General features: G+C 48.4%; 1 protein-coding gene across 2 annotated transcripts; it reads right to left on the bottom strand.

Moving 5' to 3' along the window:
• Window positions 1–13103: 13103 nt before the first annotated feature.
• Window positions 13104–59480, bottom strand: LOC142465111 (protein-glutamine gamma-glutamyltransferase K-like). 2 transcript variants are annotated; one of them, XM_075569036.1, is made up of 15 exons: window positions 59355–59480; window positions 47473–47716; window positions 46575–46766; window positions 46088–46321; window positions 44647–44765; window positions 44143–44250; window positions 43650–43824; window positions 40418–40556; window positions 30782–30885; window positions 30150–30238; window positions 21889–22042; window positions 18801–19085; window positions 15799–15959; window positions 15436–15572; window positions 13104–14439 (listed from the first exon to the last, which is right to left on the bottom strand). In XM_075569036.1, the coding sequence occupies exons 1-15, from the start codon at window positions 59460–59462 to the stop codon at window positions 14295–14297; spliced, it is 2394 nt and encodes a 797-aa protein (XP_075425151.1). In that variant the 5' UTR covers window positions 59463–59480; the 3' UTR covers window positions 13104–14294. The 2 variants fall into 2 exon arrangements, with proteins under 2 accessions (XP_075425151.1, XP_075425152.1); XM_075569037.1 differs by having other exon boundaries at window positions 59350–59451.
• Between the last annotated feature and the right edge of the window lie 12609 nt (window positions 59481–72089).

The following is a 72089-nucleotide window of genomic DNA, read 5'->3' as shown; positions in this document are numbered from 1 at the left end:
GCGTGAGCTGCCATTTGCCAATTGGGCGATATGTCCTTACTCGCGAGTGTACTTAAAGTGAGTGTCCTTATACCGGGGTATGCCTGTATATTGTTAATGGTGAAAAGAAAAAAAATATGGTGCATGTGTCCAGGACAAGTGTGCAAAACAGTGTATAATAATAAAAAATACTTCAAATGGTGGGAAAAGAAGAGGCAAATTGCATCCAGAGTATTAGATTGAACAATCAAATATGGTAGGAATTCTTTATCCAAATCAGAGAAAAAGTGGCTGTGAAAATTTAGAATAAAAATATATATTGCAAAAAGTGAGTCTTCTTATATTTTGGGACCGTTCAGATAGGAGGAGACCAGAGTATAATAATAATAATATTTAATAAAAAAAATGGTAAGTTAACGTTAAACACTTACAAAGCAGTCCTTTTTATCGTCTCTTGAGAGAACTGAAGAGATTTCCGCGTAGACTCCATTCTGGCAAAGCAGGCAGGGGAGTTGCAGCTGTGTGACTTTTTGGCTGGAGTTTTTCAGCTGTTAATTGTCGTCCGAGGTATCCTAGCATCTCAGCTGTATTTTAAATTTTCCATACACTGTAGGCAAATCAGTTGGTGTATAGTCCGGTTATCCCTCTCTTCTATTCTCCTGTAAGGTTGATTGACAAAGAGAAGGGGAAAAAATGACGTTATGTGTGTGTGCGCCGAGCACGCACGTTCTAAGTGAAACTTCTTTGTGTTTTGTCACTGAAATTGTATTTTGATTTTGATGTTTTTGATTGAATGAAAGACTTTTGAGAGTTTCATTTATTTTATTTATTGTTCTGCGGAAATTTCCATAGTATCAGTTGGAATACATGATACAATTGACTTATGATAACTAAAGTAAAATACATGTACAGCTGAACCCCGTTATAACGTGGTGCTCGGGGGCCACAGAATGAGACCGCGTTATAACCGGGATCACAGAAAAAAATGGCCGCCTCAATCATGGGTTCTGCGAGGACTTAGGCTAAGGCCCCGCTGTATGCGCCTGCACGCCTGCCTTGCGTCCTGGCAGCACGTGCACGGTGCTTCACCGCGATCTGAGGTCTGTAGGTTCCTTATTTTGGGGTGCGGGGCATGGCCAAAATGGGATGGGTGGGTGCGGCCATAATGGTGGGCAGGGCCATGACACAAGCACAAAGCAGCTCACTGCACTGCAGCAGCCCCACAGAACTGAGAATGCCCATGTAAAAAGGGTAATATATCGGTTTGTAATATCTTTTTCTGTCATGTGATCATATTTCTAGGTATGGATCGGATCTTACTAATTAGTAAAAACCAGCTGAAGAATGACTCCATTGCTTGTGTGTCAAATTATTCTTTTATACATTATTATTGTTTATCATTTGTATATATTGTTGTTGTATATACAGTATGTGCAGTATAGTTCTATTAAGTTCTATACGCCCATTGTATCATTTGCATAGCTGTCACTGTTTTGCAATTGTATCTGCCATTTTTCAATCAACCAATCGGTGAGTATCAAGTCAGCCACGGATATGCCAGTAGCACACCCAGCAGGTGCCCCTGATGAAGTCATCGTCATAGCTGACGAAACGCGTAGGGCACGTCATCATGTCAACCCCAGTGGATCAGCTGTTCTGAGGATTTCCCCGGCGCAGGACAGTGAGTTGGTGTGAGGCTTATTCTCACAGAGCCATTCCTTTGGAGGAGGAGCTGGAGTGGATTTCAGCTCAGCTGTATCCAGCCTGATAACAATGGATTCAAGAACTGAGACCCAGAGGACTTCACCGAATAATTGGACAACTGCGGACACCACTCACTCACAGGATCAGGTATCCCGGCGTGCACCTACGATTGGGTAAGCAGACTTTATCTACATCAGGTTTGCTGAGACCTACCCATATTTACTTCCTGTGCTCCCAGCTGACGGACGCGCGGCCGGCGTTGATCCGGAATCAGCGACATTGGGAGCTTTCTTAAAGCAGCAGAGGGTCTTACTTTATTTTATCAAGAATACTCCAACATACCCACTAGCCGCCGGAGTAGCCGATCCATTCATATGTTTCTCCCCACCGCATGGAATACCGTTGTTACGGGACTTTGTAGGTCACGTTAATCACCTGCAGTTTGTCATCAGAACTAAGTGATATTCCTCAGAGACTACTAGCCCTCAAGGCTTAATTCAGTCTCTCCATCAGCGAAAACAGCAGCACTGGGCTGACATTTTATCATGGTACGTTTGGGATTTATATATTGCTAGCGGACCTTTGTGTTGTCCATATTTTATTAAAATTGTGTTACTCTACTACACGCACTAAGCGTGCGCTCTTAATTTCTCTGTTTTTTCACGTGTTTTGGGATAGGTTATCCCATGAAGAGCTGCCTCTTTCCCCAGCTTTTTTCATTTCATTTTCCTCTTGAGGATTGTGTCACGTTCAACTTCCATTTGAAAAGTGGATCCAATATCACATTATTTCATTTGCTTGCAAACACCCCTTTATTTGATCACTTTTTATATATTCTGAGCGCTGGTTGTTTCTTTTTATATATATATATATATATATATATATATATATATATATATATATATGTGTGTATATATATATATATATATATATATATATATAAAACGGAATATCAGTATATCAGTATTGCTTGATAGAACCAATGCTGTATGGTGCTCCAATACAAAAAGCAGCAATGATTAGTCGTTGTATAGCAAAGTCTTATGTGGCATACAATGGCAGCCGCCTTTAGTCTAAATCGGCTGTATCCGCGGCTCTCTGATAATCTCGGTCAGATGCGGTTTTTTTTTGATCCGGAGTGAATTGCGTTATTTTAGCGCTCGTGATATTAGCATTTTATTCTCGCTGTCTGCAATACTGCAATGCCATGTAAAAACTCAGGGGGGCGTTCGCGAGCTGTTGTCTTGGAAGTCTAATACCTTCGCGGTTCAACCTACGTCAGTACACAGTCTGCGTGTGCGCGCGCAGTAATTGTAAATTTGCATATTTACAGTATACATGCATTTGCAGTGCTGTTCTGTATGTCTCATTTGAAAATGGTTGAAACACATAGGCATGTACAGTACTGTAACAGTGTCACATTTTGGCATATACAGCGCTCTCCCCTCGTTCGGCGACACACAGGATAATTTACTGCACTGCAGGGTATTTCAACTTCTTATCTTCTCTACAATGCAGTACATCTCTCCCACACCATTCCTTTGAACGTGTGTCTTTCTGGTTTCAATCACATTCCTGCTTGACAGCAGGTTATTACTGCGCATGCGCTTGTAACTTCGCCCACCACTGCTTGCTTGAGTGAGTGACCACAAGCCTGCAAAAACCATCTTGATATTACAATATTCAATCTGTGCTGTAACTTTTGACTGCGACCCTGTGCGTTTGACTGCACATGGTTGATTTGTGTGCTTTTTACGTACTGTATTTGGGGGTGTAGGGATCATATTATTATGATGAACTGCCTTTTGAAATTATGTAATTTCTTTGAACTGCTGCACAGCTAATCATTCATGCAGCCCCCTCCCCCACGAACACACACAAGGCTCGCTCAAGGATTTGAAACTCTTATCGACAGACACCTCCACAGAGTCATTAATTTTCTGAAACTTGTCATTGTGTTTTTAATCAGTCCCTAGCAGAGCATCACCTCTCTATGCGCCTGCGTGTAATCCTCTTTGGGATGGGAGCTAGTTGATTACTGCGCATGCGCCTGTAACTTCACCTACCACTGCTTGCTTGAGTGAGTAACCGACCCCCCCCCAAAAAAAAAAACATTTTATTCTAATTTTTTAATTGTTATTTTCTCCATAAGCCTGCAAAAACCATCTTGATATTACAATATTCAATCTGTGCTGTAGCTTTTGACTGCGACCCTGTGCGTTTGACTGCACATGGTTGATTTGTGTGTTTTTTACGTACTGTATTTGTGGGTGTAGGGATCATATTATTATGATGAACAGCCTTTTGAAATTATGTAATTTCTTTGAACTGCTGCACAGCTAATCCTTCATGCAGCCCCCTCCCCCACGCACACACACACACAAGGCTCGCTCAAGGATTTGAAACTCTTATCGACAGACACCTCCACAGAGTCATTCATTTTCTGAAGCTTGTCATTGTGTTTTTAATCCGTCCCTAGCCGAGCGTCACCTTACTGCGCCTGCGTGTAATCCTCTTTGAGATGGGAGCTAGCTGATTACTGCGCATGACTCACCCAACCCCCCCCTCCAACCCCTTGAGGCTTTGTTTGCGGTAACGCTTTGGAAAAATCCCTTCTCGAATTTGATATGTAAATCTGATTTGCACAGCACCGGGAGAATTGAGAGTTAAAAAACCATTAACTGATTCATGTTGTTTTGTCATTCATTCCTTTTCTTTGGTGTACTGTAGGTGTGTGGTAGGGGGGGGGGGGTTGTTGTCAATGATTATGATTAGCATGAATGTAAATAAATATTTATTTTATTTTATCAGGAACCAAAAAATACAAATATAAAAATAATCATGAATAATACATAATGCAGTCTTTATTAAGTTCTTCTGGCAGATGGAAATTGAGGGCCGGTGGATAAACATGAATAATGCACATTGATAATAATATTATTTAATAATATATAATTTATAATATATATATAGTAATATAATTTTTTCCGTCTTTATCTTCTTCCTCATTCTGTGTACAGTACAGTAGATCATTGAGAGAGGAGAGGTTTTGTGTACATCATTACTGCTGTTTAGATACTGTACACTTGATTGTACAAACAGTTCAGACTGTACATGACACCCCCCTCTCTCCCAGTCCATCCTTTTTTCCTGAAAAGACAAGAAAACAAAAAATTAGGGCAGTTATAGTATGTGCTTACTGTATTACTGCACTTAATCCGCTGGCGTCTTCACCCAGTTGATACCGCGCTCAAGGATATGCGCTGTTGACGCGGTGTGCTTCGGATCGTTGTCCTGGTAGAAACGGTGACCATCCGGGAACTCGCGTGTGATGTATTCCACAATCTCAGGCACAATTTTGTCTTGGAAGAAAGCTTTATTCATGATTCCTATAAAAAGAAGAGAAAAGTGCTCAAAAAACTGCACACTAGTACAGTACAGAGCATAAGGCAAAAGCGTGTGGCTTATTTTACCTTCAAAGATGACAATGCATCCTGGTCCACGCCTAGAGATGGCACCCCACACATGCATCTTCACTGGGTGTATTGGACGCGCCTTCATAGATATGCAACCTTTTTTGTCTTGGAAGAAAGTTTATTCATGATTCCTATAACAAGAAGAGAATAGTGCTCACAAAACTGCACACTAGTACAGTACAGAGTATAAGACAAAAGCGTGTGACTTATTTTACCTTCAAAGATGACAATGCATCCTGGTGCACGCCTAGAGATGGCACCCCACACATGCATCTTCACTGGGTGTTTTGGACGCGGCTTCATAGATATGCGACCTTTTTTGTGGAATGCAAAGGTGGCAAATCTCTCCAGCGAAACAGTAGACTCGTCAGTGAAGATGCAATCCTGGAAAGTCTCCCCGCTGTCGATCCATGCCTGGGGCTGGACCACTCTCTTGATTTTGTTAACGTCCCTTATCATGGGGTACGCTCTGTAATGACAAGGAATAAATAATTTTAGCGGTACAGTACAGTTTCTTAAACAACACTTTTACCTCCTGTACTGTCCAGTACTAACCTCACACGTCCATATTTCCATCCAATTCTGTGTCTCATCTTCTTTATGCTGGTCTCGGATACAGTGAGATTGTGATTTTCCTGCAGAGTGTTTTTAACCCTTAATGCACTCTTCTCATCATTCTCCTCACTTATTTTGTCCACCAGAAGAATTGTCTCCCTACAATGTACAGAAAAACAACAATCCGGTAAGTTACAGTGCAGTAGGCCACAAGCACAGCACATCATTTGCAGTAAAGATAGTATACAGTGAGATATTGTTCTATTAATATGAAGCAATATAAACAATATACAGCATACTGTACTGTATACTGTAGGCATGCGCAATACTGCACATAACAAGAGTATTAAAAAAAATAGAAGACACATACTGTACTGTACAGTATGTACTGTAATACATGTAGAATAAATGCATACTTTTTATTTTTTCTGGTTTATTATACATTATAGGCTAAGATGGTAAATTCAGGGCATTATTGAAATCCCTGCTCTCTGATTGGATACTGCCTGGAATTTTAACCAATCAGTAATGGCCTGGAATTTTTGGCAGTTGCCAAGTTTTTCAGCCAATCAGCTTTCAGGTTTCATTCACAAAGAGTGAAATTTGCACTTAGACAGGGGAGGGGATTGGACAGAAGCCACCAGCAAGGCACTGACTCCTCCCCCTCCCTGCCCGCAGAGAGCTCCACACAGGAGAGTGAAGGGAAAGGTTTGTGTGTCTGCTGAGTGTGTTTTGTGGGTGTAAAGGGGGCAGCAGAGTGTTTTATTTGTGTGTGTCTTCTGTTGGTGTGTGTTTTGTGGGTGTAGAGGGGGCAGCAGAGTCTTGTTGGTGTGTTTCTGCTGTGTGTGTTTTGTTCTTGTAGAGGGGGAGCTGCAGTCTGTGTGGCTTCAGTGTGTGTTTTGTGGGTGGAGGAGGGGTGCAGAGTGTTTTGTTCGTGTGTGTCTGCAGTGTGTGGGTTTACAGGGGGCTGCTGGTGTGTGTTTTGTGGATGTAGAGGTGGCAGAGTCTGTTTTGTTGTTTTGTGTGTCTCTGCAGTGTGTTTTGTAGGTTCAGACGGGTGGCTGCAGTGTGTGTTTTGTGGGTGGAGGAGGGGTGCAGAGTGTTTTGTGTGTGTGTGTGTGTGTGTCTGCAGTGTGTGGGTTTACATGGGGGCTGCAGTGGGTGTAGGGGGGGGGGTGCTGGTGTGTGTTTTATGGATGTAGAGGGGGCAGCAGTCTGTTTTGTTAGTGTGTGTGTCTGCAGTGTGTTTTGTGGGTGTAGAGGGGGGGTGCTGTGTGTTGTGAGTGTAGAGGGTGGAGGAGGGCTGCAGTGTGTTTTGTGGGTGTAGAGGAGGGGGCTGCACAGTGTGTAGGGGGACTGCAGAGTGTGTTTGTGTATATAGGGGGGGTTGCAGAGTGTGTTTGTGTGTATAGAAGGGGGGCTGCAGTGTGTGTGTGTGTGTAGGGGTCTGAGTATATGTACAATTTACGTTTAATAAACTTGCAGTAAAAGCATAAGAATGTAGACAATCATGCTGATAAAAATCAATATGACTACAAAAATGTATATTTTTTATGAAAAATTTAAAAAAATTAAAAATAAGCCTACATTTAGCCTATAATAGTAATAATCCCCTCAGAACAGGGCATTACTGCCCAATAGTGCCCCGGCTGGGTTAAAGTCCCTCGGCTTTGGCTCAGGCCTTCAACTCTTCCAACCAGGCCTTTATTGGCCAGCAAAGCCCTGTTCTTCATGGATTATTACTTAATTATTACAGTAGCATCAAGGTCTATAACAGTACCAGCAGAAACCATATCAATATTTCAGTTTAATCCCTGCCTTTAAGAACTAGATTCCAGTTGTCATCCATAGACAGAATATCAGAGGCATAATAATAGCCAGCGAGGACAGGGTAGGGTTGAGGTGGGAAAAGACCAGCGCGATAAGGTAGGATCACAAGAAGATGACTGGAGTCACTACAAGGCAGGTGCAGGTGGATCGGCCCAACATTCAAAGAAGAAGGACAACAGCACAACTCCATAGGCGGTTCATTCTGTAGAAAGATGGAAGTCTATATTAACGTATCATAAAGATATAAAATGGAGCAGAATAATACTTCTATACTGTATATCATAGTAAGACCTGATTGTTAAAAGCAACCTATGTCCAGCTTCTTATCCATGCCAATCGGGGTCAGAGTGACTGTGTCTGGCATTGATATTTTATGTTGGACATTTGGTCTAGAGCTTTCATTATCTGTTAGCTCCCGGCAATCAGACCGCAGCCCCTGTCCCTTTAAGTATACGGGCACACGCGCGCGGGCGCGCTGAGACAGCCTGTGAACCAGGAGGAGGAAGTGAGGGGAGCCGGCCACACGTGCTATTGCGCTGTGCACCCTGAAGACCAGCCTCCATCACCGGCACTGTTCCTGTGTACCTCTGAAGGGATTTCGGGCGTGAGTACCGGCGGAGCAGAGCTCAAACTCTGCAAGGAATATCTCCTGCGCCGAGAGGACTCTGTTGTTCCATCGCGTGTATTAACCCTGCTTGTTGTAAGTAGGGCTCTGATTTTTCCACCACCGGATGACCAGCTGTTCTCATAATATTTCAGTGCTTATTTTATGGCATAGTCCTAGTTTTAATAAATTGTTTATTTTATAATTGTCACTTGGAGTCTCACTGTTTTATGTTATTTAGTGTAGTACTGTTTTACCCTGCAGTGTTGCGCTATGATTTGTGTTTGTTTTTCTTTTTCTCGTTCCATGGCCTGTCAAGCATGTGTGCAGACTCCTTGAGGATCACAGGACTTTCCATTTGAACTTTTGGCGCCAGGTTTTTTTCTTTCACGTTGTTATCTGTTTGTACTAGCAGTAGGTACCAGGCAGCCTACCTTTATGATAAGGATATTATTTATTATATATCACATTGGTGTTTAAACTTTAGCGCTCTCACATTTCTCTTTTTCAATGTTTGGAGAGTATCTTTCTTATAGCTCCCCATTGTGTACTAAATGTACCGATGAATCTAATTGTTTTCTCATCTTTGCCATTCATTCTACTATTGTCAATTAGAAGTTGTGGTCGTGGAGTAGCTAAAGCTCTTTGGTATGCCTTTTGAATATTTTTCTGGCTATGTCCTCTTTCTTTAAACCTTTTCTTCATATCCTCAGCTTGGATCTTGTATTCTTTAATAGTTGAGCAGTTTTTTCGTAATAGAAGAAACAGCCCAATGGCTATATTGTCGATGGTATGTCTTGGATGATGGCTATTAGCCAGTAGGATACTATTTGTGGATGTGGGCTTTCTAAATATGGTGGTTTCTAACCTGCCTTCTATATTCTTCTTCACAGTCAGGTCCAGAAAATCAATGCTCCGTGAGTCCACTTGGAAAGTGAGCCTCAGATTGCATTGGTTAGTATTAAGGATCTGTACAAAATCCCTAAGGAGTGTTTCCGGATCTTTCCATAGAAGAAAAATGTTGTCTATGTAGCGTATCCATAACAAGACGTGCGAAGTGTATAATTCCATTTCTTCCATGAAGACCACGGTCTCCTCCTACCAGCCTAGATACAAATTGGCACCTCGAAAGCTTGCAATAGATAGATAGATAGAACAAGATGATCACCAAAAATAGAAATCAAGAAACAGCACTCGGTATAAGATGCAAAAACCTGTATTTGGAATAGATAGCACACATAGTCCAACGTTTTGGTCCAGAGAGGACCTTCTTCAGGGAGGTGCAACAGGACAATAGCAGTGAAAGATATTTATACCCAAGGAGACCTCAGTGTAGTCAATCAGAGGAAACCAATTATCTAATCAGGAAACCACAAGACAGCACATCACAAGGGATTCTCAGTGACTTGCAACGGCCATTTTGAACAGCTGTGATCAGTCCACTCGTAGTGCTCTCTGAGCATGTGTGTAAGGAGAGAAGCCATTCTTGCTACCATAGTGTGAGGCGTCCTCCGTTGCTGGGTAACCAAGTCCTGGCATCTAATCACCATTGGAGACAATTGTAGGTAAGCCTGCGCATTCCACGGGCAGCGTATGGGCTGATCAGGGACACAAGACGCAACCCCGGCAGCGGGAGAACCATTGTGTGCAGTGTGGTCCTGAAATAAATAAGTGAGGGAACAAACGTGAGTGAGGGCTGGGGGAGAATAAACACAGGGTACATAGTTTTGCGGGCTGCAGATAATTGGCTGTGTACCCCATGACCATTGGATACAGTGTGCTCACCATCCCATGTGAGTCTATTCCTTTGCTCTGTACCTTGTGATTTGGCTATCTGGACACTTATTGCTTACTTTTCCCCAACACTTAGATGTTTCAATAGCACTGGACACCGGCAGGTGTTTGATATAATATCCTTACTTCATTGCCACGTGGGATTTCATGGTACCAGTTATAAATTTATTGGGGACAGTCACTCTCCAGCCTCATCACAGATTATTGGAGGGGTATTCCACATAAGACTTTGCTATACAACGACTAATCATTGCTGCTTTTTGTATTGGAGCACCATACTGCATTGGTTCTATTAAGCAATACTGATATACTGATATTCCGTTTTATCTTAATATATAAAATTGAAATTTGTGGGGTTGTTGCTAGATGTGGTGAATCTGATTGGTCCGTGGGTCTGTCACTCAGCCTCTGGCCAATCAGATTGGTCCGTATCCCTGCCCCGCCCCGCACGCCTCTCATTGGCCTGCGTGGCTCTATGACGTCACCCAACTGCCACTCTCTTCTCCTCACCCGCAGCTAACCTTCCCCCTCGGCCTCACCCAACTGCCACACACGCACAACCACCCGGCCACTGTCCTCTTCACCCAGCGGCCTGGACCCACTCACCTCCCCGCCGGCTCCCCCCATCACCCTCAGCTCACCTCCCCGCCGGCTCCCCCCCCCACCCGCAGCTCTCAGTCTCTATGGATTCGATCCCATCATGTCGCAAGCTCTCAGGTCCCCCAACGGTCAGGCGCACGCAGGTACAGCACTTGCGAGGTTTCCAGCCCCTTCCCTCACAGACTCCCGACTTGTGGCAATGCTATCTACATCTGCTCTGTTCTTATAGGGCACCGTGTGGGCTTTTAGTCTGCAGGAAGGGGGGGGTGGTTCAGAGTCACGCCCGCCCAGGTATTGGAGGGAGGGGGGGGGGGATAGGGAGGAGTGTGACTGCCCCTCACCCCCGGCCGGGCCCCTCACCACCCGGCCGGGACCCTTACCCGCTGCACAGTGAGGTCGGCCTCGCGCTGGGACCGGGTTGAAATGGCGCGCGCGTTATAACGATTAATTCCTTATGTGAGCGAAACGCTGCTCTGAGCAGGCGCTTTGCGGGTGTGTACGGTAGAAGTGTCCCAGTGGCTGTGTGTTATGTGCTGTAGTACCTCGGGCAGGGGTGTGTACATTATCTCTGCACATAGTGACAGCCGGCGGCTTCTGCGCCAGCAGGGGGGGCGGGCTGATTCCCACATTCCGCTTCCTAGAGACAGCTGTGTGTGCATTCATATAGCGCAGTATGTATAGACATAGCCTTTAGCACTCATGGGAAGAGAGTTCTCTTGTGTCAGGGTAGTGACTCATGAAGCTGCGATCTCGGTTTAGGCCACTAATAAGTGTCCCGAACAGATGCATACATTTGTATTCATGCAACCGTCTCTCTTACGGTTCTCTCTCTCTCTCTCTCTCTCTCTCTCTCTCTATATATATATATATAGTACCTTTTTCTTTTCTATACAGCACAGGGTCTATCTAGGACTACATACTGTGGAGTATTTCTGTCCTCACTATTTAGTTTGGGTCAGGACAGGTACTTTATTTTCCCTTCATTAAGTGATATATATTCAATCACATTACAATTGGTGAACTGCTACGTTTTTCACGTTTTGTATGTATGTTCCCAGGATATTAGGCAGCTTTCTGTCTGATTTAGATCAGAAAATGCAAACATAGTGTTACTGTGATCCAATGCACAGCTTCACAGTTACTGAGGCTGGTGGATGGGAAATCCAGACCAGAGATCACAATGGTTCTAATTCCCTCACCTGCTCTCCTAATAGAGGAACAGGTATTTATGGCAGTCTTTCTCCTAGAGCCGGGAGGCTGGGGATCCACAGCTCCCTGCATCCAGTTTGGGGAGGACGCCCCCTTCAAGTATTGCAGTATCCAGAAGGATTGCCTTGACTCTCTTGGGAATGAGTTCCCACAACTCCAGATAAAGACAATCTGTTATTCCTATTGTACGTTACAATTTGCACTGTTTAAAACTGGAAACTGGAGATAGCCAGCCAGTGTGTTAGTTAGACACGGTTGTATAGTTAGCCTCCCCACAGTGGAGTAGGCTTTCATTTTATGCTTTGTTTTTTCCTTAAAGGGATAGTGTGCCTGAATTATATTGTCTATTATTTATATGAAGCATAAACCACTGAAGGTGAAGGACTGAGCACCTCAAATTTATATCCGTTAAAGTTGCAGTCCCCTACAGGGACAGAATTAAAACAGACAGAAGCCTGAATGATACAATACTGTGCTACATGTTATCTCTTTGTCTGTTTTGCATCCCTAGAAGACTGTGTCGTAAAGATCCCGGACAGATGGCAGCACTAGGTAAGGAAGCCGTTTGTCACAATATATTAAAACATTTAATAAGTGATGATTTGGGCTCTGAATGAACTGTTGCACGCTCTGGAGAGAGTATTTACATTTAGAGACACATTTTGCTACAACAGATTTTTGTGTGTTAAGTGCATAGTTTTTTTTCTATAATAAAACAGGGAGCGAGGACCCTGGCAGATATATATACTGTATATAAATCATATTTTTGCCATTTCTTGGGAGGTGGAAATGGATATATCTGATTGCAATTGAGTAAGGGGTTAATATTAACTCATTGAAAGTTCCTTGCACAGGAGAAAGGTGAGTTTGCTAGACTACAGTAGCTGTGTATATTAACCCAGGTTGCAATTCTGAGTCACGTGCTCACTTATGTGCTGTTCATGGCAGGCGGTATATGGGGACGGATTTAGAGGAGATATTGTCCATTTGAGGGACCTTTGCGAAGGTGAAAAGTGGGACAGCTTTCGAGCTGTGTATTAGCCCTTGTCCTGTATGCAGGACACACAGGTGTGCATACGTGATAGTCCCTAATACCGCCCTATATACCACACTGCCTCTAATACCTCCCTATATACCACACGGCCTCTAATAACGCCTTATATATCACACTGCCCCAAATACCTCCCTATATATCACACTGTCTCTAATACCTCCCTATATACCACAATGCCTCTAATACCTCCCTATTTACCATACTGCCCTATAGATCACGTTACTCTCTATATACACCCTTTAAACCACACTGCTCCTATATACCCCGTTGTATAAAAACACAGACCATGCAGAAAGTATTTGTTGAATAATATAAAATATTTATTGAAACAAACAATAAAATATATTTATTTCTGAGAATTAAAGTTAATAAAAAGTGGACACATACATTCAGTGCTTAATCTGATCACAGTCTGTGTGGCTGACAATCCCAGAGTATCTATAGCAGGGTCTGGCTCGGGATACACTGGGTCTGCTACGAGCTCCTCATTGTAAGGGATCCTTCGTAAATAGGGGTCTCATATTAACCTCCGTTTGTCAATATAAGGGGGTATCATATTAACCTCCTTCTGTCATTATAAGGGGGTATCATATTAACCACCTTCTAAAATTATAAGGGGTCCTTCATAAATAAATCCCTCTGTCATTATAAGGGGGTCTCATATTAACCTACCTCTTCATTAGGGGGTCTCTCATATTAACCTCCCTTGGTAATCAGCAGGACAGACAGACAAAAATAGAGAGATGAGCGCAGGACAGACAGAAGCATAGAGATGAGAGCAGGACAGACAGAAGCAGAGAGATGAGAGCAGGAAAGACAGACAGAAGCAGAGAGATGAGAACAGGACAGACAGACAGAAGCAGAGAGATGAGAACAGGACAGACAGACAGAAGCATAGAGATGAGAGCAGGACAGACAGAAGCAGAGAGATGAAAGCATGACAGACAGAAGTAGGGGGACAATGCAAATGAGTGAAACAGTTTTTCCAATGAGTGAGACTGCTCAAATGAGTGAGACTACCCCTCCCAATGAGTGAGACTACCCCTCCCAATGAGTGAGACTGCCCCTCCCAATTAGTGAGACTGCCCCTCCCAATGAGTGAGACTACCCCTCCCAATGAGTGAGACTGACCCACCCCTGCCCCAACCTTTTATTCAGTGAGAAATCTCTCCTAGAAATTAAACTCATTTTTATTAACGAGACTTAGTCCTAATGAGAGACGTGTGGCTGAGCATAACGTCATATTAATCTGACAGATGTTATGTAGGTCAATATGATGTCATATAGATTGGTGTGAAGTCATATTGATCCATGTGATGTCATATTTGTCAGTTGGATGTCATAGAATATTAAACCCTGGTTTGTCCTGAAGGGGAATATTCCGCATCCAGATAGGATTTCAGTGTGTGCGGTCATCATTGTGTGCCAGTGACATCCAATAATACTGAATGAGTAATGCGGGATGGCTCTAGATTGGCTCTAGATTAGCTCAAGAGTCGCGCACGATGATCTCGGTGACCCCGTGCACTTGGCTCAGCTCGTTACTCTCCAGACTGGCGATCAGTTGACGAGGACCTGGCCGTCGAGGGGTGAAGCGCTCTGTGATAGAGACTGACTTCAGGGGACCAATGTCTCTGCAAGGGAGAGAGAGGGATTGTGAGAGACATAGAGATACAAGACCAGAGACAGACACAATCCATCCCAAACACAGGCTCAAAGATCAACACTACTATCCCAAAAACAGCTCACGACAACCCAGAGTAACAACAGACAACACAACTACTGCACTACACACCACAGGAATAGTACTAATCATTGGTTCAATCAATAAGTACCCGAACAGAAGCGATAATTCTCAGGGAAACAGTGACCACCAAACTCAGCATGGAAACATACTGAGAACATCGTTACTCAGAGAACAACACCACCATCTCACTACAAAGATAATCATGTCTATTCTGCTACTCAGAAGAGCTGTCCCAAATCCCCCCATCCACCACATCAACCCAGAGCTGGCCCGAAGAGGCTCATCTCTCCCATGTCCACCTCGTTAAAGCCCCAACATCTGTATGACCCTGTGCACCTAGCTCTGCATGCCTCATTAACTACCCAACATCTGTATGACTCTGTACACCTAGCTCTGCATGACTTGTTACCTACCCAACATCTGTATGACCCCTTTCACCTAGCTCTGCATGCCTCGTTAACTACCCAACATCTGTATGACCATGTGCACCTAGTTCTGCATGACACATGTGAGTGATTATACAGTATGTGTGAGAGATTATATGTGTGATAGATTATATGTGAGGGAGAGAGATTATATGTGAGGGAGAGAGATTATATGTGTGAGAGAGATTATATGTGTGAGAGAGATTATATGTGTGAGAGAGAGATTATACTGTATGTGAGAGATTATATATGTGAGAGAGATTTTATGTGAGAGAGAGATTATATGTGTGAGAGAGAGATTATACTGTATGTGAGAGAGATTTTATGTGTGAGAGAGAGATTATATATGTGAGAGAGAGATTATATATGTGAGAGAGAGATTATATGTGAGAGAGAGCTAGGAGGTGTGAGAGATAGGGTGGAGTTTAAAGTCACATAGACAATATATGGTCACTTACCCGACTTGTACGACCTTTGGCCTTTGCAGACCAGGACCCTCCACATGGAAGGCTGCATTGTGCAGCGTTGTCTGCAGCGGGTTCTGGAATAAAATCTCTGCCACAATCTGCTGTCCGACAATAGCGTCCCCGAGCACCTGTAACACAAGACACACAATGTCACAACACAATCTCACTGTGCAACTGTAACACCAAGACACACAATGTCACAACCCAATATTCCGTGCACCTGTAACACAAGGACAGACATTGTCACAACACAATCTCCCCTTACACCTGTAACACAAGGACACACAATGTCAACACAATCTCCCCATGCACTTGTAACACACACAATTGCATGCACCCAGTCACACACGCTACCTTGATGATCAGATCTGGGGTCCGTGTTCTAAACGTGTGCTGTTTGGCAACTTTCTGCCCCGTCTCTCGCACGGTTCCGGAGACAGTGAGTATCATCGCTCCCTGATCCACGACCTGCGACTGGTACTCCGAGTACCTCACCAACATCCCCACCGCCTTATCTGTATCAGGGAGAGACACGGACATGAGAAACAGGGTGAGAGACACGGGGTGAGAGACACGGGGTGAGAGACACAGGGTGGGAGACACAGGGTGAGAGAGACACAGGGAGAGAGAGACTGTAAGTATCATCGCTCCCTGATCCACGACATGCACCTGGTACTCTGAGTACCTCATCAACATCCCCACCGCCTTATCTATATCAGGGAGAGAAACGGACATGAGAAACAGAGTGAGAGACACAGGGTGAGAGACACGGGGTGAGAGACATGGGGTGAGAGAGACACAGGGAGAGAGACTGTAAGAATCATCGCTCCCTGATCCACGACATGCACCTGGTACTCTGAGTACCTCACCACATCGCCACCGCCTTATGTATATCAGATAAACGGGGATCGAGGGAGACAAGGGGATCGATGGAGACACAGGGATCGATGGAGACACGGGGAGAGAAGGAGACACGGGGAGAGAGGGAGACACTGGGAGCGAGGGAGACACGGGGAGCGAGGGAGACATGGGGAGAGAGGGAGACACGGGGAGAGAAGGAGACACGGGGAGAGAGGGAGACACGGGGAGTGAGGGAGACACGGGGAGAGAGGGAGACACGGGGAGAGAGGGAGACACGGGGAACGAGGGAGACACGGGGAGTGAGGGAGACACGGGGAGAGAGGGAGACACGGGGAACGAGGGAGACACGGGGAGTGAGGGAGACACGGGGAGAGGGAGACACGGGGAAAGGGAGACGGAGCGAAGGAGACACGGGGAGCGAAGGAGACACGGGGAGCGAGGGAGACACGGGGAGGGAGACACGGGGAGGGTGACACGGGGAGAGAGGGTGACACGGGGCGCGAGGGAGACACGGGGCACGAGGGAGACATGGGGAGTGAGGGAGACACGGAGAGCGAGGGAGACACGGGGAGAGGGAGACACGGGGAGCGAGGGAGACACGGGGAGCGAGGGAGACACGGGGAGCGAGGGAGACACGGGGAGCGAGGGAGACACGGGGAGCGAGGGAGACACGGGGAGAGAAGGAGACACGGGGAGCGAGGGAGACACGGGGAGAGAGGGAGAGAGGGAGACACGGGGAGAGAGGGAGACACGGGGAGAGAGGAGACATGGGGAGAGGGAGACACGGGGAGAGAGGGAGACACGGGGAGAGAGGGAGACACGGGGAGTGAGAGAGACACGGGGAGAGAGGGAGACACGGGGAAAGAGGGAGACGGGGAGCGAAGGAGACATGGGGAGCGAGGGAGACACAGGGAGGGAGACACGGGAAGAGAGGGTGACACGGGGAGAGAGGGTGACACGGGGCGCGAGGGAGACACGGGGCGCGAGGGAGACACGGGGAGCGAGGGAGACACGGGGAGCGAGGGAGACACGGGGAGAGAGAGACTCGGGGAGCGAGGGAGACACGGGAGCGAGGGAGACACGGGGAGCGAGGGAGACACGGGTGGAGAAGGAGACACGGGGAGTGAGGGAGACACGGGGAGAGAGGGAGACACGGGGAGAGAAGGAGACACGGGGAGAGAGGGAGACACGGGGAGCGAGGGAGACACGGGGAGAGAGGGAGACACGGGGAGCGAGGGAGACACGGGGAGCGAGGGAGACACGGGGAGAGAGGGAGACACGGGGAGAGAGGGAGACACGGGGAGCGAGGGAGAGAGGGGGAGACACGGAGAGGGAGGGAGACACGGGGAGAGAGGGAGACACGGGGAGAGAGGGAGACAGGGGGAGCGAGGGAGACACGGGGAGCGAGGGAGACACGGGGAGAGAGGGAGACATGGGGAGCGAGGGAGACACGGGGAGCGAGGGAGACACGGGGAGCGAGGGAGACACGGGGAGAGAAGGAGACACGGGGAGCGAGGGAGACACGGGGAGAGAGGGAGACACGGGGAGAGAGGGAGACACGGGGAGAGAGGGAGACACGGGGAGAGAGGAGACATGGGGAGAGAGGGAGACACGGGGAGAGAGGGAGACACGGGGAGAGAGGGAGACACGGGGAGAAAGGGAGACAAGGGGAGAGAGGGAGACACGGGGAGTGAGAGAGACACGGGGAGAGAGGGAGACACGGGGAAAGAGGGAGACGGGGAGCGAAGGAGACATGGGGAGCGAGGGAGACACAGGGAGGGAGACACGGGAAGAGAGGGTGACACGGGGAGAGAGGGTGACACGGGGCGCGAGGGAGACACGGGGCGCGAGGGAGACACGGGGAGCGAGGGAGACACGGGGAGAGAGAGACACGGGGAGCGAGGGAGACACGGGAGCGAGGGAGACACGGGGAGCGAGGGAGACACGGGTGGAGAAGGAGACACGGGGAGTGAGGGAGACACGGGGAGAGAGGGAGACACGGGGAGAGAAGGAGACACGGGGAGAGAGGGAGACACGGGGAGCGAGGGAGACACGGGGAGAGAGGGAGACACGGGGAGCGAGGGAGACACGGGGAGCGAGGGAGACACGGGGAGAGAGGGAGACACGGGGAGAGAGGGAGACACGGGGAGCGAGGGAGAGAGGGGGAGACACGGAGAGGGAGGGAGACACAGGGAGAGAGGGAGACACGGGGAGAGAGGGAGACACGGGGAGCGAGGGAGACACGGGGAGCGAGGGAGACACGGGGAGAGAGGGAGACACAGGGAGACATGGGGAGCAAGGGAGACACGGGGAGCGAGGGAGACATGGGGAGCGAGGGAGACACAGGGAAATCAGAATGCAAGAATCTAAATAACAAGTCGCTGTATGTGTACAAATGCCAGCACGCAGTGTGTTTATAGGTGACAGCCCACTGTATGTACATGGGTGACAGCCCGCAGTATGCACACACACATACATAAATATATATCTCTTACTCTCCCCCGGGTTCAGCAACACCTCGCAGGTCTCCTCCTTGAACGAGTCTTTGCAGACCCCGTTATAAAACATGGCCGCCACGCACATGGACAGAGATACGGAGCGCCGGCTGTTGCTGCCATTCTTCACTGTCACACGCACGTTGATGTCACTGCCCATGATGACACCATCCTGTGACTCGATGCCCAGTGAGATGTCACTAGTTTCTGCCGGCTCCGCCACCGCCAGCGTCTTGTTACCATACTGTGCGGCCGTGCGGACCGCGTTACGCTCCTCTGCTGAGCCTGGGAGCGGGGGGGGAACAAAGTGTTACACAGAAGCGTGACGCGGTGTGGCCGTGTGACAGCGTGACAGTGTGACACAGTGACAGTGTGACAATGCAACACAGACTTGTAGTGTGACACGGAGTAACACCCTCATGGTTTATGTACAGGTAGGTAATGTCCTTCCTTGTGTGTGTATAATTTTGCATAGTTATGTATAGAGTTACCATCGGGGTACTTATACAGGCAGGTTATATCCTCTCTTGCGTGTGTATAGCAGTGTATAGTGTTATTACCCTCGGGGTACTTGTACAGGTAGGTTATATCCTCCCTTGTGTGTGTATAGCAGTGTATAGTGTTATTACCCTCACGGTACTTGTACAGGTAGGTTATATCCTCCCTTGCGTGTGTATAGCAGTGTATAGTGTTATTACCCTCGGGGTACTTGTACAGGTAGGTTATATCCTCCCTTGCGTGTGTATAGCAGTGTATAGTGTTATTACCCTCGGGGTACTTGTACAGGTAGGTTATATCCTCCCTTGCGTGTGTATAGCAGTGTATAGTGTTATTACCCTCGGGGTACTTGTAGAGGTAGGTTATATCCTCCCTTGTGTGTGTATAGCAGTGTATAGTGTTATTACCCTCGGGGTACTTGTACAGGTAGGTTATATCCTCCCTTGCGTGTGTATAGCAGTGTATAGTGTTATTACCCTCGGGGTACTTATACAGGTAGGTTATATCCTCCCTTGCGTGTGTATAGCAGTGTATAGTGTTATTACCCTCTGGGTACTTGTACAGGCAGATTATATCCTCCCTTGTGTGTGTATAATACTATATAGTGTTATTACACTCGAGGTACTTATACAGATAGGTTGCAGCCTCCCCTGTGTGTGTATAGCAGTGTATAGTGTTATTACCCTCAGGGCACTTGTACAGGTAGGTTATATCCTCCCTTGTGTGTGTATAATACTATATAGTGTTATTACCCTCTGGGTACTTATACAGGTAGGTTATATCCTCCCTTGTGTGTGTATAGCAGTGTATAGTGTTATTACCCTAGGGGTACTTATACAGGTACGCTATATCCTCTCTTGCGTGTGTATAGCAGTGTATAGTGTTATTACCCTCGGGGTACTTGTACAGGTAGGTTATATCCTCCCTTGCGTGTGTATAGCAGTGTAGAGTGTTATTAACCTCTGGGTACTTGTGCAGGTAGGTTATATCCTCCCTTGTGTGTGTATAATACTATATAGTGTTATTACACTCGAGGTACTTATACAGGTAGGTTGTATCCTCCCTTGTGTGTGTATAGCAGTGTATAGTGTTATTACCCTCGGGGTACTTGTACAGGTAGGTTAAATCCTCTCGCGTGTATAGCAGTGTATAGAGTTATTACCCTCTGGGTACTTGTACAGGTAGGTTATATCCTCTCTTGTGTGTGTATAGCAGTGTATAATGTTACTACCCTCTGGGTACTTGTACAGGTAGGTTATATCCTCTCTTGCGTGTGTATAGTGTTATTACCCTCTGGGTACTTATACAGGCAGGTTATATCCTCCCTTGTGTGTGTATAGCAGTGTATAGTGTTATTACCCTCGGGGTACTTATACAGGTACGCTATATCCTCTCTTGCGTGTGTATAGCAGTGTATAGTGTTATTACCCTCGGGGTACTTGTACAGGTAGGTTATATCCTCCCTTGTGTGTGTATAGCAGTGTATAGTGTTATTACCCTCGGGGTACTTGTACAGGTAGGTTATATCCTCCCTTGTGTGTGTATAGCAGTGTATAGTGTTATTACCCTCTGGGTACTTGTTCAGGTAGGTTATATCCTCCCTTGCGTGTGTATAGCAGTGTATAGTGTTATTACCCTCGGGGTACTTGTAGAGGTAGGTTATATCCTCCCTTGCGTGTGTATAGCAGTGTATAGTGTTATTACCCTCTGGGTACTTGTGCAGGTAGGTTATATCCTCCCTTGTGTGTGTATAATACTATATAGTGTTATTACACTCGAGGTACTTATACAGGTAGGTTGTATCCTCCCTTGTGTGTGTATAGCAGTGTATAGTGTTATTACCCTCGGGGTACTTGTACAGGTAGGTTAAATCCTCTCGCGTGTATAGCAGTGTATAGTGTTATTACCCTCTGGGTACTTGTACAGGTAGGTTATATCCTCCCTTGTGTGTGTATAGCAGTGTATAGTGTTATTACCCTCGGGGTACTTGTACAGGTAAGTTATATCCTCCCTTGTGTGTGTATAGCAGTGTATAGTGTTATTACCCTCTGGGTACTTGTACAGGTAGGTTATATCCTCCCTTGCGTGTGTATAGCAGTGTATAGTGATATTACCCTCGGGATACTTGTACAGGTAGGTTATAACCCTTGCGTGTGTATAGCAGTGTATAGTGTTATTACCCTCTGGGTACTTATACAGGCAGGTTATATCCTCCCTTGTGTGTGTATAATACTATATAGTGTTATTACGCTCGAGGTACTTATACAGGTAGGTTGTATCCTCCCTTGTGTGTGTATAGCAGTGTATAGTGTTATTACCCTCGGGGTACTTGTACGGGTAGGTTAAATCCTCTCGCGTGTATAGCAGTGTATAGTGTTATTACCCTCTGGGTACTTGTACAGGTAGGTTATATCCTCTCTTGTGTGTGTATAGCAGTGTATAGTGTTATTACCCTCTGGGTACTTATACAGGCAGGTTATATCCTCCCTTGCGTGTGTATAGCAGTGTATAGTGTTATTACCCTCAGGGGACTTATACAGGCAGGTTATATCCTCCCTTGTGTGTGTATAGCAGTGTATAGTGTTATTACCCTCGGGGTACTTGTACAGGTAGGTTATATCCTCTCTTGCGTATGACCCCACGGCCTTTGTGCTGATACAATGTCCGACCGCACGCTCCTCCACGTGGACTTTCTTGAACTGCCCGTTCGGCAGCCGCTGGTAGAAAACTTTGTCACTGTTCACCTGTGTGACACAACTCAACAATAAGTATCACAACCATACCACACAACAGAGTAACACAACCACACAAAACGAAGTAACAGAATAAATGAACACAATAACAAAACAATAGACTAACAACCACTCACATGTGTCTCCTTTCCAGCGGATTTGTGGCGTAATGAAGTGTTTCCGTGGTGTGTATGTTTCAGGGAGGGTGTTACCGCGGTGTGTATTTTGGGGGGTGTCACCACGGTGCCTGTGTTTTGGGGGGGTGTTACCACAGTGTGCGTGTTTTGGGAGGTGTTATCGCGGTGTGTGTTTTTTTTGGGGGGGGGGGGTGTTACCGCAGTGTATGTGTGTTTTGGGGGTGTTAACGTGGTGTGTGTTTTGGGGGCAGGGTTACTGTGGTCTGTGTGCTTTGGGGGGTGTTACTCCGGTGTGTGTATGTGTTGGGAGGGTGTTATGACAGTGTGTGTGTTTTTGGGGGGGGGGGTTCCACAGTGTGTGTGTTTTGGGGAGCGTTACCATGGTGTGTGTGTTTTGTGGGGTGTTACTGCGCGTGTGTGTGTTTTGGGGGGTGTTACCGGGGTGTGTGTTTTGGAGGGTGTTACCATGGTGTGTGTGTGTGTTTTGGGGGGCGTTACCGTGGTGTGTGTGTTTTGTGGTTGTTATCGCAGTGGGTGGGTGTGTTTTGGGGGGCGTTACCATGGTGTGTGTCTTTTGGGGTTGTTACCGCAGTGTGTGTGTGTGTTTTGGGGGGCGTTACCGTGGTGTGTGTGTGTTTTGGGGTTGTTACCACGGTGTGTGTGTGTGTTTTGGGGGGCGTTACCGTGGTGTGTGTTTTGGGGTTGTTACCACGGTGTGTGTGTGTTTTGGGGGGCGTTACCGTGGTGTGTGTGTTTTGGGGTTGTTACCACGGTGTGTGTGTGGATTTTGGGGGGCGTTACCGTGGTGTGTGTGTTTTGGGGTTGTTACCACGGTGTGTGTGTGGATTTTGGGGGGCGTTACCGTGGTGTGTCTGTTATGGGGACTGGAATGTTTAGAGGAACTCCTCCGTCCCTTTTTCTCTTCCAATATTACAATCACAACTATAGAGTAGCACAACCACTCAGCAGAGTAACACAACTACGCAACATAGAGTGACAATCACACAGCACAATAGAATAAGGGCAGTTATATAGTGCCCCGCGCTACTTCCGCCGTGCGCGGGGGGCACTTATAATTGGCTGTGGTTAGTCAGTGGTGAGCGTGGAACCGGACGACAGGGGACAAGATGGGGAAAAGAATGATTTTGCGCTGCTACCGGCTCTGTAATGTATGTATGTGTGTGTGTGTGTGTGTGTGTGTGTGTGTGTGTGTGTGTGTGTGTGTGTGTGTATGTATAAATACGTGTATGTATATGTGTGTGTGTGTATGTATGAATGCGTGTATGTATGTGTGTGTGTGTGTGTGTGTGTGTGTGTGTGTGTGTGTGTGTGTGTGTGTGTGTGTGTGTGTGTGTGTATATATAAATACGTGTATGTATATGTGTGTGTGTGTATGTATGAATGCGTGTATGTATGTGTGTGTGTGTGTGTGTGTGTGTGTGTGTGTGTGTGTGTCAAAGTTAAATAAAAAATATTTTTATTGTGCTACATATTATTTTTACATTTATTTAATACATTATTAACTCACACAATCTATACACACACATACACACACACACACACACACACACACATACACACACACACACACACACACACAGTACCTTCGCTCACAGCATACACAAAAAAAGCGTGCGTCATGTGCACGCGCGTTCACACAGGCGCGCGCGCCCGCACCTACTATAGAACAAGCCTAACATAACTACTATGGAAGAATGTACACGGAATACATTGGGATCAAGTTATTGCAGCACAAATAGAGAAGATAAATAGGTTATCTTTATAGGAATTCACTTATCGGGAGGCCTGCATACAGCTGCCCTGGCGCCCAAGTAGTGACCAGCCCCGGGGTTTGTGTGGGGGGTGGGCTGGCAGCCTGAGGAAGGGGTGTGATGGGCTGCTATACGCTATATAGTGTAAATCTTTAGGGTTTGAGAAGGATTTGGGACATGGAGAGTATGCAAGGCGTCTTTATTAATGAATACAAATATTGTATGGTATTCTAATTAACAATACTAATATTACCCCTCGGACTGCAAGGAGCCTGATTAACTCAGCAGTAGTATGCATTGAGTTTGTAATGTAGTTCATTAGTATTAATGGAGTATGTCATGTAATTCAGTAGTATTTATTGAGTATGTCCTTGCAGTTCAGTAGTGTTAATTTTGTATGTCATGCAGAACAGTGGTATTAATTGAGAATGTCATGTAATTCAGTAATATTTATTGAGTATGACCATGCTATAGTTTGTGCGAAAATTCCCCTCAAGTTCCAAAACCGGACAAAAAACAATTCAAAGACGCCCCAACATTATCAGTCTTCAAAATCCAACAACAAGAGACCAATTTCAAGAATCGCTTAGGGATAAAACAACACCAACTGCCCAAAAACCCAATTCAGTTGATGAAGCAGGGTCGCTCCTCCGACAAAAATTGCAAGAAAACAGAAATTGCAAATAACAACCACCCTCTTGCTACCCTGCTCGCCCGTGAAATTAAAAGGAATGCCAGGCAAGACAGAGAGGCTTGTTACAATCGTATAGCCGCTGAACTTGAAACTGCTCAAAAACACGGTGATTATAGAAAATTCTTCAGACGGCCAAAATTACTGCTGCAAATATTCAAACCCTGTCAGCCAATGCGTCAATGACAAAAACGGACATAAAATTACAGACGTGGAAGCTAGATTAGATAGGTGGTGCGAACATTTTGAAGAGCTGCTTAATCAACCCCCTCCTATCACAGGTGACATTGAAAATCCGAATATTCTTACTCATGTGCCATACAACATTTGCGACACCCCTCCAACCAAAATCGAATTCGCCGCAGTCATCAATAAACTTAAGAACAACGAAGCCCCAGGGGATGATGATCTGTGCGCTGAATTCTTCCAAGCTGGTGGAGTTCATGTTATTGGCGCTATGGAAGATGTTCTCTCACTCATTTGGGAAAAAGAACAAATCCCAAAAGAATGGGAAAGTGCGCTGCTGCTGCCCCTACACAAAAAAGGAGCAAGAAGTGATTGCAAAAGTTACCGCGGAATCTCCATGACCCACCTGGCGTATAAGATACTGGAAGCCATAATACTAAATCGCATAAAAGACGGACAGCAAAAAAGAACACGTGAAAATCAGGCCGGTTTTAGATCAGGAAGAGGATGTATTGACCAAATTAGGGCCTTACGATAGGTATTAGAGCTGCAACAAGAGTTCAGGCAACCAACTTACATAGCCTTCCTAGACTTCACTGCCGCCTTTGATAGCGTTCATAGAGGAGGCTTGTGGAACTTACTAAGACTGGATGGAATACCTAATAAATTATGTAGCATAATTTCAGCCCTTTACCGCCTCCACATCCTGCAAAATAAAAGCCTACAATGAGGAAATTCGCGAATTTACAATAAATTCCAGAGTTAGGCAAGGGGGCATTTTGTCACCAACTTTATTCAACATTGGAATCTATGCCGTCCTGACAAAAGCATTGCATAATCAGCCGGGAGGTGTGATCGTCTATCCAAATAACTTTGTACTGACTGATTTAACATTTGCTGACGACGTTGCTCTGATCGCAGACTCATTGGACTCGTTACAGGGCCTGGTGGACCGAGTGATAAACGAGGCCCGTAAACTAGGCCTAGTTTTGAGCAGTAGTAAATCCAAACTTTTAATGTGCTGCAACCACCTAGTTGACCCAACGATCCACATTCAAAATGAGCCCATCGAGACTGTAGACCACTTTACCTACCTTGGAAGCAATATTACCGGAAATGGAGACATCACATCAGAAATAAACGCTAGAATACAAAAGCTACACTTGCGTGGAGCTCACTTAAGAAACTTTGGGCCAGTATAGTCATGCGCTTAAGAAAAAGTCTGCATTTACAAAGCTGTTATTCTAACGACTTTATTATACGGTGGTGAAACCTGGCCGGTAAAGGGGACACACCAACATAAACTGGACTTATTCCAAAATCGGTGCCTGCGCCGACTAACAAAAACCAAATATACTGATACAGTAGGACGTCCAATGCTGAAATTCGCCGAAAATTTAACGTTTCCGAAAATGGGTCGGCCATTATAGAACATAGACGGTGGCGTTGGTTAGGCCACACATTGCGGATGCCGACACATAGAATTAAAAAAAAAACCCTAATGGCTGAACCTGGACCGACATGGAAACGACCGATGGCTGGCGTTAGGGTTACAACATTGAGATACTTTAAGCGAAAAGCGGAGTACCTGGTTATGCGCCCTTTTAACCTTAGCCGAAGAACATTTAATAAAGACTGGTTATACCACCTAACAACTCTAGCCCAAGACCGCAAACAATGGAGACAAATTTCCATGGAAGTCGCCTATACCCACCCTGGGTGAAGAGGCGGAAACAAAACAAAACAAAATGTCCTTGTAGTTCAGTAATGTTAATGTAGTATATCATGCAGTACAGTGGTATTAATTGAGTATGTCATGCAGTTCAGTAGTATTAATGGAGGGTATCATGCAGTATAGTAGTATTCATTGAATAAGTCATATACGTCATTAGTATTAATTGAGTATGTCATGTAGTGCAGTAGTATTAATCGAGTATCATGTAGGTTAGTATTAATGGAGTAGCTCATGCAGTTCAGTAGTATTAATTGAGTATGTCATGTAGTGCAGTAGTATTAATCGAGTATCATGTAGGTTAGTATTAATGGAGTAGCTCATGCAGTTCAGTAGTATTAATTGAGTATGTCATGTAATTCAGTAGCATTTATTGAGTATGTCCTTGTAGTTCAGTAGTGTTAATTTAGTATGTCATGAAGTACTGTACAGTGGTATTAATTGAGTATGTCATGCAGTTCAGCAATATTAATGGAGGGTGTCATGCAGTATAGTAGTAGTAATTGAATATATCCTGTAGTTCAGTAGTATTAATTCAGTATGTCATGTAGTTCAGTAGTATTAACTGAGTATCATGTAGGTTAGTATTAATGGAGTATCTCATGTAGTTTAGTATCATTAATTGAGTATCTCGTGTAGTTATTCATTTATCGATAAGGGTTATGATAATGGTGTGTTCAATGACGGAGAGAGATAGACTCGTCCATGAATGGATGAGGGGCATATTAAAAAAAAAAAACAATTATAATGTATCTTTTTATTTATAAGGTTAAAAAAAAACCCAACGAACTCCGTATATTCAATAAGAAAATAGAGGTGGCTTCAATATACAGACGTCGCCTCTGTGTCTCTGATACTCTGGGGCTGTACCTACCCCCAAGTGATTACTGTTTCTATTATTGAGCATAATTGCATACAGTACAAAGTAACAATAGGTTACAGATAGCACATGCAAGTGGCAAATGCTATACTTGGTCTCTGTGGCATTGGGGGTTGTAATTCTGAGCACAAGTCATATTGTGGGAGGAAGGAGAGGAGAGAGAGCAAGCAGGGGGAGGAGAGAGAGCAAGCAGGGAGAGGAGGGAGGAGAGAGAGGAGGGAGGCGAGAGCAAGGAGAGAGGAGGAGGGGAGGGGGAGAGAAGAGAGAGGAGGGAGGAGAGAGCAAGGAGAGAGGAGGGAGAGGAGGAGGGGTGGGGGAGAGAAGGGAGAGAAGAGGAAGGAGGGAGGAGGAGGAAGGACAAGAGGAGGAGAGGAGGAAGGACAAGAGGAGGGAGAGGAGGAAGGAGAGGAGGACGGATTCTGATGTAGATAGATCTCTGATAAAGGTTCCTACTGGCAGCCCCTAAATTCAGCCAGAGGCTTAACTTGTCTCCAAAGCTGCGGCTGTATGCCATCTATGGGGCAATTTTGGCAGTTAGAAAACACTTCAATATTTGTAATAATTAATTAATAAGGACGCCTTGCATACTCTTCATGTTCCAAATCCTTCTCAAACTACAGTATCTATATATATATATATATATATATATATATATATATATATATATATATATATATATATCTGCATTAGCTTATATGGGCTCCATGTAACAATGTTTTTTCGGGCAAAAGGTGGCACTGTGTGCTCATTTGCATGTCATTTCCCAGAATCCCTAGCTGCAGTGGAAACACTGTATGCTGGTTGATAATGGTGAAAGGCGGGTTGCAGACCTGCATAAGACATGTGAATGTGCTCACAAGTGATCTTTTTATTTGCTATACTGTGTATATATATTAATTTATTTGACGAAGTAAGTATGAATTTAGACTAGAGTAATGCAGTTAATGTGGTCAATTTAGATTTTGCAAACACTTTTGAATGTATGTATGTATGTTTGTATGTACATCTTTATTTATATAGCGCCATTAATGTACCTAGCGCTTCACGGCAGTAATACACGTGACATAATAATATAAATAACAAATAATACAAATAACACATAATGGGAATTAGCGCTTCAGACATACTGTACTGCGCCACACAAGAGGTTAGTGTACAAAATAAAGAAAATTGAAAATTGGTTGAAGGATAGACAACAGAGAGTTGTCATAAATGGAACTTTTTCCGGTTGGGGTACAGTCGTGAGTGGAGTACCTCAGGGATCGGTACTGGCACCCCTGTTTTTTAACTTGTTTATTAATGACCTTGAGGTTGGCATAGAGAGCAAAGTCTCCATCTTTGCTGATGACACTAAATTGTGTAAGGTAATAGAATCAGAACAGGATGTAATTTCTCTCCAGAAGGACTTGGAGAGACTGGAAACTCGGGCAGGAAAATGGTAGATAAGGTTTAATACAGATAAATGTAAGGTTATGCATTTTGGATACAAGAATAAACAGACAACTTACAAAATCAATGGGCATAAATTATCTGAATCCTTGATGGAGAAGGATTTAGGAGTGCTTGTAGACAGCAGGCTTAGCAATAGTGCCCAATGTCAGGCAGTAGCTGCAAAGGCAAACAGGATCTTATTTGTGCATTAAATGGGGAATGGATGGAAGGGGAGTAAGCATAATTATGCCCCTTTATAAAGCATTAGTAAGACCACACCTTGAATATGGAGTACAATTGTGGGCATCACTCCTTAGAAAATACATTATGGAACTAGACAGAGTGCAGAGAAGTGCCACCAAATTAATAAAAGGGATGGATAATCTGATTTACGAGGAGAGACTAGCTAAATTAGATTTGTTTGCATTAGAAAAGAGGCATCTAAGAGGGGATGTGATAACTATATACAAATATATTCGGGGACAATACAAGAAGCTTTCAAGGGAACTTTTCATCCCATGGACAGTACAAACTTAGATTGGAGGTTTTTTTTATAGCATGGGCAGTTAACATGTGGAATGTATTGTCCATGGAGACTGTGATGGTACAGTAGGTAGATAAAGGAGATATCTTTTTAGAAAGGAGAGGTACAGTATACAGGGATATACCAGATAAGTAAACATGGGAAGGATGTTGATCCAGGGATTAATCCGATTGCCAATTCTTGGAGTCAGGAAGGAATTTATTTTTCCCCTTATGAGATATTATTAAATGATCTTTCACTGGGGTTTTTTTTTTTTTGCACTAGATCAATATACTGTAAGTACAAATATAGGCGGAGAATCTCCATCAATTAAAATTAACATGGGTTGAACTTGATGGACATATGTCTCAACATATGTACTATGAAACACAACAGAGTAACACAACTACACAATGCAGAATACCAGCCACACAGCACAGTGTAACATAAACACACAACAGAGTAACACAACCATACAACACAGAATAACACAACCACACAATACTGGGAACATAACTACACAGAGCAGAGTAACACAACAACACAGCCTGGGGAATACAACTACACATGACAAAGTAACACAATCAAACAATGCAGAGTAGCAAAATCATACAAGACAGGGTGACACAATCCCACAATGCAGGGTAATAACTACCAAACGAAGAGTAACACAACAATAAAATACTGGACAAAACCACTACACAGGGCAGGTTAACTCAACCTGACAAGCACAGCTCATGCACACTCCTCACACACAGTCTAAGTACCTCAGCGAAGATGAAGGGTGTGTCGTGTTTTATATTCACCAATCCATTCTTAACAGCAAGGACAGGAGAAGGGCCACAGCAATATATACCTGAGAAAGAGAGGGGGAGAGAGTGAGAGAGGGAGTACTAGGGAGAGGGGGGGGGGGGAGAGGGACCAGGGGACCAGCCTCACTGATGCCCCCCTTTCTCCTGCCCCTGCTTTGATGCACCCCTTCCTCCTACCCCTCTGCTGGCCACTTCCTCTTTCCCCTCTGCTGCTTTCTCCCCTTCCTCCTGCCCCTCTGCTGCCCCCTTCCTTCTGCCCCTCTCCTTCCTCCTGCCACTCTGCTGCCCCCTTCCTCCTACCCCTCTGCTTCCCTCTCCCCTTCCTCCTGCCTCTCTGCTGGCCCTGTCCTCTTGCCCCCCTGCTGCCCATTCCCCTTCCTCCTGCCCCTCTTCTGCCCTCCTCCCCTTCCTCCTGCCCCTCTGCTGCCCTCCTCCCCTAACCCTCTGCTGCCCCCTCCCCTTCCTCCTGCCCTTCTGCTGGCCCCTTCCTCTTTCCCCTCTACTGCCCTCCTCCCCTTCCTCCTGCCCCTCTGCTGGTCCCTTTCTCTTGCCCCTCTTCTGCCCTCCTGCCCCTCTGCTGCCCTCACCATTGCTCGTCTCCTGTGGGGTGGCATCAATAGCCTGCCAGCCGCTGTATCCTGAGGGCAGGTCGGGTCGAGTCATCCAGCAGTCATTCCATACGTGGTAATTCCTATATAGACATAAATATATATAAGTTTGAATAACAGTTTTTGTTTAACCCTCCGGGGATCCTTAGACCCCTCTGCAAGCATCCTCTCCTTGGAAGAAGCTGCCCAGCCCCCTAGCAGCAGCCCTGATCTCTCCCTGCTCGAGGAAATCCCACGGCCCCCCAAGTCGGTTAGGTTACTATGTCCAGAGAGGTAATACCAGTATACACGTACATGTACAGAGAGGGAATACCGGTATACACATACATGTCCAGAGAGGGAATACCGGTATACACAAACATGTCCAGAGAGGGAATACCGGTATACACAAACATGTCCAGAGAGGGAATACCGGTATACACATACATGTCCAGAGAGGGAATACCGGTATACACATACTGTACATGTCCAGAGAGGCAATACCGGTATATACATACATGCCCAGAGAGGGAATACCGGTATACACATACATGTCCAGAGAGGGAATACCGGTATACACATATATGCCCAGAGAGGGAATACCGGTATACACATACATGTCCAGAGAGGGAATACCGGTATACACATACATGTCCAGAGAGGGAATACCGGTATACACATAGATGTCCAGAGAGGGAATACCGGTATACACATACATATCCAGAGAGGGAATACCGGTATACACATACATGTCCAGAGAGGGAATACCGGTATACACATACATGTCCAGAGAGGGAATACCGGTATACACATACTGTACATGTCCAGAGAGGCAATACCGGTATACACATACATGCCCAGAGAGGGAATACCGGTATACACATACATGTCCAGAGAGGGAATACCGGTATACACATACACGCCAAGAGAGGTAATACCGGTATACACATACATGTCCAGAGAGGGAATACCGGTATACACATACATGCCCAGTATTACTCTCATTTTTTACTGGACACAGTGTCCAAATACAGGACAGTCTGGTTCAATACCGGACACCTGGTGACCCTAGTCACCCTCCTGCCTCTCCGAGGCAGTGAGATAAGGATTTGAGGGAAGGTATATACCGTATTGACCTGAATATGCCATGTTTTTTCCTAAAAATGTCCTACAAATACTGTACTACTCGTATACTTGTACTATATGCGCTGCCTATCACCTTGTATTTTTCATGTTGAACACCATCAAAACTTTAGTGTCGTATCATGTGCGAGGCCGGACTATATTCAGGCCAATACGGTATATACACACACTCATACACACGCATGTTCACACACGCGCAGAAACACACATATTCATACACATGTATATATATATATATATGCTCTTTAGAAAGGTCCGAGTGGGGACCGAAACATTGAGTCAATAAATGTAACTTTTTTGCATATAGGAGTGCCAGTCCATATATACAGTGTTCGACAAACCTATACATTTGCTCGCCCCGGGCGAGTGGATTTAACCCCCGGGCGAGTAAATATTGGCCCAAGCAGCACACGTTTGGTACTAGGTGGCGAGTAGATTTTTTTGTGTGGCGAGTAGATTTTTTGGTGATTTGTCAACCACTGCATATATATATATTTTATATATATATATAACAGACAGATTAAGATCAGGCGGGGACCTGAGAGAGAGACCTCCTACTATGCTGCAATTAGCCCTAACCAGAGCTATTTAATACTAAGGGGCAAATGTAACCTTCTCAGAGAAATCACTAGCACAATTACATAGTAGATAGAAATGTTCATGTAATTACCAAAACTGACAGTGGGATCAAAACTGTTCCCATTGAAAGTATAGACCGGCCGGTCCAATATTCCTAGATTTTGCAAAGGCTTTTGACACAGTTGATCATGCTATCCTGCTTAACAAACTCCAGAGCTCTGGAATTGGGAAGCATGCTTTAAACTGGTTTCAGTCCTACCTATCAGGAAGATCCCAACATGTGTCCATCTGAGGCTCTAACTCCAACCCCCTGGATATCATCTGTGGTGTCCCGCAAGGCTCTGTTCTGGGGCCCCAACTCTTCTCAGTGTTCATTAATGATCTTCCCACAGCTTGTCAGGAAGCCTCAATACACATGTATGCAGATGACACAATCCTATATGCACACAGCCATAGCCTCTCTGACCTTCAACACATACTTCAATCTGACTTTTTGAGACTCGAAAACTGGATTTCCCAAAACAAACTGTTTTTAAACACTGACAAGACTGTAACAATGGTATTTGGGACCACGGCTAAATTCTTAAAGCTTCCAGCGACTGAGCTCCATATTAGAACCAACACTAACACCACCCTAACTCCTGTTACCAGTTTTAAATACCTGGGCTTATGGTTTGACTCCCACTTAACATTCGGGATGCACATTGATACCCTGACAACCAAGACCTATGCCAAACTAGGGGTACTTTACAGGAACAAATCCTCCCTAAGTCTCCTGGTCAGAAAGCGTATCGCACAGCAGATGCTAATGCCAATTATTGACTATGGAAACATAGTATATGGCACGGCACCTCAAACCCACCTTAGCAAACTTGACACCCTCTACAATTCAATTTGTCGTTTTGTTCTCCAATGTAACTACAACACACATCACTGCGAAATGCTCAAAGAACTAGATTGGTCATCACTAGAGTCTAGGCGCAAAGTTCACCTTTCCTGTCTTGCCTTTAAATTCTTTATGGGCAAGCTACCCAGCTACAGTACCTGAACAAGCTCCTCACCCCTACCACATGCAGCACCAATCATCTGAGATCTGACTCCAAAAGACTGTTCATGGTCCCAAGGCTCAACAAAGTATCCGGACGTTCCTCCTTCTCTTACCGTGCACCCCAAAACTGGAACAACCTACCAGAAACTCTCACATCCAACACCAGTCTAAGTTCTTTCAAATCTAAGGCTGTCTCACACTTTTAATCTGGTCTGTAACTGTCACATACGCCCATAACATATTTTTCTTTAACTGTGCACGCAATGTCTTGTATATAATGTATATACAGTACCCTGTTCATTTATGTAACTGTATTTGTAACCATGTATTATTTGTCTTAACTCTGTGCCCAGGACATACTTGAAAACGAGAGGTAACTCTCAATGTATTACTTCCTGGTAAAACATTTTATAAATAATAAAGACACAACAATGCAGAGACATTTACACAGTACTAGCTGGAGCAGAACTGAAACCCAGCAGAATGAATAAACAGGGTCCGATATCATGCATAAGGACTAGTATTGATAGTACTATAGGAATCACTTGTAAGGTACAGTATCCATATCCTATTGGCCGTGGGAACATCGAGTTCAGAATTGTAGCAAAGAGAAACATATGTATCACTACAGGGTATAAGTGCTGAAAGATCATTGCAACAATAGTTGCCACTTGTAGTGAGAAAGAGTCCCGAACAGTATATTGCAGGCTGGGGCAAAATAACACAGTTCCCAAGAAACAGAGGCTGCGCTCGTCCGTCGTCTTCTAAAAGTCTCTGAGTGGAAATCTTCTCCCGTGCTCCTACACTCTCCGACGATCACCCGGGCCAACAGTCACCCACAAATTACAAAAGGGTTGGAGCGCAGAGAGAAAAAAGAGATGGTATAAAACAAATATTCACTTTATTTGGTACCCTGTACATATAGAACTTACAATCAGTTAAGCTGCATAACCGATGGGGTTCCCACGCCCGTCCGTCACTGCCCCTGCCCAGACTAGCTGTCTCCTGCTGCGGGTCACCATGGTGCTCCGAACCCGGAAGCGGAAGTCTGCCCAATGCTGGGTAATGGGCGGGCTCTCTTGCGAGATCGCTCTCAGGAAAAATTGATGACGTATGCGGGAAACGAACCGGACCCCTCAAAAGGGGTTGCATAGAATTCAGGGTACACACTTGTCTTTGGAGTATGTTACCTGCACGATAGAGGGGTCCGGTTCGTTTCCCGCATATGTCACCATGTTTTCCTGAGAGCGATCTCGCGAGAGAGCCAGCCCATTACCCAGCATTGGGCAGACTTCCGATTCCGGGTTCGGAGCACCATGGTGACCCGCAGCAGGAGACAGCTAGTCTGGGCAGGGGCAGTGACGGACGGGCGTGGGAACCCCATCGGTTATGCAGCCTAACTGATTGTAAGTTCTATATGTACAGGGTACCAAATAAAGTGAATATTTGTTTAATACCATCTCTTTTTTTTCTCTGCGCTCCAACTTTTTAATTTGTGGAGCAAAATAACATCAATACTTCACCAAATAATCCCTCATGGTATCAGCAAAGCAGATGATGTGCTAGTAATCATACTCAGAGTGCTAGTAATCATACTCAGAGTGCTAGTAATCACACTCAGTGCTAGTGATCACACTCAGTGCTAGTAATCCCACTCAGTGCTAGTGATCACACTCAGTGCTAGTAATCACACTCAGTGCTTTTGAGAGCACTTGTACTTGCACTTTCAGCAAAATTGGGCATCCATGGAGTCACGCAGCAGTCGGATGTATAGAGCAGTGGTGCACAAACTGGGGGGCACGCCCCGAAGGGGGGTGCTAGATTTCCTGGGGGGGGGCCGCAGTTATAGTGGTCCCACGCTCTCCGTGCAAGGCCTCTATAATACACTTACCTTCCCTTTCAGCGACGCGTCGTTCTGGTAACCCGGTGTCAAAGGACGCCGCGGGGTCAGCACGTCATTTGATGCCAGGGTCGAGCAGGGGGGGGGGGGGGGACATCCGAGGAGAGCAGGCGGAGAGCAGGCAGGGGTGCGCACGTGGAAAAGTTTGTGCACCCCTGGAATAGAGAACTATCAGGGATCCACAGGGCTCTCTGTGATGTAGTCATCGGAGACACAGCTGCTCGTGCAGCGCGTAGCAGGGGAAGGTGAAGTGATGAAGCGGAGGGACAGGTTCCGGCAAGAACAAACAAACAATATTGGGTGTTTCTTCTTGCCAGGACCTGTCCCTCCACCTTTTTCACAGAAAAAAAGCACTGTGTGTATACATGTGGGTGTGTGTGTGTGTGTGTGTGTGTATGTATGTATGTATGTATGTATGTATGTATGTATGTATGTATGTATATATATATATATATATATATATATATATATATATATATACACACACATAAATATACATAGTATATAAGCACAAATAGACATGTATATATATATATATATATATATATATATATATATATACACAGTATATAAGCACACACATATATGTATTGTGACAAGGTCACTATCTCTATATGCTGGAGTAGTGCAGCTCGTGTGCTGCAGCCAGTTAAATTCCTCCTGCAGAGGCTAGATACAGTGGAGTTAGTTAATTAGTTAATCAGGCCTGAATGAACAGGAGTTTAAAGGCAGGAAGGAAGCTGCCACAAGATAGATTGATTTTTGCCAGCCAGGGTAGAGAGAGACTTTGCCAAACCAGGAGGGTCCCTGGTTGTTCTGGTTCAACAGCCCTGCAGGAAGCAGCATCTGCTGTGACCAGCTGGGACTCACACCCAGGCAGAGGATTGCCATGGGGGCCAACAAGCAGCCGGGCGGCTGTACAAGGAACCAGCGTTCCAATCCTGCTGAGGGAACTACCTGGAGACCCTGGGAGGGATTCCCCAGCAACTGTCAGTTAAGGACTTTATATTTTAATTTCAGACAGTTACCTAGTATTGTTTTATCTGGAAGTAGGTTAGCTACCCAGGTGGTAGGGTTTTATTTTATGCTTGGTTTTCTTAAAGGGACAGTGCGTATTATTTTTTTGTTAATGTGGACTAATAAAACCACTGGAGCTTAAAGCCTAACACCTTGTTGGACTCTTACTGACCCAGCTACGAAGCCGTCCTGCCACAGGTGGTGTTAGAATTGGGATGCTACGCTTGTGGGGGTCAGTAGATGGAAATGTGTTAAGGCCATGAACCCAGACAGAAAACCAAAACCAATTATTTTTTTACTGATAAGTGAAGATAGTCTTAAGCAAAGGCGTGGCAGTAAGAAGGTTTAAAATTGTGAATCTGCCCTGTTGAGTGTTAAAGAAAGTAGAACAAAAAAAAATGGTTTTTCAAAAATGGCCGACTGGAACTGTTTGTTTTGCAATTCACGTAACCAGGCAAAACTATTTCCCTTCAGGAATGAGCAGCCCTACGTGGACCTGGATAGGGAGCAGTACCAGGTGTGTGTGTGTGTGGTGTAAGGAGCCCGGCCACTCAAAACAACGTACCTTCAGTACCACTGATACACTGGAAATGTCTAAGGTAAAGAAAAGAGTTTCTCCAGTTGCAGCGGAAGTTCCAGAACTGTTTTACCCCGCATGGTCAGGAAAATGTAGGCCAGCAATTAGACAAGATGTGCTGCTGGCCAGAGCGACTGGCGGAATCGTCACGGGAATGATGGCAACCACATAGGAGGAGCAAAGGAAAGATGAAACCTTTAACCGAGCAGTTATTAAAATTGTCATATTTGAAACTAATCCGTGGTGCGCTTGTGTGTGTATTTTTTTTGTCTTCTTTAGAGCTCCCTAGTGAGTTCTCTATATTTTAGGAGCTCTTGAGGAGTGGCCCCCAGGTGCATAGCTGCAAACAGTTTATTTCCAGCTGATTGTAGGACAGCACGAGCGCAGAAACCTTGTTTGTGACTTTCAGTGAAGGAGGCCTATGAGAAGGTCCTGAGTGATACAGAGACAGTAAAAATAGAGAACAGAAACCTGAAGGAAGGGGTTTCAACTATGACTGAACGCGAGACGACAAAGGCTACTGCGACCACCATGGACGGAGAACCGAGCGAGTCGGACCAAACAAGTGCTGACAGGAAACAGTACTATGAGATGTCCCAGAAAGACATTCACAATCTCATCACAGAGCTGGAAGTCTCTCAGCAAGAGGTTCACACGCTCAATGCAGAGCTTTGAAAAGTAAAAGAGCAATTGACATAGGAAAAGGTAGAAGTGCAGGAAGCACTGATGAATGCAGAGCAAGTGCTCAAAAAGAACGTGTCTCCCTGGAGCAGCGTACGCAAGCAGCGCACATACTGCTTAGCCAGCTGCAAGAGATGCAGGCGAGTCTGCAAGAAGCCAAGGTGAAACAGGTGGATCCTGAGGAGAAGCAGCGAGTTCTGCAGGATGAAAGAATTCAGGCTGCTAACAAAGTAGAAGTGCTACAGAAGTGTCTGGGAAACCAGTGTCCCCCCAGAGGGCAGCATGAGGAACTGACGGCCACACTGAGTGTCACCAGATCATCACTGGAGGAGGAGCTTAGAGGCCAGATGACTGTATGAAAGGGAGTACAAGAAGGTCCATAGACTGGATCAAGAGCTGGCGGAGCAGAGAGGCTGCTCCATTCCCAAAATTTAGTACGCCCTGGAGAAAGTTTGGAAAATGGAAGCGGCTGCGACCCTGACAACAAAATCGTCAAAGCTCCAAAATATGAAGGAGGCGTTGATGCAAACCCAGAGCCAGTACAAAAAGAAAACGGATCAAGTTCTGAAGCTGTTAGAGACTAAAGATAAAGAGATTACAAAACTAAAGGAGATACGTGGGTCGCAGAAGGAGACCATGGAAAGTGAACTCGGTGCACTCGCTGAGGACGAAGAGAAAGGAGAAACATTTGATTTTGATTGTGCTGATGATATCCCAGAAGCAGATAGGGGCCCTCCTGAGACTGCTGAGGACGAACTCCTTGATCTAGGATTTAAAAATCCAGATCCTCCAATATTTCTGCCTATAGAAGTTACCCAGAATACGTCAACCCAGGAGGTGTCAACAGAGAATGATAGGGCGACACCACCAAAGAAAGTGAACCCATATTCTGTTATTGACGTTGCACCATTCCAAGAAGTGGATAGGTCTTTGTCTCAAGAACCAGTTTCTCCTGATGAAAGTACGGGCGCCTCGGGGCCAAGTGGATATACAACTCCCTGTACCATGCAGATCATATAACTCGCCCCTGTTGCTGCCAGCATCCTCCACTCCTGCTATAATTCGCAACATATCTGTTGATGAACAAGGTGTCCAGGAAGTGGTTCCAGATCCTCATTTTCATTTGCTGTGTTCAGATGATTATTAAATTAGTGAAGGCACCAAGGCTAACACAAAAGATGGTTTAGCCAAGTGGGTGGCAGATCCTGCAAATACAGAATGGATGGATTATCCTTATGAAGTTATTTAAGATGATGTTCCAAGGGAAAACTCAGACTCTGCCACAGATGCTGAGTAAATGATCTATGATGATGTGGAAAATGGTGATGAACGTAGAAATAGCTCATTGGCTTATGACTAGAGTTCAAGTGAGTTTGAAAGCAATGAAGAATACAGTGATTCAGAATCTAAACATGGAATCCTTAAATCCTTTCTCAGAGAGAGCAACAAAAGGCTTCTTTCTCAGGACATAACACGTTTAAAGCAACACTACGAGGAAAAGCTGAAAGATTTGGTGACACACAATGGGAGGAGTAGGGATCCAACAAATAAAACAAAAACATGAACTCAAGATGCAAAGGCTGGTGGTGGCTGCGAAAGTGGGTACAAAGGATGGACTTATGAAAACTAAGGCTGCTGTGAAAGGATGCTACTACATTGGAACCAAATTATTTGTTCTACACGATCGCAAGTCCTCTTGTCTGGAAGATGAAGAACTGAATCTATTTATTGATGTTGACTATGTGCTTACAGAAGCAATTACTGTATGTCTCCAATGCCAGAAGGCCTGGTAATTGTCCTGAAGGAAAAATTCTTCAACTGGAAGACAAAGAAAAGACGGAAAGAGGGTGACGTCGGACGGCTCAAATGAAGATGTTGGTGCACGGTAATTGTGCAAAAGCCCCTACACAGGACAATGTTGCGCTGGGGAGGGGATATGTGACAGAGTCACTATCTCTATATGCTGGAGTAGTGCAGCTAGAGTGCTTTCCAGCATACAGCCAGTTAAGTTCCTTCTGGAGAAGCTAGGTACAGATGGAGTCAGTTAATCAGGCCTGAATGGCCAGGGTTTTAAAGGCAGGAAGGAAGCTGCCACGAGAGAGATTGATTTTCCCCATCAAGAGGAGAGAGAGACTTTGCCAAACCAGGGGGGACCCTGGTTGATCTGCTTCAACAGCCCTGCAGGAAGAAGGGTCTGCTGGGATCATCTGGGACTCACACCCAGGCAGAGGATTGCCACGAAGGCCAACAAGTTGCTGGGCTGATGTACAAGAAATCAACGTTCCAATCCTGCTGAGGGAACTACCTGGAGACCATGGGAGGGAATCCCTTGCAACTGTCAGTTAAGGACTTTATATTTTCATTTCAGACATTTACCTTGTATTGTTTTATCTGGAAGTAGGTTAGCTATCCAGGTGGTTAGCTAGGGATGTGATGTCTAGTCAGTCTCCAAAGGGGAGTAGGGTTTTATTTTATGCTTGGTTTAAAGTGCCTATTTTTTTTTGCTATTGTGGACTAATAAAACCACTGGAGCTTAAAGCCTTACACTTTGTTGAACTCTTACAGACCCTGCCGCCATGCCGTGCTGCCACTGTATATATACACAGCATATAAGTACACACATATATATGTATATATATATACACACAGTATATAAGCACACACACACATAACTATGATCCCCAGCCTCACCAGACGGAGTCTGAGTTCTTATCTTCCAGCGGCTTCATGTTCTCATCGAAAAACACGTCGAACGTCAGATTTCCATCAGTGTCGTGAGCGGACGCAAAGTTTGTAGTAGTGCGTCCAGGGATCCCCAGACATCGGAGGACTGAGGGGAGAGAGAGAGGGAACGTTCATTAGAGAGAGAGAGGGGGGAGGGGGAGGGAGAGAACATGGTGAATGAGAGAGAGAGAGGGGGGGGGAGGGAAGAAGAGAGACCGTTCATTGAAGGGAAAAAGGGGGAGGGAAAGTTAACGTGCATTGGAGAAAGAGATGGGGAGGGAAAGAGAATGTGCATTGGAGAGAGAGATGGGGGAGTGAAAGAGGAGGGAGGGTGAGAGAATGTGCATTAGAGAGAGAGATGGGGGTGGAAAGAGGGGGGAGGGAAAGAGGGGGGAGGGAATGAGAATATGCATGAGAGAGGGGGAGAGGGAAGAAGAGAGAACGTGCATTAGAGAGGGGGGAGAGAACGTGGTGCATTAGAGAGAGAGGTGGGGGGGAAGAGAGAACGTGGTGTATTAGAGAGGTGGGGGGTGAGAGAGGGGCGGGAGGAGAGAGAACGTGAGAGAGGGGGGAAGGAGAGAGAACGTGCATTAAAGAGCGAGATCAGGGGGGGGGAAAGAGAACGTGCATTAGAGAGAGAGATGGGGGAGGGAAAGGGGGAGGGAAAAGGGGGGGGGGAGGGAAAGAGAACGTGCATAGTGAGAGATGGGGAGGGAAAGAGGGTGGAGGGAAAGAGAACATGCATTAGAGAGAGATAGAGATGGGGGTTGGAAAGAGGAGGGAGGGCGAGAGAACATGCATTAGAGAGAAAGAGATGGGTAGGGAAAGAGAACGTGCATTATTATTATAGATAGAGAGGGGAGGGAGAGAATGTGGTGCATTAGAGAGACGGGGAGGAGGGAGAGATGGGGGCTACCCAGCACTATAAGCCAGGAGCCAGGTATATGTACATGTAAAATTAAAGTGACCCCTGCTTTTCCACTTTCCATGTCCCATTTACCCCAGACTCATGAAACTTGCTGTGTGTAAGTTTTAGGTGGGATATTTGGGTAAGAATGTAATTATTTTGTTTGCAGGAGTTCGGGGTTACCGATGGTACCTTCATTCTCCCCGACGTGAAGGCATGATTTGCCGTACGCGAGTAGAATTACACCGGGGCTGTCCAGCGTCCCCCAGACTCCTGAGTTTCGAGCCCTGATATCCCAGTCCTAAGTCCCTTACAGTCACGAGTCTCCCCAATGTCCCCCATGTATTAAAGTATGTTTTATGATGTTTGATACATTTCTTATAAGGCTCTATGCAGCTTGCCCGGGCATCCAGTTAAGGTGCCAGCAAGTCTGTATAAGGTCCGTAGTTCAAAGAGGAGAGGATGCCCAGAGGTGTGAAAACGTTTGGTGAGGGAGGAAAGGGCGAATGGCCATGGTCCGGACTACAAAGGGCACCCTGCGGGGACACTTTTTGTAGTTTCCGGACTTAGTGGAGAAGGCCCTGCAGGTGGCAATGAGTTAGCCAGGGAGGATGCAGCCAAATAATCTGCTCTCCCTTTGGCTAGAATCATATTTCCTGCGCACCCGGCTTTTCGAGCCTGCTGGACACGCCTACTCCTCTGACGTCAGTCAGAGTTGAGCCCCTCTTTCTATTGGCTGATGGGGAGGCATTCCCACGTTCCAATTGGCTGCTCCTTCCTCGACTGCTTTGGGGATAGCCCGGCGGAGTGTATGTAAGGTGCTGACCAAGAGAGAGAGCAAGTCCATGTCAGCCAACCAATGAGGTGAGTCGATGAAGCTTGGCGGGCTTTTCAAAGTTGCTCTGTTCGAAATAACAGAGCGACCGGCTTCGTTTGGAAGCCTGAGAAGTTTGCCTCGCAGAGACCAAGTCCCGTCTTTTGCGCCCAAGTTCCCAAAATCGAACTGAGTGGTCGCAGCTAGGAATTGAAGCCGAAAAGAGAACCATAACAGCTTACCTTCCTCAAGCACAAGCGCTTGGAAGTTTTATATGCTATTATATTTGTTTAATTAATTGTTTTATATTAACTGTTTTAGACTAATTGTTTTATAGAATAAATGCTCTCAATATATATACCATACTATGTCCCTGGGTAATACACTATTGTAGTGTTTTTTTGCCTTTTTTTGTCTTCCTTTTCTGAGGTTAATAGCGCAAGACAAGAACTTTTGCACAAGATTCCACTTCCATTCATTCCTCAGCGCCATAGGAGGTTCCTCTCTACAGACTTCTCATCTGGTTGGGAGATACCAGATTAACCTTCCAGGCAGCTAAAGGACTACCTTCATCGAACTCTGTATCACAGGTTTTATATATTGCATATCACTGTATTTTGTTTGCACGAGCGCTATTTGCACTTATCATTTCACCACGAAAAGAGGACCAGTAGAACCGGGGGTATATCCCGGCCAGGGTAAGGTCATCCAAGTGAGCCCCCTGCACCTAGGAAAGCCTACATTTTCCCCCCAGACCCCTAGTAAGTGTATTTTTAACTTTTCCTTGTGTATGTCTTCTTGTTGTACGCGGGTTTACCAAAATAAACGCAATTTGTTTTTACTATCTTGTCCTGTCTAATGAATGATCCCGGTAATATATAAATGGTGTAAAAAGTACCTGGTCTCCCGTGACAGTGAGAGAGGCCCAATGAAATTGTTTATGTATATATATGTGCGTGTGTATTGGAGGGGGGGGGGGAGGTAGTGTGTGGTGTGTATTTGGGGGGGTAGTGTGTGTGTATTTGGGGGGCTGGTGTGTGTATCTGTGTGTGTATTTGGGGGGTAGTGTGTGTGTATTTGGGGGGAGTAGTGTGTGTGTGTATTGGGGGGTAGTGTGTGTGTGTGTGTGTTTGTGTGTATTTGGGGGGGTTGTGTGTGTGTATTTGGGGGGTAGTATGTGTGTGTATTTGGAGGGGTAGTGTGTGTATTTGGGGGGTAGTATGTGTGTCTGTGAATGTGTGGGGTAGTGTATGTGTGTATTTGGGGGGGTAGTGTGTGTTTATTTGGGGGGTAGTGTGTGTGTATTTTGGCGGATAGTGTGTGTATTTGGGGGGAGGGTAGTGTGTATGTGTGTGTGTGTATTTGGGGGGGAGGGTGGTAGTGTGTGTGTGTGTGCATATTCTTCATTATCTCATCCGTCTAACCCTAACCCTTCTTGATCATCGTATGATCCCTCTCCCTCCCCTCTGGTACTGTACCTGTGGTAGTGACACCGGCAAACACCCAGCACTGCCCGTATTTGACGGAGGTCCCAGTTTGGTGATATCGGAGCAAAATGTCCACACTGCCGACCCAGGCAACTGGATTCACCCCATCAGCATAATCCCCAGACCAACTTCCAGCAACCACCCCATTGTCGTCCATGGAGTTCACCTGGTAGTGAGGGGAAAAGTGAGAGGAGGAGAGATGGCGATGTGGGGGAGGGAAGAGAGAGTGGGTGTGGGGGAGGGAAGAGAGAGGGGGTGTTGGGCAGGGTGAGAGAGTTTGTGGGAGGGAGGAGAGGGGGTGTGGGAGAGGGAAGAGAAATGGTGTGTGGGGGAGGGAGGAGAGAGTGTGGTGTGGGGGATAGAGGGTGTAGGAATGGAGGAGAGAAGGGGTTTGGGGGAGGGAGGACACACTAGCAGAGTGCCCCCCTTTGTTACGCACAGACCCTTCCTCCCTTAATGTGTAAGACATGGATGGGATTCTCACCATGGCGGATATGACACGTGACACACTTATCGGATCTCCTCGAGCTGTAGGAGAGAGACCTCCACGATCCAACAGAAAGAAAACTGCATCCATGATTCCTTTATCAAACTGTGTGAGAGAGAGAGAGACCCCAAGAGTGAGAGAGAGATTCCCCCGGCCTGAGATAGAGAGACCCCCGGTGTGAGAGAGAGACCACTGGAGTGAAAGAGAGAGACCCCCGGAGTGAGAGAGACCCCCGGAGTGAGAGAGAGTGACCCCTGGACCTAGAAAGACCCCCGGACTGTGACAGAAACCCCCGGACTGAGACAGGGAGAACCCCAGACTGAGACAGGGAGACCCCCGGACTGAGAAAGAGACCCCACAACTGAGAGATCTCAGACAGAGAGATAGATAAAGAGATCCTGAGGAGGAGAGAGACTCGGACCTGAGAAAGAGAGACCTCAGGATTAAGACAGAGATAAAGGGACAAGGAGGAGGAGAGACCTCAATCCCCTGGTCTCTGACCTGTCCATAGTTCCACGATCTTTCCCCAATCTGCTGTTCGGTTCCGTAATAAATCCGACCAATCTCATTGAGCACATACTCCTGACGCCAAGACTCATCGTCCAGGAACACGGCATCCACTGCAAAGAGGGGGAGAGGGTAAGGAAGGGAGTGTGAGAGACAGTAATGAAGAGAGTGTAAGAGAGAGGGAAGTGAGAGTAAGAGAGAGAGGGAAGAGAGTCTGAGAGAGAGTAAGGAAGAGAGCGGGAGTGTGAAGTGTGTAGGGTTAGCGCAGTGTCATGGGGTGAGTGGAGGATGAGTGTGAAGTGAGTATAGAGTGTAGGGTTAGCGCAGTGTGGTAAGGTGATTGTAGGGTTAGCGCATTATGGTAGGGTGAGTGTATGGCCAGCACAGTATGGTAGGGTTAGTGTAGGTTCTACGCAGTGTGGTGGGGTGAGTGAAGTGTGGTTGGGTGAGTGTAGCATCTGCGCAGTGTGGTAGGGTGAGTGTAGGGTCTGTGCAGTATGGTAGGGTGAGTGTAGGGTCTGTGCAGTATGGTAGGGTGAGTGTAGGGTCTGTGCAGTATGGTAGGGTAAGTGTAGGGTCTGCACAGTTTGGTAGAGTGAGTGTAGGGTCTGTGCGGTGAGGTGAGTGTAGTGTCAACGCAGTGTGGTAGGGTGAGTGTAGAGTTGGCGTAGTGTGGTAGGGTGAGTGTAGGGTCAACGCAGTGTGGTAGGGTGCGTGTAGGGTCAGCACAGTGTGGTAGGGTGAGTGTAGGGTCAGTGCAGTGTGGTAGGGTGAGTGTAGGGTCAGCACAAAGTTGTAGTGTGAATGTAGAGTCAGTGAAGTGTGGTGGGGTGAGTGTAGAGTCAGTGCAGTGTGGTAGGGTAAGTGTAGGGTCTGCGCAGTGTGGAAGGGTGAGTGTAGGGTCAGAGCAGTGTGGTAGGGTGAGTGTAGGATCTGGCAGTGTGGTGGGATGATTGTAGGGTCTGCGAAGTGTGGTGAGTGTAGGGTCTGGCAGTGTGGTGGGGTGAGTGTAGGTTAAGTGCAGCGTGGTACAGTAGGGTGAGTGTAGTGTCTGCGCAGTGTGGTAGAGTGAGTGTAGGTTCAGCGCAGTGTGGTGGGATGGGTGCAGGGTCAGCGCAGTGTGGTGGGATGCGTGTAGGTTCAGTGCAGCGTGGTAGGGTGTTTGTAGGGTCAGCGCAGTGTGGTAGGGTGTTTGTAGGGTCAGCGCAGTGTGGTAGGGTGTTTGTAGGGTCAGCGCAGTGTGGTAGGGTGTTTGTAGGGTCAGCGCAGTGTGGTAGGGTGTTTGTAGGGTCAGCGCAGTGTGGTAGTTTGTCTGTAGATTCAGCACAGTGTGATGGGATGAGTGTAGTGTTAGATCAGTGGGGTAGGGTGAGTGTAGGGTCTGTGCAGCGTGGTTTGGTGTTTGTAGGATGACTGGTTTGTAGGGCGCACTTACTGCGACACCATGCATTGAACAGCACATACAGCCTGAGTGTGGGATTAGAGGGCTGAGTATACGACCCTCCGGGACTCTGAGTCTTTACACACAGCTGGTATTTCCCGATTGGCGCCTGAGCGGACGTGTTTAGCCACAGAGTGACCTTGGAGCCGCTTGCAGAGTCCACCTGACACCCCCAGTTTCCCTCATCAAACTCCCGCACCTGGGGCAGGGTGATTGGCTGCATGTTTCCTGCAAGAGAGACACCCCCAGATTACAGAGACTCCCCCAGATTAGAGAGACACCACCATATTATAAGGACAACCCCAGATTGCAGTCACTCCCAGATTGCAGAGTCACCCCCAGATTGCATAGTCATCCTCAGATTGCGGAGACACCCCCAGATTAGACACACACCCTGATTAGACACCCCCAGATTACAGAGACACCCCCAGATAAGTGAGAGACACAGAGGAGCGCCGCAGTGTCAGAGTGTCTCACTCACCCATCTGTAGCAGGACACAGATCTGGTCGCTCTTGGCGTTGAAGGGTCTCTGGAAGGTGACACAGACCTGGAAGGGTTGCCCCCTTCGTACAATCAGCTCGTCATATTCAAACTCGTCAGTATGATGAGTTTTGCGCGTCTCCCCTGTGCGTTGCTTCATCAGATCCACGCTCTTCACCTCCAGCGCAAACCCTGCAAACCAGCGGTTTCAGAGAAGAGAGGAGTCAGAGGCTAGAGGGCTCAGAGGAGAGGGGTCAGAGGAGAGGGGTCAGAGGAGAGGGGTCAGAGGAGATGAGTCAGAGGTAAGAGGGGTTAGAGGTAAGAGTGGTCAGAGGTCAGGTAAGAGGAGAGAGGTAAGAGAAGAGGGGCTCAATGAGAGATATGGGGAGAGGTGGGTTAGAGGAGAGGTGAGGGGTTAGAGGAGAGAGTCACAGGTCAGGGGTTAGAGGAGATGGTCAGAGGTGAGGAGTTAGAAAAGAGGGTCACAGGTGAGGGGTTAGAGGAGAGGATCGTAGATGTATGTATGTCTTTATTTATATAGCGCCAAAATTGTACTCAGCGCTTCACAAAGAATACAGTACAGGGAATTATAATAATACAATAAGTGAGGTGAGGGATTAGAGGAGAGGGTCAGAGGTGAGGGTCAGAGGAGAGGTTAGAGGAGAGGTTAGAGGAGAGGTTAGAGGAGAGGTGGGTTAGAGGAGAGTGTATGAGGTGAGGGGTAAGGGTTAGGGGAGGGGGGCTCAGAGTGTTAGAGGAGAGGTGGGTTAGAGGAGAGGGTACGTATGAGGTGAGGGGTTAGTGGAGGGGGGCTCAGAGTGTTAGAGGAGAGGTGGGTTAGAGGCAGCAGAATGGAGGCAGTCCATGAAGTCCGAGAACATGGTTGTGGGATACTCACGGCTCGTCTCTCCGGAGGGCAGGTTGTCCAGAGGGATATTTCTGTCCGTGCCGGACCCATCTGGGCCCGGTGGTCTGTCCCCTGGTCTGTCCCCTGGTCTGTCCCCAGGTCTGTCTCCTGGTCTGACTGTGTCTCCTGTGCCATAGTCCTCTGTGTCTTCTCCCCGGGAACAACATGAGCAGCACTTCTGCCACCAGGACTTCTTCTTTTCCGGGTGTGGTGCCATTGCCAGAGAGACGGAGACCTGCAGGACAGAGGCAGTCTTGTGTTACGGAGGCAGTCTCGTGTTATAGAAGCAGTCTCATGTTACGAAGACAGTCTCGTGTTATAGAGGCTGTCTCATGTTACGGAGGAAGTCTGGACTTATGGAGGCAGTCTCGTGGTACAGAGGCAGTCTCGTGTCAGGGAGGGGCGCCTCGTGTTATGGAGGCAGTCTCGTGTTATGGAGGCAGTCTCATGTTATAGAGGCTGTCTCATGTTACGGAGGAAGTCTGGACTTATGGAGGAAGTCTCGTGTTACACAGGCAGTCTCGTGTCAGGGAGTGGCGTCTCGTGTTATAGAGCCAGTCTTGTGTTATGGAGGCAGTCTCGTGTTATGGAGGCAGTATCGTGTTATGGAGGCAGTCTCATGTCACGGAGGCAGTCTCATGTTACATAGTTACATAGTAAATGACGTTGAAAAAAGAGTTGTGTGTGTTGAGCACACACAGTGTAAGTGAAACTCTGTTGTGTTTTGTCACAGAAATTGTATTTGGGATGGTGATGTTTTTAATTCAATGAAGAGATTTGAGAGTATAATTTATTTTATTATGTGTTGAATTTTCCATACGAATCACTTGGAATACATGATCTAACTGACTTATGATAGCTAAAGAATAAAAAAGTGCTCGATAGCGCTCTAACAAACCCCAAAAATATATAAAATAACCACTTAATAATGTGTAAATTCGTGAAAAGTGATATAAACAATTATAAATAATCGTGCCTAAAATAACAAAGTGCACTATATTGAATAAAGTGAATAAGAGACTGCAAACACACTACAACCCTTGGATAAAGACTGTTCCACTTGTCTTGCATCAACTGTTTCTCCAAAAAAGGCCAGGGGAGCGTGTCTCGTAGTCATAAAAAATAAATGAAAACATCACACAGTAGAGTAATGTTAAAATACAGTGATTTTGTGCGCGAGGCTCAAAAATGACTACTCACATGAAGGTAGCCAAAATCAAGCAGCCATCCAACTTAGGGGGTTGATGTACCCTGTGACTATGCAGCAGCCACCAGCCACCAACCTCCAAGGAAGAAAAGGAAACAGACCATATAGTGTAGACGGTATTATATTCTGTCAATAGGTATACAAATGAAGGCTTACACTCGGTATGATCAAGATAGGCGAAAAATGGATAGCGGGTAACAGGTGTACAGGGAGTCGCGATCTCCTGGGTTCCTCGTTGTCACAGCGTGGATACAGTGTTCCGGTGAAGCGGAGGACAACGAGGAACCCAGGAGATCGCGACTCCCTGTACACCTGTTACCCGCTATCCATTTTTCGCCTATCTTGATCATACAGTGTAAGCCTTCATTTGTATACCTATTGTCAGAATATAATACCGCCTACACTATATGGTCTGTTTCCTTTTCTTCCTTGGAGGTTGGGGGCTGGTGGCTGCTGCATATTCACAGGGAACATCCACCCCCTAAGTTGGATGGCTGCTTGATTTTGGCTATTTTCATGTGGGTAGTCATTTTTGAGCCTCGCGCACAAAATCACTGTATTTTAACATTACTGTACTGTGTGATGTTTTCATTTATTTTTTATGACTACGAGACACCCTCCCCTGGCCTTTTATGATAGCTAAAGTAAGATACATATATTTTGGAGTGTAAAGTATCTAAATGCCGTCACTCTCAGAAGTCTTTCATTCAATGTTAAGCATAAAAATCAAAACACAATTTCAGTGACAAAACGCAAAGGAGTTTTACTTAGAGTGCGCGTGATTGACACCCCCCCTGTTTTTTTTATAATCATTACAGTTACTATATTATATTAATCTATATACAATGCATGTGTAATATGTTTAGACGCCTTGCATCTTTTCCACGTCTAGATTTTTAATGATAAATGATAGATTTCAATTTTTTTTTGCTATTTGCACTTCTATATTTATACTCACACACAGACCACCGCCACCAGGAAGGGGTGGTGCTGGTGGTGTGTGGGTTTGTGTGTCTGTGTGTGTGTCCATGGCTCTGCGCATGCGCACTTGGCGACGGACGCCTCTGCACATGCGCATTACATCACTTCCGGTTCTGCCCATTTCTGAGCATGCGCACTCTTCGAAGACCGCACAACCAACACCAGCACACTACGTCACTTCCGTGACAGATTTTCGACACCATCAAGGAGATTTGACCCATCAAAATTCAGTAGGTATCGCCAAAGAAGTTTAACTTCAAAAGACATATGTCCATCAAGTTCAACCTATGCTAAATTTAGATGACAGATACTTTATTCTATATCCGTACTTACAATATAATCATCCAGCGGAAGGCAAATAAAAAACCCCAGTGTCATATCATCCAATGATATCTCATAAGGGGAAAAATAAATTCCTTTCTGACTCCAATAATTGGCAATCGGATTACTCCTTGGATCAACATCCTTCCCATGTTTACTTATTTGGTATATCCCTGTATACCTTTCCTTTCTAAAAAGATGTCCAATCTTTTTTTTAAACAAATATATTGTATCTGCCTCACAGTCTCCATGGGTAATGAATTCCATATTGTAACTGCCCTTACTGTAAAGAACCCTTTCCTTTGTTGCTGGTGAAATCTAATTTCCTCCAAACTTAAAGGATGACCCTGTGTCCTTTGTACTGCCCTTGGGATGAATAGTTCTATTGAAAGCTCCTTGTACTGTCCCCGAATATATTTGTATATAGTTATTATATCCCCTCTTAGATGCCACTGGTCAAATCTAATTTAGCTATCCTCTCCTCATAAATCAGATTATCCATCCCTTTTATTAATTTGCTGGATTTTTTCTGAAATTTCTCTAGTTCCATAATGTATTTTCTAAGGAGTGGTGCCCAAAATTGTACTCCATATTCAATATGTGGTCTTACTAATGCTTTGTAAAGGGGCATAATTATGTTTACTTCCCTTCCATCCATTGCCCGTTTAATGCAGGATAAAATCATGTTTGCCTTTGCAGCTACTGCATGACATTGGGCACTATTGCTAAGCCTGATGTGTACACAAACTCCTAAATCCTTCTCCATCAAGGATTCCACTAATTTATCCCAATTAAATTTGTAAATTGCCTGTTTATTCTTGTTTCCCAAACGCATAACCTTACATTTATCTGTATTAAACCTCATCTGCCATTTACCTGCCCAAGTTTCCAGTCTCTCCAAGTCCTTCTGGAGAGAAATTACATCCTGCTCTGATTCTATTACCTTACACAATTTAGTGTCATCAGCACAGATTTGGACTTTGCTCTCTATGCCAACCTCAAGGTCATTAATAAACAAGTTAAAAAGCAGAAGTCCCAGTACCGATCCTTGAGGTACTCCACTCACGACTTTAGCCCAACCTGAAAAAGTTCAATTTCCAACAACTCTCTGTTGTATGTCCTTCAACCAGTTTTCAATCCAGGTGCATATATTTTTTACTGAGTCCAATTTGCTTTATTTTATACACTAACCTCTTGTGGACACGTATCAAAAGCCTTTGCAAAATCTAAGTAGACCACATCCACTGCATTACCCTGGTCTAAATTCCTACTTACCTCCTCAAAGAAACAAATAAGGTTAGTTTGGCATGACCTATCCATGCAGAATATTAATAATAATTTTGTTTTCCATCAGGTATTCCTGAATATTATCCTGCACTAAACCTTCTAGTAGCTTCCCCACTATTAATGTTATTTATTTATAAAATGTTTTACTAGGAAGTAATACATTGAGAGTTACCTCTCGTTTTCAAGTATGTCCTGGGCATAGAGTTAAGACAAATAATACATGGTTACAAATATATAGTTACATAAGTGAACATTATATACAAGACATTGCATGCACAGTTAAAGATAATATATATTATAGTCGTATGTAACAGTTACAGACCAGATTAAAATGTGAGACAGCTTTAGTTTTGAAAGAACTTAGACTGGTGGTGGATATGAGAGTCTCCGGTAGACTGTTCCAGTTTTGGGGGTGCACGGTAAGAGAAAGAGGAGCGGCCGGATACTTTGCTGAGCCTTGGGACCATGAACAGTCTTTTGAAGTCAGATCTCAGAGCATAAGTGCTGCATGTGGTAGGGGTGAGGCATGTGGTAGCTCCACCAGCTCCCTTTTTAAATATAAGCATCACATCTGCCTTACGCCAATCTTGTGGTACTGAGCCTGTGGAAATGGAGTCCTTGAATATCACATTTAATGGTTTGGCTATTACTGAACTTAACTCCTTAAGAATTCTTGGATGTATGCCATCGGAGCCAGGTGCCTTATTTACTTTAATTTTATCATGATGCCTATGAACTTCTTCCTCAGTTAACCAATTGTTCATTAATATGGAGGTTGTGGCTTCCTCCTGCGGCACTACAATTGAAATTGATTCTTCCCTGGTAAACACAGAGGCAAAGAATTTGTTTAATACCTCTGCTTTTTCCTTATCTCCAATAATCTGCCTACCCATCTCACACTGAAAGGGTCCTATATTTTCTTTTCTATTTTTTTTTGTTATTAAGGTAATTAAAGAACTTTTTAGGGTTGATCTTACTTTCTATTGCAATCCTTTTTTCATTATCCATTTTTGCTAATTTGATTGCCTTTTTGCAATTTTTGTTGCACTCTTTATAATTCTGATACGATGTCTCCGTCCCTTCTGACTTGAAAGAATCTAAACGCCTTCCTCTTCTTGTCCATTTCCTCTCCTACCTGTTTATTTAGCCACATTGGTTTTGACTTATTTCTTTTATACTTATTACCCAAGGGTATACACTGATACTGTAAGTATGCTTTTCTAACAATCTTTTAAGACTGCCCATTTATCTTCTACATTTTCCCTACAAAAACATCATCCCAATTAATTCCATGTAGATTAATCCTCAGTTTATTAAAATCTGCCTTTGTAAAGTTGAAATTCTTTGTTGAACCCAATTAATCTGTTTTTTGATAATTTATTTCAAATGAGACCATGATATGATCACTGCTACCCAAATGTTCCAGGACTTGAATATTTGTTATTACTTCTACATTGTTTAATATTACCAAATCCAGTATTGCCCCTCTCCTGGTTGGTTCCTCAATAATTTGGGTCATGTAATTGTCTTTAAGCACCTCCAAAAACCTGTTTCCTTTTGTTGTAATGCTAATCTCATTGCCCCAGTCTATGTCTGAATAAATTACCCATTATGCAAACATGACACAGTTTTGATGCCTTCTCAATTTGCAAAAGTATTTTAGCTTCCTCAATCTCACAAATATTTGGTGGTATATAGCATATTCCCTACAAACATTTTCTTTATACTTTTACCTCCACTGATAATTTCTATCCACAAGGTCTCTACATTTTCATCATTCCCTTCATAAACATCATCCCTTATAATAGCTTTTAGATCTGGTTTAACATATAAACATACACCACGTCCCCTTCTATTTGTTCGATCCTTAGAAAAGGGACTAACCCTCTAAATTAACTGTCCAGTCATGAGTTTCATCCCACCATGTTTCAGTAATGCCTATGATATCATACTGCTCCCTTGTAGCTATTAATTCAAGCTCCCCCATTTTATCTGTCAGGCTTCTTGCATTAGCAAGCATGCATTTAAGGTTATTTTCAGTCTGTGTTACTGTTATCTTATCTGCTCCTTCCTTTCTGCGACAATTGGGTTTAGACTTTAGAAGTGTTACAGAGACAGTCTCGTGTTATAGAGGCTGTCTCGTGTTACGGAGGCAGTCTCGTCTTACGGAAGTCATCTTGTGTTATGGAGGCAGTCTCGTGTTATAGAGGCTGTCTCGTGTTACAGAGGCCGTCTCGTGTTACAGAAGCTGTCCGCAGTCTCTTGTTATAGAGGCTGTCTTGTGTTACGGAGGCAGTCTCGTGTTAAAGAGGCAGTCTCATGTTACGGAAGTCATATTGTGTTATGGAGGCAGTCTCGTGTTATAGAGGCCGCCTCGTGTTACAGAGGCCATCTCGTGTTACAGAGGCTGTCCACAGTCTCTTGTTACAGAGGCTGTCTCGTGTTACGGAGGCAGTCTCGTGTTACGGAGGACATCTCGTGTTACGGAGGCAGTCTCATGTTACGGAGGACATCTCATGTTACAGAGGCAGTCTCATGTTATGGAGTCAGTCTCGTGTTACGGAAGTCATCTTGTATTATGGAGGCCATCTTGTGTTACAGAGACAATCCGCAGTCTCGTGTTACGGAGTCAGTCTCGTGTTACAGAGGCAGTCTCGTGTTACAGAGGCAGTCTCGTGTTAAGGAGGCAGTCTCGTGTTACGGAGTCAGTCTCGTGTTACAGAGGCAGTCTCGTGTTAAAGAGGCAGTCTCGTGTTAAAGAGGCAGTCTCGTGTTAAAGAGTCAGTCTCGTGTTAAAGAGTCAGTCTCGTGTTACAGAGGCAGTCTCGTATCACAGAGGCAGTCTCGTATTACAGAGGCAGTCTCGTGTTAAAGAGGCAGTCTCGTGTTAAAGAGGCAGTCTCGTGTTAAAGAGGCAGTCTCGTGTTACGGAGGCAGTCTCGTGTTACGGAGGCAGTCTCGTATTACAGAGGCAGTCTCGTGTTACAGAGGCAGTCTCGTGTTAAAGAGGCAGTCTCGTGTTAAAGAGGCAGTCTCGTGTTACGGAGGCAGTCTCGTGTTACGGAGGCAGTCTCGTGTTACGGAGGCAGTCTCGTGTTATATAGGCAGTCTCGTGTTACGGAGGCAGTCCCGTGTTACGGAGGCAGTCTCGTGTTAAAGAGGCAGTCTCGTGTTAAAGAGGCAGTCTCGTGTTACGGAGGCAGTCTCGTGTTATATAGGCAGTCTCGTGTTACCGAGGCAGTCTCGTGTTATATAGGCAGTCTCGTGTTACGGAGGCAGTCTCGTGTTATATAGGCAGTCTCGTGTTACGGAGGCACCTCGTGTTATATAGGCAGTCTCGTGTTACGGAGGCAGTCTCGTGTTATATAGGCATTCTCGTGTTACGGAGGCAGTCTCGTGTTATATAGGCAGTCTCGTGTTACGGAGGCAGTCTCGTGTTATATAGGCAGTCTCGTGTTACGGAGGCAGTCTCTCTCCCGACACCCTGCATCTCAGACCTTGGCTCAGTGCCACCCACGTGTTCCCCCCCCCCCACGTCCTCACCTCAGACCCTGGCTCAGTGCCGCCCCAGTGCTCCCTAATGTGTCTCCCAGTCTCAGACCCTGGCTCAGTGCCGCCCCCCATCTAGGATCTTGGTTCAGTGCCATCCCCGTGCTCCCCCCACCCCCCTCATCTTAGACCCTGGCTCAGTGCTGCCCCTGTTCCCCCATCCCAGATCCTGGTTCAGTGCTGCCCCCCATGCCCCCCGTGTCAGACCTTGGCTCAGTTCTGCCCCCCTTGCCACACCCACGCCCCGTGCGTTCCCCCCATCCAGACCTTGGCTCGGTGCCACCCCTGTGTTCCCCCACACCCTCTGTCTCAGACCCTGGCTCAGGGCCACCTGTGTGCTCCCCCACGTCCCATGGCCCCCATCTCAGACCCTGGCTCAGTGCTGCCCCCCCCTCATACCCCCCCACCCCATGTCATCCTTATCTAAGACCCTGGTTCAGAGCCAACCCCAGTGTTCCCCCTCAGTTCCCCGTCTCAGACCCTGGCTCAGTGCTGCCACCCGTGCCCCCCACCCCTCATCTCGGGCCCTGTCTCCGTGTCACCCCTCGTGCTCCCCCCTGCGTTTCCCCTGTCTCAGACATGACTCATTGCCGCCCCATGTGCACCCCGCGCTCCCACGTCTCATATCCTGGCTCAGTGCTGCCACTCGTGCTCCCCCCTTCTCATACCCTGGCTCAGTGCCGCCCCCCGTGCTCTCCTGCGCTCCCCCGTCTCAGACCCTGGCTCAGTGCTGCCACTCGTGCCCCCCCCCTGCATTCCCCCGTCTCAGACCCTGGCTCAGTGCCGCCCCCCGTGCTCCCCTGCGCTCCCCCGTCTCAGTCCCTGGCTCAGTGCCGCCCCCCCCATGCTCCCCTGCGCTCCCCCGTCTCAGTACCTGGCTCAGTGCCACCCCTCGTGCTCCCCTGCCCTCCCCCGTCTCAGTCCCTGGCTCAGTGCCGCCCCCGTGCTCCCCTGCGCTCCCCCGTCTCAGTCCCTGGCTCAGTGCCGCCCCCGTGCTCCCCTGCGCTCCCCCGTCTCAGTCCCTGGCTCAGTGCCGCACCCCCCCGTGCTCCCCTGCGCTCCCCCGTCTCAGTCCCTGGCTCAGTGCCACCCCTCGTGCTCCCCTGCCCTCCCCCGTCTCAGTCCTTGGCTCAGTGCCGCCCCCGTGCTCCCCTGCGCTCCCCCGTCTCAGTCCCTGGCTCAGTGCCGCCCCCGTGCTCCCCTGCGCTCCCCCGTCTCAGTCCCTGGCTCAGTGCCGCCCCCCCCATGCTCCCCTGCGCTCCCCCGTCTCAGTACCTGGCTCAGTGCCACCCCTCGTGCTCCCCTGCCCTCCCCCGTCTCAGTCCCTGGCTCAGTGCCGCCCCCGTGCTCCCCTGCGCTCCCCCGTCTCAGTCCCTGGCTCAGTGCCGCCCCCGTGCTCCCCTGCGCTCCCCCGTCTCAGTCCCTGGCTCAGTGCCGCCCCCGTGCTCCCCTGCGCTCCCCCGTCTCAGTCCCTGGCTCAGTGCCCCCCCCATGCTCCCCTGCGCTCCCCCGTCTCAGTCCCTGGCTCAGTGCCGCCCCACCCCGTGCTCCCCTGCGCTCCCCCGTCTCAGTCCCTGGCTCAGTGCCACCCCTCGTGCTCCCCTGCCCTCCCCCGTCTCAGTCCTTGGCTCAGTGCCGCCCCCGTGCTCCCCTGTGCTCCCCCGTCTCAGTCCCTGGCTCAGTGCCGCCCCCGTGCTCCCCTGCGCTCCCCCGTCTCAGTCCCTGGCTCAGTGCCGCCCCACCCCGTGCTCCCCTGCGCTCCCCCGTCTCAGACCCTGGCTCAGTGCCACCCCTCGTGCTCCCCTGCCCTCCCCCGTCTCAGTCCCTGGCTCAGTGCCGCCCCCATGCTCCCCTGCGCTCCCCCGTCTCAGTCCCTGGCTCAGTGCCGCCCCCCCCCATGCTCCCCTGCGCTCCCCCGTCTCAGTACCTGGCTCAGTGCCGCCCCCCCCGTGCTCCCCTGCCCTCCCCCGTCTCAGTCCCTGGCTCAGTGCCGCCCCCCCCGTGCTCCCCTGCGCTCCCCCGTCTCAGTACCTGGCTTAGTGCCGCCCCCCTCCCCCCCCCCCCCCGTGCTCCCCCGTCTCAGACCCTGGCTCAGTGCTGCCTGCAGCTGCTCTGGGAATCAAAACAAGTAGTGAAATTAAAGAGGAAGTTTTGGCAAAGAAAGAACCGCACCCCTACTAACCTCGCTGACCCCCCACTTATCCGCTCCAGTATCATCCTCTCTCCTCCCTCTATCTCTCCTTCCCCTGTACACACTATACACACTGCCAGCACTATACAGTATACACATAAATGCAGCACTGTATATACTGCCAGCGCTATATACACATAAATACAGCACTGCATACACTGTCAGCTCTATATACAAATAACTACAGCATTGTATACACTGCCAGCACTATATACACATAACTACAGCACTGTAAACACTGGCAGAATGATATACACATAAGTACAGCACTGTAAACACTGGCAGAACGATATACACTTAAATACAGCACTGTACTGTATACACTGCCAGCTTTATATACACATAAATACAGCACTGTATACATTGCAGTGCTATATATATGTAAATACAGCACTGTATACACTGCCAGTACTATATATACAGTAAAGCATATAGCAACTGTATATATTACTGTATATTCATTTGCAGAAACCCTCCACAGTAAAGCATATAGCTCATTTCCCAGAATCCCTTGCTGCAGTGGAAGTGCTGTGTGCTGGGCTTTAATGGTGAAAGACAGGGTTGCAGACCTGTCTAAGACATGCAAATGAATATACAGTAATATTTACAGTTGCTATATGCTTTACTGTGGAGGGTTTTTGTCACTTTTTTTACCCACCATAACCTTAATAAGTGTGGTGATTACCCACTCTTAATCTCAAACCAGCAAATGCCAGCAACCAACTTCACACTGATGATACCCATCAAAGTTGAAACATGTCTGTGAGTGGGTTTACTGGCTTTGCGTCTCCCAAGCCCTTGCTTAAAAGCTGTGTCTAAAGCAGCATGCATTGGCTAAGGGTTGTTCATGTAATGTGAGCTTGAGATAAAAGGTGGCATTGTGTGCTCATTTGCATGTCATTTCCCAGAATCCCTTGCACACACGCACGCACGCACGCACGCACACACGCACGCACGCACGCACGCACACACACACAGCACAATATATACTGCAAGCTCTATATGCACATACTGTAAATACTGCACTGCATACACTGCATAAAACAAGTAATTCAAAGGAGAATGATTTTCATTGGAGTCAGAGCAGCTTCTAAAGGATCCACCAGATCCGAACATGATGGAGAAAGCACAGAGAAATAAGCGCGTGATCCGTACAGAATACACAATATCATTACAGCAACAGGGGAAGTAACAGTAATACAACTCAGTTACAATGCTGACAACAAAAACTCACCAATATCCCAGAAATACATATTGACTGAATAGGAGACAGCACTGTATATACTGCCAGCTCTATATACACATAAATACAGCACTGTATATACTGCCAGCGCTATATACACATAAATACAGCACTGTATATACTACCAGCGCTATATACACATAAATACAGCACTGTATATACTGCCAGCAATATATACACATAAATACATCGCTGTATATACTGCCAGCTCTATATACAGATACATACAGCACTGTATATACTGCCAGCTCTATATACATATAAATACAGCACTGTATATACTGCCAACTCTCTATACACACAAATACAACACTGTAAACACTGGCAGCACTATATATATGTCTAAAAAGGAAACAAAAATACTTTTTTTTCTGAAAAGAACCAGGAAGTAGTATGTGTGTCTGTGTGTGTGTGTGTGTGTGTGTGTGTGTGTGTGTGTGTGTGTGTGTGTGCGCGGGTGTGTATTCATTTAACTGTGTGCTGGTCATGTACAGTTCTTATAACTCTGTAACTGTGCCGGTCACACGTTTCACGGAGGAAAACACAAACTGAACATATAACCAATAGAATGTATACATTATATATAATACACACACACACACACCCACACACCCACACACACACACACACATATACACACACACAGATATACACACTGAAACACACAGCACACAAACACTCATATACACTAACACACAGGCAGCACAAACACACATATACACTGACATACAGACACATACTGTACATTCACACTGACACACAGGCACACAATCACTCATACACAGACACATATTCTGACACATGTACACTGGCCCAGACACATATGCAAACATACGTACACAGACACACGTATACACACTGACATACACAGACACACATATACAGACATACGTACAAAGACACACGTATACACACTGTCATAAACAGACAGCCATATATACACAGACACATTCTGTATACAGACACATACAGACAACCATATAGACACGGACACACATAGTGAATGCAGACACACGTATACACACTGACAAACACACACACTTGTACATACTGACACACAGAAACATATAGAATAAACATGACACTAGCCTCACAGTAGCTGGTTCTGATCCGAGTCTGTCTGCAAATAATGACAGGTTTGTACTGAGGGGTGGATATAAATCCCTGGGTGGCACCCAAGTATATCCCCACACCCCGGCCATCCCTCCCCAAATATAGAGCCTCCCAGCTCAGAGGTAAAGTGTGAGGAATCCTCGGTATGTGAAACTTGTAACACTCACCAACTCACACCCACGGGAGGGGTTCCCACTGTGTGACCCCAAATATCACACCCACGGGAGGGGTTCCCACTGTGTGACCCCAAATATCACACGCACGGGAGGGGTTCCCACTGTGTGACCCCAAATATCACACCCACGGGAGGGGTTCCCACTGTGTGATTCCAAATATCACTCCCACGGGAGGGGTTCCCACTGTGTGACCCCAAATATCACACCCACGGGAGGGGTTCCCAATGTATGACCCCAAATATCACACCCACGGGAGGGGTTCCCAATGTATGACCCCAAATATCACACCCACGGGAGGGGTTCCCACTGTGTGACCCCAAATATCACACGCACGGGAGCGGTTCCCACTGTGTGACCCCAAATATCACACCCACGGGAGGGGTTCCCACTGTGTGACCCCAAATATCACACGCACGGGAGGGGTTCCCACTGTGTGACCCCAAATATCACACCCACGGGAGGGGTTCCCACTGTGTGACCCCAAATATCACACCCACGGGAGGGGTTCCCACTGTGTGACCCCAAATATCACACCCACGGGAGGGGTTCCCAATGTGTGACCCCAAATATCACACCCACGGGAGGGGTTCCCACTGTGTGACCCCAAATATCACACCCACGGGAGGGGTTCCCAATGTGTGACCCCAAATATCACACCCACGGGAGGGGTTCCCACTGTGTGACCCCAAATATCACACCCACGGGAGGGGTTCCCACTGTGTGACCCCAAATACAGTATCACACCCACGAGAGGGGTTCCCACTGTGTGACCCCAAATATTACACCCACGGGAGGGGTTCCCCCTGTGTGACCCCAAATATCACTCCCACGGGAGGGGTTCCCACTGTGTGACCCCAAATATTACACCCATGGGAGGGGTTCCCCCTGTGTGACCCCAAATATCACACGCACGGGAGGGGTTCCCACTGTGTGACCCCAAATATCACACGCACGGGAGGGGTTCCCACTGTGTGACCCCAAATATCACTCCCACGGGAGGGGTTCCCACTGTGTGACCCCAAATATCACACCCACGGGAGGGGTTCCCACTGTGTGACCCCAAATATCACACCCACAGGAGGGGTTCCCACTGTGTGACCCCAAATATCACACGCACGGGAGGGGTTCCCACTGTGTGACCCCAAATACAGTATCACACCCACGGGAGGGGTTCCCACTGTGTGACCCCAAATATCACACCCACGGGAGGGGTTCCCACTGTGTGACCCAAATATCACTCCCCCGGGAGGGGTTCCCACTGTGTGACCCCAAATATCACACGCACAGGAGGGGTTCCCACTGTGTGACCCCAAATATCACTCCCACGGGAGGGGTTCTCACTGTGTGACCCCAAATATCACACCCACGGGAGGGGTTCCCACTGTGTGACCCCAAATATCACACCCACGGGAGGGGTTCCCACTGTGTGACCCCAAATATCACACCCACGGGAGGGGTTCCCACTGTGTGACCCCAAATATCACACGCACGGGAGGGGTTCCCACTGTGTGACCCCAAATATCACACCCACGGGAGGGGTTCCCACTGTGTGACCCCAAATATCACACGCACGGGAGGGGTTCCCCCTGTGTGACCCCAAATATCACACGCACGGGAGGGGTTCCCCCTGTGTGACCCCAAATATCACACCCACGGGAGGAGTTCCCACTGTGTGACCCCAAATATCACACCCACGGGAGGGGTTCCCACTGTGTGACCCCAAATAACACACGCACGGGAGGGGTTCCTACTGTGTGACCCCAAATATCACACCCACAGGAGGGGTCCCCACTGTGTGACCCCAAATATCACTCCCACGGGAGGGGTTCCCACTGTGTGACCCCAAATATTACATGCACGGGAGGGGTTCCAACTGTGTGACCCCAAATATCACTCCCACGGGAGGGTTCCCACTGTGACCCCAAATATCACTCCCACGGGAGGGGTTCCCACTGTGTGACCCCAAATATCACACGCACGGGAGGGGTTCCCACTGTGTGACCCCAAATATCACTCCCACGGGAGGGGTTCCCACTGTGTGACCCCAAATATCACACCCACGGGAGGGGTGCCTACTGTGTGACCCCAAATATCACACCCACGGGAGGGGTTCCCACTGTGTGACCCCAAATATCACACCCACGGGAGGGGTTCCCACTGTGTGACCCCAAATATCACACCCACGGGAGGGGTTCCCACTGTGTGACCCCAAATATCACACCCACGGGAGGGGTTCCCACTGTGTGACCCCAAATATCACATGCACGGGAGGGGTTCCCACTGTGTGACCCCAAATATCACTCCCACGGGAGGGTTTCCCACTGTGTGACCCCAAATATCACACCCACGGAAGGGGTTCCCACTGTGTGACCCCAAATATCACACCCACGGGAGGGGTTCCCACTGTGTGACCCCAAATATCACTCCCATGGGAGGGGTTCCCACTATGTGACCCCAAATATCACACCCACGGGAGGGGTTCCCACTGTGTGACCCCAAATATCACACCCACGGGAGGGGTTCCCACTGTGTGACCCCAAATATCACTCCCTCGGGAGGGGTTCCCACTTTGTGACCCCAAATATCACACGCACGGGAGGGGTTCCCACTGTGTGACCCCAAATATCACACGCACGGGAGGGGTTCCCACTGTGTGACCCCAAATATCACACGCACAGGAGGGGTTCCCACTGTGTGACCTCAAATATCACACCCACGGGAGGGGTTCCCACTGTGTGACCCCAAATATCACACCCACGGAAGGGGTTCCCACTGTGTGACCCAAAATATCACACCCACGGGAGGGGTTCCCACTGTGTGACCCCAAATATCACACCCACGGGAGGGGTTCCCACTGTGTGACCCCAAATATCACACCCACGGGAGGGGTTCCCACTGTGTGACCCCAAATATCACACGCACGGGAGGGGTTCCCACTGTGTGACCCCAAATATCACACCCACAGGAGGGGTCCCCACTGTGTGACCCCAAATATCGCACCCACAGGAGGGGTTCCCACTGTGTGACCCCAAATATCCCACCCACGAGAGGGGTTCCCACTGTGTGACTCCAAATATCACACCCACGGGAGGGGTTCCCACTGTGTGACCCCAAATATCCCACCCACGGGAGGGGTTCCCACTGTGTGACCCCAAATATCACACCCACGGGAGGGGTTCCCACTGTGTGACCCCAAATATCACTCCCACGGGAGGGGTTCCCACTATGTGACCCCAAATATCACACCCACGGGAGGGGTTCCCACTGTGTGACCCCAAATATCACACCCACGGGAGGGGTTCCCACTGTGTGACCCCAAATATCACTCCCACGGGAGGGGTTCCCACTGTGTGACCCCAAATATCACACCCACGGGAGGGGTTCCCACTGTGTGACCCCAAATATCACACGCACGGGAGGGGTTCCCACTGTGTGACCCCAAATATCACACGCACAGGAGGGGTTCCCACTGTGTGACCCCAAATATCACACCCACGGGAGGGGTTCCCACTGTGTGACCCCAAATATCACTCCCACGGGAGGGGTTCCCACTGTGTGACCCCAAATATCACACCCACGGGAGGGGTTCCCACTGTGTGACCCCAAATATCACACCCACGGGAGGGGTTCCCACTGTGAGACCCCAAATATCACACCAACGGGAGGGGTTCCCACTGTGTGACCCCAAATATCACACGCACGGGAGGGGTTCCCACTGTGTGACCCCAAATATCACACCCACAGGAGGGGTCCCCACTGTGTGACCCCAAATATCGCACCCACAGGAGGGGTTCCTACTGTGTGACCCCAAATATCCCACCCACGAGAGGGGTTCCACTGTGTGACCCCAAATATCACACCAACGGGAGGGGTTCCCACTGTGTGACCCCAAATATCACACCCACGGGAGGGGTTCCCACTGTTTGACCCCAAATATCACACCCACGGGAGGGGTTCCCACTGTGTGACCCCAAATATCACTCCCACGGGAGGGGTTCCCACTGTGTGACCCCAAATATCACACCCACGGGAGGGGATCCCACTGTGTGACCCCAAATATTACACCCACGGGAGGGGTTCCCACTGTGTGACCCCAAATATCACACCCACGGGAGGGGTTCCCACTGTGTGACCCCAAATATCACTCCCACGGGAGGGGTTCCCACGGTGTGACCCCAAATATCACACCCACGGGAGGGGTTCCCACTGTGTGACCCCAAATATCACACCCACGGGAGGTGTTCCCACTGTGTGACCCCAAATATCATTCCCACGGGAGGGGTTCCCACTGTGTGACCCCAAATATCACTCCCACGGGAGGGGTTCCCACTATGTGACCCCAAATATCACTCCCACGGGAGGGGTTCCCACTGTGTGACCCCAAATATCACTCCCACGGGAGGGGTTCCCACTGTGTGACCCCAAATATCACACGCACGGGAGGGGTTCCCACTGTGTGACCCCAAATATCACACGCACGGGAGGGGTTCCCACTGTGTGACCCCAAATAACACTCCCACGGAAGGGGTTCCCACTGTGTGACCCCAAATATCAAATGCATGGGAGGGGTTCCCACTGTGACCCCAAATATCACTCCCACGGGAGGGGTTCCCACTGTGTGACCCCAAATATCACACCCACGGGAGGGGTTCCCACTGTGTGACCCAAAATATCACACCCACGGGAGGGGTTCCCACTGTGTGACCCCAAATATCACACGCACGGGAGGGGTCCCCACTGTGTGACCCCAAATATCACACCAACGGGAGGGGTTCCCACTCTGTGACCCCAAATATCACACCCACGGGAGGGGTTCCCACTGTGTGACCCCAAATATCCCACCCACGGGAGGGGTTCCCACTGTGTGACCCCAAATATCACACGCACGGGAGGGGTTCCCACTGTGTGACCCCAAATATCACTCCCACGGGAGGGGTTCCCACTGTGTGACCCCAAATATCACACCCACGGTAGGGGTGCCTACTGTGTGACCCCAAATATCACACCCACGGGAGGGGTTCCCACTGTGTGACCCCAAATATCACACCCACGGGAGGGGTTCCCACTGTGTGACCCCAAATATCACACCCACGGGAGGGGTTCCCACTGTGTGACCCCAAATATCACACCCACGGGAGGGGTTCCCACTGTGTGACCCCAAATATCACATGCACGGGAGGGGTTCCCACTGTGTGACCCCAAATATCACTCCCACGGGAGGGTTTCCCACTGTGTGACCCCAAATATCACACCCACGGAAGGGGTTCCCACTGTGTGACCCCAAATATCACACCCACGGGAGGGGTTCCCACTGTGTGACCCCAAATATCACTCCCATGGGAGGGGTTCCCACTATGTGACCCCAAATATCACACCCACGGGAGGGGTTCCCACTGTGTGACCCCAAATATCACACCCACGGGAGGGGTTCCCACTGTGTGACCCCAAATATCACTCCCACGGGAGGGGTTCCCACTGTGTGACCCCAAATATCACACGCACGGGAGGGGTTCCCACTGTGTGACCCCAAATATCACACGCACGGGAGGGGTTCCCACTGTGTGACCCCAAATATCACACGCACAGGAGGGGTTCCCACTGTGTGACCCCAAATATCACACCCACGGGAGGGGTTCCCACTGTGTGACCCCAAATATCACACCCACGGAAGGGGTTCCCACTGTGTGACCCAAAATATCACACCCACGGGAGGGGCTCCCACTGTGTGACCCCAAATATCACACCCACGGGAGGGGTTCCCACTGTGTGACCCCAAATATCACACCCACGGGAGGGGTTCCCACTGTGTGACCCCAAATATCACACGCACGGGAGGGGTTCCCACTGTGTGACCCCAAATATCACACCCACAGGAGGGGTCCCCACTGTGTGACCCCAAATATCGCACCCACAGGAGGGGTTCCCACTGTGTGACCCCAAATATCCCACCCACGAGAGGGGTTCCCACTGTGTGACTCCAAATATCACACCCACGGGAGGGGTTCCCACTGTGTGACCCCAAATATCACACCCACGGGAGGGGTTCCCACTGTGTGACCCCAAATATCACACCCACGGGAGGGGTTCCCACTGTGTGACCCCAAATATCACTCCCACGGGAGGGGTTCCCACTATGTGACCCCAAATATCACACCCACGGGAGGGGTTCCCACTGTGTGACCCCAAATATCACACCCACGGGAGGGGTTCCCACTGTGTGACCCCAAATATCACTCCCACGGGAGGGGTTCCCACTGTGTGACCCCAAATATCACACCCACGGGAGGGGTTCCCACTGTGTGACCCCAAATATCACACGCACGGGAGGGGTTCCCACTGTGTGACCCCAAATATCACACGCACAGGAGGGGTTCCCACTGTGTGACCCCAAATATCACACCCACGGGAGGGGTTCCCACTGTGTGACCCCAAATATCACTCCCACGGGAGGGGTTCCCACTGTGTGACCCCAAATATCACACCCACGGGAGGGGTTCCCACTGTGTGACCCCAAATATCACACCCACGGGAGGGGTTCCCACTGTGAGACCCCAAATATCACACGCACGGGAGGGGTTCCCACTGTGTGACCCCAAATATCGCACCCACAGGAGGGGTTCCTACTGTGTGACCCCAAATATCCCACCCACGAGAGGGGTTCCCACTGTGTGACCCCAAATATCACACCAACGGGAGGGGTTCCCACTGTGTGACCCCAAATATCACACCCACGGGAGGGGTTCCCACTGTTTGACCCCAAATATCACACCCACGGGAGGGGATCCCACTGTGTGACCCCAAATATCACTCCCACGGGAGGGGTTCCCACTGTGTGACCCCAAATATCACACCCACGGGAGGGGATCCCACTGTGTGACCCCAAATATTACACCCACGGGAGGGGTTCCCACTGTGTGACCCCAAATATCACACCCACGGGAGGGGTTCCCACTGTGTGACCCCAAATATCACTCCCACGGGAGGGGTTCCCACTGTGTGACCCCAAATATCACACCCACGGGAGGGGTTCCCACTGTGTGACCCCAAATATTACACCCACGGGAGGTGTTCCCACTGTGTGACCCCAAATATCACTCCCACGGGAGGGGTTCCCACTGTGTGACCCCAAATATCACTCCCACGGGAGGGGTTCTCACTATGTGACCCCAAATATCACTCCCACGGGAGGGGTTCCCACTGTGTGACCCCAAATATCACTCCCACGGGAGGGGTTCCCACTGTGTGACCCCAAATATCACACGCACGGGAGGGGTTCCCACTGTGTGACCCCAAATATCACACGCACGGGAGGGGTTCCCACTGTGTGACCCCAAATAACACTCCCACGGGAGGGGTTCCCACTGTGTGACCCCAAATATCAAATGCATGGGAGGGGTTCCCACTGTGACCCCAAATATCACTCCCACGGGAGGGGTTCCCACTGTGTGACCCCAAATATCACACCCACGGGAGGGGTTCCCACGGTGTGACCCCAAATATCACACCCACGGGAGGGGTTCCCACTGTGTGACCCCAAATATCACACGCACGGGAGGGGTCCCCACTGTGTGACCCCAAATATCACACCCACGGGAGGGGTTCCCACTGTGTGACCCCAAATATCACACCCACGGGAGGGGTTCCCACTGTGTGACCCCAAATATCCCACCCACGGGAGGGGTTCCCACTGTGTGACCCCAAATGTCACACCCACGGGAGGGGTTCCCACTGTGTGACCCCAAATATCACACCCACGGGAGGGGTTCCCACTGTGTGACCCCAAATATCACACGCACGGGAGGGGTTCCAACTGTGTGACCCCAAATATCACACCCACGGGAGGGGTTCCCACTGTGTGACCCCAAATATCACACCCACGGGAGGGGTTCCCACTGTGTGACCCCAAATATCACACCCACGGGAGGGGTTCCCACTGTGTGACCCCAAATATCACTCCCACGGGAGGGGTTCCCACTGTGTGACCCCAAATATCACACCCACGGGAGGGGTTCCCACTGTGTGACCCCAAATATCAAACGCACGGAAGGGGTTCCCACTGTGTGACCCCAAATATCACACCCACGGGAGGGGTTCCCACTGTGTGACCCCAAATATCACACCCACGGGAGGGGTTCCCACTGTGTGACCCCAAATATCACTCCCACGGGAGGGGTTCCCACTGTGTGACCCCAAATATCACACGCACGGGAGGGGTTCCCACTGTGTGACCCCAAATATCACACGCACGGGAGGGGTTCCCACTGTGTGACCCCAAATATCACACCCACGGGAGGGGTTCCCACTGTGTGACCCCAAATATCACACCCACGGGAGGGGTTCCCACTGTGTGACCCCAAATATCACACCCACGGGAGGGGTTCCCACTGTGTGACCCCAAATATCACACCCACGGGAGGGGTTCCCACTGTGTGACCCCAAATATCACACCCACGGGAGGGGTTCCCACTGTGAGACCCCAATATCACACCAACGGGAGGGGTTCCCACTGTGTGACCCCAAATATCACACGCACGGGAGGGGTTCCCACTGTGTGACCCCAAATATCGCACCCACAGGAGGGGTTCCTACTGTGTGACCCCAAATATCCCACCCACGAGAGGGGTTCCCACTGTGTGACCCCAAATATCACACCAACGGGAGGGGTTCCCACTGTGTGACCCCAAATATCACACCCACGGGAGGGGTTCCCACTGTTTGACCCCAAATATCACACCCACGGGAGGGGTTCCCACTGTGTGACCCCAAATATCACTCCCACGGGAGGGGTTCCCACTGTGTGACCCCAAATATCACACCCACGGGAGGGGATCCCACTGTGTGACCCCAAATATTACACCCACGGGAGGGGTTCCCACTGTGTGACCCCAAATATCACACCCACGGGAGGGGTTCCCACTGTGTGACCCCAAATATCACTCCCACGGGAGGGGTTCCCACTGTGTGACCCCAAATATCACACCCACGGGAGGGGTTCCCACTGTGTGACCCCAAATATCACACCCACGGGAGGTGTTCCCACTGTGTGACCCCAAATATCACTCCCACGGGAGGGGTTCCCACTGTGTGACCCCAAATATCACTCCCACGGGAGGGGTTCCCACTATGTGACCCCAAATATCACTCCCACGGGAGGGGTTCCCACTGTGTGACCCCAAATATCACTCCCACGGGAGGGTTTCCCACTGTGTGACCCCAAATATCACACCCACGGAAGGGGTTCCCACTGTGTGACCCCAAATATCACACCCACGGGAGGGGTTCCCACTGTGTGACCCCAAATATCACTCCCACGGGAGGGGTTCCCACTATGTGACCCCAAATATCACACCCACGGGAGGGGTTCCCACTGTGTGACCCCAAATATCACACCCACGGGAGGGGTTCCCACTGTGTGACCCCAAATATCACTCCCACGGGAGGGGTTCCCACTGTGTGACCCCAAATATCACACGCACGGGAGGGGTTCCCACTGTGTGACCCCAAATATCACACGCACGGGAGGGGTTCCCACTGTGTGACCCCAAATATCACACGCACAGGAGGGGTTCCCACTGTGTGACCCCAAATATCACACCCACGGGAGGGGTTCCCACTGTGTGACCCCAAATATCACACCCACGGAAGGGGTTCCCACTGTGTGACCCAAAATATCACACCCACGGGAGGGGTTCCCACTGTGTGACCCCAAATATCACACCCACGGGAGGGGTTCCCACTGTGTGACCCCAAATATCACACCCACGGGAGGGGTTCCCACTGTGTGACCCCAAATATCACACGCACGGGAGGGGTTCCCACTGTGTGACCCCAAATATCACACCCACAGGAGGGGTCCCCACTGTGTGACCCCAAATATCGCACCCACAGGAGGGGTTCCCACTGTGTGACCCCAAATATCCCACCCACGAGAGGGGTTCCCACTGTGTGACTCCAAATATCACACCCACGGGAGGGGTTCCCACTGTGTGACCCCAAATATCACACCCACGGGAGGGGTTCCCACTGTGTGACCCCAAATATCACACCCACGGGAGGGGTTCCCACTGTGTGACCCCAAATATCACTCCCACGGGAGGGGTTCCCACTATGTGACCCCAAATATCACACCCACGGGAGGGGTTCCCACTGTGTGACCCCAAATATCACACCCACGGGAGGGGTTCCCACTGTGTGACCCCAAATATCACTCCCACGGGAGGGGTTCCCACTGTGTGACCCCAAATATCACACCCACGGGAGGGGTTCCCACTGTGTGACCCCAAATATCACACGCACGGGAGGGGTTCCCACTGTGTGACCCCAAATATCACACGCACAGGAGGGGTTCCCACTGTGTGACCCCAAATATCACACCCACGGGAGGGGTTCCCACTGTGTGACCCCAAATATCACTCCCACGGGAGGGGTTCCCACTGTGTGACCCCAAATATCACACCCACGGGAGGGGTTCCCACTGTGTGACCCCAAATATCACACCCACGGGAGGGGTTCCCACTGTGAGACCCCAAATATCACACGCACGGGAGGGGTTCCCACTGTGTGACCCCAAATATCGCACCCACAGGAGGGGTTCCTACTGTGTGACCCCAAATATCCCACCCACGAGAGGGGTTCCCACTGTGTGACCCCAAATATCACACCAACGGGAGGGGTTCCCACTGTGTGACCCCAAATATCACACCCACGGGAGGGGTTCCCACTGTTTGACCCCAAATATCACACCCACGGGAGGGGATCCCACTGTGTGACCCCAAATATCACTCCCACGGGAGGGGTTCCCACTGTGTGACCCCAAATATCACACCCACGGGAGGGGATCCCACTGTGTGACCCCAAATATTACACCCACGGGAGGGGTTCCCACTGTGTGACCCCAAATATCACACCCACGGGAGGGGTTCCCACTGTGTGACCCCAAATATCACTCCCACGGGAGGGGTTCCCACTGTGTGACCCCAAATATCACACCCACGGGAGGGGTTCCCACTGTGTGACCCCAAATATTACACCCACGGGAGGTGTTCCCACTGTGTGACCCCAAATATCACTCCCACGGGAGGGGTTCCCACTGTGTGACCCCAAATATTACTCCCACGGGAGGGGTTCTCACTATGTGACCCCAAATATCACTCCCACGGGAGGGGTTCCCACTGTGTGACCCCAAATATCACTCCCACGGGAGGGGTTCCCACTGTGTGACCCCAAATATCACACGCACGGGAGGGGTTCCCACTGTGTGACCCCAAATATCACACGCACGGGAGGGGTTCCCACTGTGTGACCCCAAATAACACTCCCACGGGAGGGGTTCCCACTGTGTGACCCCAAATATCAAATGCATGGGAGGGGTTCCCACTGTGACCCCAAATATCACTCCCACGGGAGGGGTTCCCACTGTGTGACCCCAAATATCACACCCACGGGAGGGGTTCCCACTGTGTGACCCCAAATATCACACCCACGGGAGGGGTTCCCACTGTGTGACCCCAAATATCACACGCACGGGAGGGGTCCCCACTGTGTGACCCCAAATATCACACCCACGGGAGGGGTTCCCACTGTGTGACCCCAAATATCACACCCACGGGAGGGGTTCCCACTGTGTGACCCCAAATATCCCACCCACGGGAGGGGTTCCCACTGTGTGACCCCAAATGTCACACCCACGGGAGGGGTTCCCACTGTGTGACCCCAAATATCACACCCACGGGAGGGGTTCCCACTGTGTGACCCCAAATATCACACGCACGGGAGGGGTTCCAACTGTGTGACCCCAAATATCACACCCACGGGAGGGGTTCCCACTGTGTGACCCCAAATATCACACCCACGGGAGGGGTTCCCACTGTGTGACCCCAAATATCACACCCACGGGAGGGGTTCCCACTGTGTGACCCCAAATATCACTCCCACGGGAGGGGTTCCCACTGTGTGACCCCAAATATCACACCCACGGGAGGGGTTCCCACTGTGTGACCCCAAATATCAAACGCACGGAAGGGGTTCCCACTGTGTGACCCCAAATATCACACCCACGGGAGGGGTTCCCACTGTGTGACCCCAAATATCACACCCACGGGAGGGGTTCCCACTGTGTGACCCCAAATATCACTCCCACGGGAGGGGTTCCCACTGTGTGACCCCAAATATCACACGCACGGGAGGGGTTCCCACTGTGTGACCCCAAATATCACACGCACGGGAGGGGTTCCCACTGTTTGACCCCAAATATCACACCCACGGGAGGGGTTCCCACTGTGTGACCCCAAATATCACACCCACGGGAGGGGTTCCCACTGTGTGACCCCAAATATCACACCCACGGGAGGGGTTCCCACTGTGTGACCCCAAATATCACACCCACGGGAGGGGTTCCCACTGTGTGACCCCAAATATCACACCCACGGGAGGGGTTCCCACTGTGAGACCCCAATATCACACCAACGGGAGGGGTTCCCACTGTGTGACCCCAAATATCACACGCACGGGAGGGGTTCCCACTGTGTGACCCCAAATATC

Source organism: Ascaphus truei, chromosome 13 (assembly GCF_040206685.1).
Source record: "Ascaphus truei isolate aAscTru1 chromosome 13, aAscTru1.hap1, whole genome shotgun sequence".
Lineage (NCBI taxonomy): Eukaryota > Metazoa > Chordata > Amphibia > Anura > Ascaphidae > Ascaphus > Ascaphus truei.
The sequence above is the reverse complement of the archived record's forward strand: the minus strand, read 5'-3'. Positions and strand labels throughout refer to the sequence as shown.

Coding starts and splice junctions, on each gene's coding strand:
- LOC142465111 (XM_075569036.1), bottom strand. CDS start 59,462: ATGGCCGGGGTGTGGGGATATACTTGGGTGCCACCCAGGGATTTATAT. Junction 46,767..47,472: donor GCCCTCCGGAGAGACGAGCC/GTGAGTATCCCA, acceptor GCTGGTTTGCAG/GGTTTGCGCTGGAGGTGAAG. Junction 15,960..18,800: donor GTTGCTGAACCCGGGGGAGA/GTAAGAGATATA, acceptor TCCCTGATACAG/ATAAGGCGGTGGGGATGTTG.